Source organism: Castor canadensis, chromosome 14 (genome assembly GCF_047511655.1).
Source record: "Castor canadensis chromosome 14, mCasCan1.hap1v2, whole genome shotgun sequence".
Taxonomy (NCBI): domain Eukaryota; kingdom Metazoa; phylum Chordata; class Mammalia; order Rodentia; family Castoridae; genus Castor; species Castor canadensis.
Genome location: NC_133399.1, coordinates 16,188,742 through 16,260,496, shown reverse-complemented (window position 1 = coordinate 16,260,496; position 71,755 = coordinate 16,188,742). Strand labels below are relative to the sequence as shown.

General features: G+C 46.3%; 1 protein-coding gene and 1 pseudogene across 1 annotated transcript in view; both read left to right on the top strand.

Annotated features, from left to right (window-relative positions):
- LOC109687414 (leukotriene-B4 omega-hydroxylase 3-like) overlaps window positions 1-11,023 on the top strand; it is a 12,892-nt gene extending 1,869 nt beyond the window's left edge. Inside the window, exons 2-12 of the mRNA XM_074053851.1 lie at window positions 935-1,079; window positions 3,827-3,880; window positions 3,968-4,095; window positions 5,891-6,012; window positions 7,090-7,360; window positions 8,669-8,735; window positions 8,925-9,054; window positions 9,781-9,914; window positions 10,003-10,067; window positions 10,233-10,315; window positions 10,686-11,023. Of these exons, the coding sequence (XP_073909952.1) occupies window positions 935-1,079; window positions 3,827-3,880; window positions 3,968-4,095; window positions 5,891-6,012; window positions 7,090-7,360; window positions 8,669-8,735; window positions 8,925-9,054; window positions 9,781-9,914; window positions 10,003-10,067; window positions 10,233-10,315; window positions 10,686-10,878 (1,392 nt within the window). The 3' untranslated portion in view covers window positions 10,879-11,023. The remainder of the gene's footprint in view (window positions 1-934; window positions 1,080-3,826; window positions 3,881-3,967; window positions 4,096-5,890; window positions 6,013-7,089; window positions 7,361-8,668; window positions 8,736-8,924; window positions 9,055-9,780; window positions 9,915-10,002; window positions 10,068-10,232; window positions 10,316-10,685) is intronic.
- A 29,872-nt stretch (window positions 11,024-40,895) lies between these two features.
- Window positions 40,896-50,212, top strand: LOC109687412 (leukotriene-B4 omega-hydroxylase 3-like; annotated as a pseudogene).
- The last annotated feature ends 21,543 nt before the right edge of the window (window positions 50,213-71,755 follow it).

Below are 71,755 nucleotides of genomic sequence, written 5' to 3'. Positions count from 1 at the left end.
TAACCAGAGAAAAAGTATAGAAAAAATTCTAGGTCCCAGGAATTTTTCACTTTATATTCTCTTTCTTTCTCTCTCTTTTTATTTTTCTTTCCTCCCTCCCTCTTTCCTTGCCTCCTTCCCTCTCTTTCTTCCTTCCCTTTTTTCTTTCTTTCTTCCCTGCCTTCCTTCCTTTGTTTCTTTCTTTGGCAGGATCTCATTTTGTAGTTTAGTATTACTTCAAACTCACAATTCCTTCTGCTTCCATATTCTAACCACTAGGGTTACAGTTGGGTGCCACCATGCCCACCTTAATTAACTGTGTTGTGTTCTTAGGGGTCTAAGGTTATATTGTGTATTGTGTCCTTGACAGAAATTTCATTAAGTAGCACATGCCCATATATGTAGTTATGCATTTGCATATGTGTGCATATATGCATGTGTACATACATATGTCTACACAAGACACATAAATATGGAGAGAGGGGAGGATATTCTTGTATGGGCATTGGCTTTTGTAATTATGGAGACAAAGAAGTCCCACAGGATGCCATCTGGAAGCTGGAGGACTAAGGAAGCTGGCGATGCAATGAATTCAGTGTGAGACCAAAGGTCTGAGATCTGGGGGAAGGGAGGGGCTGCTGGTGTAAGTGCTGGAGTCCAAAGGCTCAAAGACCGGGGTTCTGATGTGTGGGGGAAGGAGAAGATGGAGGTCCCAGCTCCAGAAGTGAGAGCCAGTTTTCCCCTCCTCTGCCTTTTTGTTTTTTTCTGCATCATCAATGGACTGGATGATGCCAGCCACCTGTGGAGGATGGGAGGATGGGTCTAGGTGTTTTGTTTGGAAACACAATCACAGACACAGCCATTCTGTTTCATCGGCCAAGAGGTGTCCCTTTGCCCAGACAGATTGACTCCTGAAACAATCCATCAGAGATGACCACTCTTGTTCTGCTTGCAGGCCCCTCCCACGGAAGAGGGGATGAAGAAAATGACTCAGCTGGTTAATACCTATCCCCAGTGCTTTATGATATGGATGGGTCCCATTATCCCTATCATCACCTTGTGCCACCCGGACACCATCCGACCTGTTCTCAGTGCTTCAGGTACCCATGGGGAGCTGGCAGTGGACGCCATGGTACATCAGAGGATTTGCAGTCCCTACCCCACCTTCTGTGTGGTCCTGCAGTAGCCCAACCACTCCTTCTCTCCTCTTCTCTCTTAGCCTTCTCCGTCTTTCACAGCTCCCTTTCCACTGTTCCCCTACATAGCTGTCACTCAGATCCACCTGCTCTTCTGAGCATCTTGGGGTCTGCCACGATTACATAAGCCATGCTCATCCCAGGCCCAGACCAATGAGCATGCTTATGACTCCTGTGGGCAGCTATTTATTTGTTATTTTTGGGGGTAGCGCTAGGGTTTTGACATTAGAGCTTGCTAGGCAGGTGCTCTACCATTTGAGTCACTCTACCATCCTTGTTTTGAGTTGAGTATTTTCTATACAGGGTCTCATGAACTGTTCACCCAGGCTGGTTTTGAACTGTGATCCTCCTGATCTATTCTCCCAAGTAGCTAGGATTTCAGGCATAGACCACCAGTGCCCAGAAGCTATTCCCATGCTATCCAAACATGCCAGGCTGGGTTCCTATGTTTCCCTTATTCTAAGCCTCTCTAGGACACCTCACCCTAGCCTGGCTCTCTTCCCCTGCCCTGTGACATTCCCATCCTTGAACAGGCCTGGCTGAGCTTGGGAGAAAAGTGGTGCCCACAGACACTGTGTCCCACAGAAACCATGGTTCTGACACCAAAATACTAGGTAACTGGGGGAAGGTCCCTGGCTCTCTCTGGCTGGCAAGGTTTCTTTCAGATGTGAGTGGTGGAATTCAACCTTGTGTGGTGTAAACAAAGAAAGTGAATCTGTTCACTGGCTTGTCCAGATAGGTGGTATTCAGGCAAAGCATGACCTAGAGCTCAAACAGTGTCATTAGGGATCTGTCTCCTGTCATCGGTACCTCCCTCAGCATCACTTTTCCTTGCAGAGCAGCACTTCCTTCATGGAGTCACAGAAGTTCAGTTCCACGGGAGAGCTCGCCTTTCCCCCAGAGTTCCTATAAATAGCCTGTTCTCTTTAATTGTCCTGGCATGAATCACAGGCCAAAGTCCTCACACACTCTGGTTGCTAAGAGTTAGTAGGCGTGATGCTTCCAGTGCCATTATTTTGGGGGACACAAACAGCGGAATGGTAAAGACTCAGGCTGTAGACTCGGAAGGATCCAGGTTCAGGCCTCAGGCAGGCCACTTACTATTTAGGAGAGTATGGGCAAATACATAACCCTTCAGAGCCTCATTCTTTTAATCTGGAAATGGGAAGGAGAGGCCTGTGGGAATGTGGTATTTGGGAAGGAATTCTTGTGACTGAGTGACCTGGATGGTTGTGTTCTGAAGGTGTTGGGAGGGAGCCCAGGCATAATTTAGACGACCATCTAGACAAAATTTCCAGGCACTGGATGGCTCCCTGAACTGCAGTCCTTCTCTCTGGCAACCTAGAGGAGCAGGCACCAGTTCTAACTTGCAAGTCTAGAGCTTGCAAGCAGTTGTCTAGTACGCCTAGGGTCTGGAGAGTACCTTTGGGGAGATGTGCTACTGGTGGGAGGTACCCTGGCATGTGTTCATCCACATCTTTTACCTCACCTCCATCATGCCTGGGTTCTTCACTCAACGTGGACACTGCATTGTCCCAGCTGTCTGCTGCTGAGGTCTCTAAGCTGCCTCCAGCTGGTTGGGTGACCCAAGTGCAGGCCGGAAGGGTTGTGGCAGTGATACCCCTGCCTCTTTCTCACCTGTGGTCATGTCATCTTGAGTCTCAAACATTCGGCATGATGTCTTCTGTAGGGCCACACTTGCAGCAAGGCCATATCTTGTCATATTTACAGTTTCATCCTGGTTGCACATGGTATATTTTGTACCTGGTTATACAAGATTAACACCTGAGATCATATGAAGAAGGTCATGCCTGCAGCTAAACTGCCAGCTTAGACTTTTGGGTCATGTCCAGTTTTGTCTCGTTCTTGTTTCATGTGCAGTTTGAGACTGTTTTCTTTCCAGTGGTCATATCTGAGTCCTACTTGGAGGTGCCTAAGATTTGTAATTCAGAGATCCTCTGAATGTGACTGAGACTTTGGGTCTTGCTTAAGGCTGGAATTAAGTACATATAAATGACATCAGTGGCCACATTGCATCATATGTGGGCCAAATCTGGAAAATGATTGGAACATTTATTTTTGAGGCAGGGTCCAAGTTGAGCCCAAGTTGGCCTCAAACTGGAGATCCTCCTGCCTCAGCTTTCTGAGCGCTAGACTTACAGTCATATAGTGCCACACCTAGATAATAAGACCATTTTTACATCCTATCTGGTTCCTGTGTGTATTGCATGCTGAGATCTGTCAGCCTACCTCTGTACTGTTTCATAGTACATGGTGGCTTGTCAGGGAAGGTCATGTTTGCTGAGGCCACCTTATGACATGTAAACTCATAGATGTCCATGTCACATGTCCCAGGTGTATTTCAGGAGATGTCAGAGAGATGCTGGGACTAACAAGGTCCTAGGCCTTTGTAGTGGTCCTGGTGCTGTGCTTGGTGGAGTAGACCATGTAAGAGACATGTCAAGGCATGCTGAGCCTTGACTCTACTTGCTGCTACAGATTGGCCTTCTTTCTCCTGGACTCACTCTTCTTCCCTATGTCCTTGTTCCCCTTCCTCCTGTGCTGGGTTTGGAGGGAGAAGTGCAGATCCCTGGTGCACAGCCACTATCCCTATCCCTTTCATGGCCCCTGATGACTTTCCTTCATGACAGCTGCTGTGGCACCCAAGGACACGGTAATCAGAAACATCTTGAATCCCTGGCTGGGTGAGTAATGCAGGTGAAAGGGGTGGGGACAGCCTTGAGGTCAGGGAAAGGTGTGGCCTTGCTCAGTGCCCATGGCTGCCCAACCAGGAGATGGGCTCTTGCTGAGTTCCGGTGACAAGTGGAGCCGTCATCGTCGTGTGCTGACTCCAGCCTTCCACTTCAACATCTTGAAGCCCTATGTGAAGATTTTCAATGACAGCACCAATGTCATGCATGTGAGTCCCTTGAATTCCGGGCCCAGCTGAAGCTTGGTGGACAAAGGGACCACAGACAGATCTCATCTACAGTTCTGGCTCAGATGGGTTACTTTGAGGCCATGCTGTTTCTCTATGAGCCCCAGTTTTCTCATTTTAAAAAATAAGGATAAAAATGTCTACCTCAAGTGTGGTACACATATAATAATGCAATCACACACCTGGCATCTGGTAGATGCTCAGAAGGGGTTAGTATCTACATTTCTCTCACAGAGGCCCTGTAAACTGAACTCAGTGGTGATGCAGATTGCACAGAAACTATCTTTGAGTAACAAGATAATCCCAAACTCATTGGATTGAAGGTTTAAGGGCTGACAATTGCTGACAAGATTGTAGGTCCATTGACTGGTTCTTCTGGACTAGTGGAGTGGGCTCACTCATGGGATATGAGGAGTTGTGGGTCAGGTGGGCAGCTTGGCTGATCCTGGCTCACTTTTGGGGCTTGGTCAAATTCAGGCTGATTTAAGTTGACCTCAGATGGAACAAATGTATTAATATCCCTATAATTCTCCCTTCAGAAGGCATCCTCTAGTCATTCACATGGCAGAAAGAGTGTCCTGTGAGAGGGAGAGGAGACTGAAATCCTCTTAAGCATTAGGTTTAATTGTTACCGCCTCATCAGTTTCCTCACATTGTGTTGGCCAAAGCCAGAAGTTCAGCACAGAATCAGAGGGGGGAGGACACTAAAATGGGCTCAAACTTTTAATGGGAGGTGTTGAAAATCACTTTGCAGAAGGTGTGAGTATAGGAAAAAGAGTTGAGGATGAAGATTTTTTTCCTAATGCAAGTTGATTAAATAAGTGCTTTCTATCTCATGGATTCTGCCAGAGAATGGGTCAGAGACAAGGGGCAGTCAAATCCTCATGGCATAGAAAGCAACATGTAAATATTGCTGGTTTTGATCCTTTCTTTAAGTCACCCAAATGCAATGGGAATGACATGATGGGATTCAGTTCAGTCCTGTGCATGTCTTACATTGCATTTCAAGGAGTAACTTTAGGCTTCGGGAATTTGCTTTTACACCAAGCAGAAGTAAGTATGATGTTTGTCAGGACTAAACATTCCCTGCTCTTTCACCCTTGTTCCCTGAAAACACAACTCTGAGTAATGTCCCAGGTTAAGGTCATCAGGGTCATGAATTTTTGGTATCCTCAGGGGATGTATGGGATATTTAGAAATCAATTTATTACAATGACGATAACGACAGCTAACATTGATCAAACAGTCAAGACATACCAGAAAAGATTCCATGTGCCAATTCCACCATCTATGCTGTCCAGTTTATTTTCACAATCCTTCAGGTAGAGATTATTTTTTTACCCCATTATGGATGGTGAACCTGAGGATCAAAAATCTTTAGGAAACCTGCCTGTATTTTTCTATCTAGTAAATAAGCTAGGAATGGTGAAGCAAGGGTTCCATTCTGGTTTATCTAACACTAAAGGAGATCAACTTGCTTGTTGGTGAAATCTTAACACATGGGACATGGGGGAGGGCAAATAGCTGACAGAGTGCCTGGCATGGAAGACAGAGCTGGGGCTCTAACACAGGACTCATGACTCCCAGCCTATGGGTTTTCATATGCTATATTAACAGCTTCCACTCTCACCCAATCCTGGTTATGCTTGGGTTCAGTACTTGGGGCAGAGGACAAAGAGGTACCAGGAGACTGGTTCTAGGCAGTACATCCTGGTGGCTGGGGTTGGAGAGAGGCTCAAGGAGCCAAGACCTACACCTATGTCCCTTCTCTGGCCAGGCCAAGTGGCAGCATCTGATCTCTGAGGGCAAGAACCGTCTGGACATGTTTGAGCATGTCAGCCTCATGACCTTGGACAGTCTCCAGAAATGCATCTTCGGCTTCAAGAGCAACTGTCAGGAGTGAGTTCTTACCCTCAAATTGGGAACCTGGGCCATGGACCCAAAGGAAAAGAGGTCTTGTCCAAGGAACTGAACGATTTCCTGGAGGAGGTGGGTCCGAACTTGCCTCGAAAGACTTGGAAGGGGAGAGTGTCAATGTTCCTTCAGGACAGGTGGCATTGTTTTAGAAAAGACATGGAGGCACAATGAGCTAAAGGTGTGAGAGGCAGTGATGAGGTACTTTGGAAATAAGCTTGGCTGCATAGGCAGTCACTGTTTTCAGGACATTGAAAAGCCAGGCAAAGGGGTAAACTTCACATTGAGTTTTTACGGAACTCCTAAAGTGTTTGAGCTTTTGTTAGTTGGATTTCTCTTACTGTGATTAAAAACTACCCAAAATAATCAACTTAAAAAGAGGAAAGCTTTCTTTTAGCTCATAATTTTAGAGGCTTCAGTCCATGGTCTGTTAGAGTTCTTGCCTTTGGAACAGTGGCAAGTAAGTATATTATGGTGAGCAGTGCCTATGTTCAACTCATGGCAGCAGGAACACACACACACACACACACACACACACACACAGAGAGAGAGAGAGAGAGAGAGAGAGAGAGAGTCCCCTTCAAGACCACGTCACTCAATCACCTAACTTCCTCCCACTACACCACCCTTCCTGAAGTTCTACCACCGCAAACAGCCACACAGGGTGCCAACCATGCCCTTCACCCATGGTCTTTTGGGAGATTCTCGCAAACTATAGCAGAGCTGAAGGTGGGCATGATCAGAGTAGAGCTCTGTGGACCACTGACCATCACGTGGACACGAGATGGAGTTAAGAGTGGATGCGAAAACAGGGTGGAACCTGGCCAGGGACCACTTGGAGAAAAATAAGGTCTGGGCAGGGTAGACAGTTTCAGGAAGGAGGTGGGGCAGAGCTGGATGCTGGGTAGGAGAGGAATGTAATGTCCACTCTGTGCCCTGGGTGGGGCCATCTGTTTCTAGGCTCTCATCCTGATGGGTGGTGCCTCCCACCTGCTGCTGTGAAGTACTCGTTGGGCTTCAGAAATGTTAAGTGGTTGCTCCCTTTATGCTCTCATCCTACAGGAAACCCAGTGAATACATTGCCGCCATCTTGAATCTCAGTGCCTTAGTGATAAAAAGGGCCCGGAACCCACTTCTGCGCATGGACTTCCTGTACCAGCTCACCCCCGATGGATGGTGCTTCCGTAAAGCCTGCCGCCTGGTGCATAAATTCACAGATGCTGTCATCCAGGAACGACACCATACCCTCCCTGATCAGGGTCTTGATGACTTCCTCCTGGCCAAGGCCAAGTCCAAGACATTGGACTTCATTGATGTGCTGCTGCTGACCAAGGTGGGCTTCTCCAGAGGTAGAATGGATTTTGAGGTCAAATGTCAGGTCACATCACTTGGGTTTGATGCAGAGGGTTCTGTGGCAACATCGAAGGTGCCTAAAGAAGGTGGGACATTCCAGTGACAGATTTTAGTGATGACTCTGGAATCCAGACCCAGGGACTTGCTAAGTCTGATACTACAAAGAACCTGAGGTGTCACTTATTTATAAGTTATAAGTTAGTGTATGGAAGTACTATATGGATCCATGATCCTAGCAGCCTCCTGGTTACTCACAGCAGTAACAGTAGCCAGGGTGGGATTGTAGCAATGGTTTCCCATTCCCAACTCTCCCTGTTGGGGCCAGCTTGGCTATTTTCCTGGGATTTACTTGTGTTTGGTAGTCACCTTGGTTTCCCCACTCTGAGTCTACAAGCAGTTTTCTCCTAGCTCTGCAAAGTTGCAAGCCTCCAGCTAGCTCTGCAGTGTTTCCTGTAACTGTGACCACATTCTGTAGGGGGTTGGGGGACAAACTCTGTAAGTATTTAACCCAGCTCCTGACACAGATTGGGGCTCAGGGTTATGAGAAATTATCTCCCTGAGTCTGCTAGTGTAGTAAACTCCCTGCTTCCTGTGAAAATGGCATCAGTGATGACTGTTTCCCTCGCCGTTTCCCACAACACCTCTACAACAGGGAATGCCATATTTTTTTTCTGTATGTGCAGCAGGGTTTACTCTACAAGTAACACCTGCACATTGTAAGTCCTGGAGCTTCTATAGAAAAGCTGGCATGTAAGTGTCTTCTTCCCTCCAAGGAGAGAAATAGAGGGAGAGATGGGGGCAAAATGGAGAGGGAGAGAATAAGGAGACAGATTTTGTTCTGGAATATAAACAAGTTCACTGGAGCAAAGGTAAAGTCTATTTGCAAAGCAAATGCAATGCCTTCAGAGGAGATAAGAAAGAGTCTCTGTACTGAGCACCTGATAAGGGGCCAAATTTCTTGAAGTAATGATTAATCTTAACTTCCAAGAGAAATTGCCATTCAGTCATCCTGTAAACCCAGTTACCAGTAACTTCCTTCTCAGGAATCCCTCACCATGTAGAAACACGATAATTTTCAAGGGTGATTGATTTCTATAAGCAGGGACCAAACAGGAGGCAAGGCTGCCAGGGGACAATGACTGTGGGGTGGAGACTCTGGTGATGGCAACTAAAAGAGGTGGACAGATAAGGAAGATTATGTTTCTGCTTGGAAGATGGATCTACAGAGATTGTCTCAGTTTAATCAGGAGCCCTGGGTTCGGTATGGAGAGGCCTGCCTTCTTTCCAGGATGAAGATGGGAAGATGCTGTCAGATGAGGACATAAGAGCAGAAGCTGACACTTTCATGTTTGAGGGTGAGGGTCCTAGTGTGGGACAACCAAGGTGTCAGGGTCTCTCTATCCCAGGGATGTGGTGGGTTAGATCCTGGATCACTCCATTCTGTTCATGCTTCACTCTGCCTGGTGGCTTTAATCCCTGGAATCTGTTCATCCTCTCTGTTACTGAACAGCCCAGACACCCTTGTCTCCATGGCTGCCCCTCAGGTCATGACACCACAGCCAGTGGTGTCTCCTGGGTCCTCTACAACCTGGCGAGGCACCCAGAATACCAGGAGCGCTGCCGACAGGAGGTGAGGGAGCTCCTGAGGGACCGAGACCCTAAGGAGATCGAATGGTGAGTGCAGGTCCTGGTGGCCTGTTCTCCAGCCCCTCTCATTGACTTGGCTCTCAGGTGGGGAAAGGAAGCGGTTTTGTGAATTTTTCCTTTATTGTTTGGTGGCAATAGGAATGGAGTTCAGAGGCAGGCCCCGGTTACCAGGCTGACCAGCAAGGGAAGTGTTGTAGACTTTGGGGCAAAAAGAGAATTAGTGACAAGATGACAATATGAGGGCAGATAATGCCACTTTGCATGTGCTCAGTATACAAACTTCCCTTCTTCTCCAATCCTCTTCTCTCAAAGAGCATTTTTTCAAACACCTTTTCCTGGGACTGTTTTATTTTCCTTCTGTTACTGAGTTCCTACCCTAGTGTCCTGGCCATGGATTCACAGGGGACACCAGGGAGTAAAAGTCTTGTTTCTGTGGTCCTGATTCTGCATCATCCAGTCACCCAGTCTCATCCAGCAAATTCTTCCACAGTGCCCTCTGATCCCCAATTCTGTGCCCAACCCCATTCTGTGCGCTAGACACCTGGGAAGGACCCAGCCCAGGGACCTGCCTTCTAGGAACTCCCTATTAAGTGGAAGAATAGTCTCAAGTTGGGACACTTTCTAATTGGCACATATTTTATCCATCTGTGGCTTATTTTAGTAGCCGGAGAAAAGATTTTGCTAGGCAACACAGGTGTGGGTGGCCTTTGTTTTGCTTCCTGGACACTTGTTAAGAGGAGGGGGTTTTCACAGGGACGACCTGGCCCAGTTGCCCTTCCTGACCATGTGCATCAAGGAGAGTATGCGGCTGCATCCGCCGGTCACCCACATCTCTCGCAGCTGTACCCAGGACGTTGTTCTTCCTGATGACAGGGTCATCCCCAAAGGTGCCTGTGTCGGGGAAGGAGCCTCCTGGACAACACGTGAGTTTCAGGCAGCCAGGCCTTGTTCTGACAGCACCCTTCTCTCCCACAGGTGTTATCTGCATCATCAGTATTTTCGGGACCCATCACAACCCAACAGTGTGGCCGGACCCGGAGGTGTTGCTTCTGTCCCTACTAGAAATTGTGGTGCAGACCCTGAATTCTAAGAAATAGGGCAGATTTTGAAAATCAGACCTCTTCTTCCCCAGCAGAGGCACACATGTCTGTCCATGACTGTGCTGGAGACCCCACCCTGCAGCCTTGTCCCTTTTTCTCCTGCAGGTCTATGACCCCTTCCGCTTCGACCCAGAAAACATCAAGGACAGGTCACCTCTGGCTTTTATTCCCTTCTCTGCGGGGCCCAGGTGAGACCAGCGGGGGTGAGGTGGGGTTGTGGTGATGGGGCGGGGGTCTAGGCTGACAGTGGACAAGGGAGATTGGGATGGGATGGTCAGTGTCCTAGGTGTTCTTCCCTCCTCACCTAAGCAGATCCCGCGACAAGATTTGGAGGATGAGGCTGGCTAGATCAGCCGGGCACTCAGAGCCCCTCTCCACCTGCTGCTCTGAGGTTGGAGTCTGGGGTGGGCCAGTCTGGGGATATGGGCGCCCACATGTGGTCCCAAGGCATGTTAGGGTTTCGCTGCTCCTGGGTCTGGCCAAGTGGTGTGGAGAACCTGGCCTGGGCCTTGGGGCTCGTGTGGGGTCCCGAGCAATCATCCCCTCACCTGCCCTTAGGAACTGCATCGGACAGACGTTTGCCCTGAATGAGATGAAGGTGGCGCTGGCGCTGACGCTGCTGCGCTTCCGCGTGCTGCCCGACCACGCGGAGCCGCGCAGGAAGCCTGAGCTGATCCTGCGCGCAGAGGGCGGGCTGTGGCTGCGGGTGGAGCCGCTGCGCGCGGAGCCGCTGCGCGCGGGCGCGCAGTGACCGAAACCTGTGGGATCCCGACCGTGGGCCACCTCCCACCATGCAGATTCCCTGGGCTAAGACCACGCTGCCTCTATGTCTATCCTGGGACCCCTGACCCTACCCACCAATCATGCAGAATCCTTGTAATAAAAGTATGCTGTCACCTGTGTCTGCCCTGGGTTCCCTGACCACCCCCCCCCACCACCATGCAGATTTCCAGGGACTGTGTTGTCATCAGGTCTGAGCCTGACTGAGGGCCAAAAGCTGGGCACTGGGGTACTACCAGGATCCTAGATTTGGTGGAGATGATGGGAGCCAGGACTGGTGTCTCTGACCACAAGAGCCTGACTGCCTCTACCTGACCACAAGTCTCCCATCCTGTTTGTGCATGCCCACAAAACATGGTGTTAATCTCTTAGCAACAGGGAACCTTGGGAAATGGTGGTACGCGAGAGAGTCAGGATTAGGAGCAGGGCTGAGGTTCTGTGTAATGGAGGCACACCCCGAGATGAACTGCCTTTCCTCCTACCCTGACCTCCAATCAGATCTCCTAATATACCCCGTCTTTTCTCACTTCACGTTTCTGTTCTCTTTTTTGTCACCAAATTGGTATGCTTGTGAGACATAACAAGCCCGGTTGTTTTTGTTTTTACTTTTGAGTTGGATCAGAATCCCCAGCTTCAGTCTTTTGGTTTGCTGAGACCACACATTGTATAACATTTCTGGGGGAGGGGGGAGCCCTGGATGTTTAATATTGTGTCTGATCTTTCCAGTACTTCCTTCCTTCTTTCCTTCCTTCCTTCCTTCTTATTTTTGTAGTACTGGGGCTTGAACTCAGGGCTTACACATTGAGCCACTCCATCGGTCCTTTTTTTGTTGGGTTTTTCGAGTTAGGGTCTCCCAAACTATTTGCCTGGGGTGACTTCAAACCATGACCCTCCTGATCTCTGACTCCCTAGTAGCTAGGATTATAGGTGTGAGTCACTGGCACCTGGCTGTGTTTCTCATATTTCCTGCAATGCTTGCATATTATTCATTCATAGGTTCACTCTGTTTGTGTCACTGTGGTCTTTACCTGGATATCACCTGTCCTTTTTGAAAGAATATTGCTAGAATGTAAAGAAGACATTTTCTCTAGAGAGGAGTCCTTGGGACCTACTGATGGATGGATATGCTAAATGTGTTTTCCAAGTGTTGGGTCTGGAGACCTAAGGCAGATGAGTGAGTATTTCATCCCCCATGGAGGACAATATCATTCCTGCATCCTGAGGAGTTAGAAGCCTGCATTCCTGCATCCCAAAAGAGAGATACAGAGTGTGACAGATCTGCCACAGGGCTGATGAGCAAAATGCTCTCAAGATTGTTCCCTTCCCCCAATAAAGGTGCAAACCAAACCAGTTCCCTGAGAAAGCCTGTGAATCCATGGCCAAGGAGAAAAACCCACCTAACCCAGAGTTGAAATGCCCATAAACACCCCAACCTTCACCTGTGCAGCGAGTTACCGGCTTCTGGGCTCTGCTGCAGTTCTCTAGCTGTAGCCTTTCCTTTCTCTCTAATAAATCCTACTTTATATACCGGCTTTGCTCATCATTCAGCTGCTTCACGAGCCAGTTCTCTGGCCTGGGAAAGCAAGCACCCTCGACACTGCCATGTAACATTCTGGCAACCACGTAGGGACCCAATCGCTTCTGAACCAAGGTTGGTATAGGTTGTGGCAAACTGGGAAAGGCTGCCTAAGAATGTGACTGTGAGCGTCTGGCACTCTAATGGAGTCTGTTTTCCAGGACAGACACCCCACCACGGCCTAGCTACAGTGGAACTCTCAGTCCAACCCCCTTTCTCTCTCTCTCTCTTTCTCTGGTTAAGGAGGGTTTCTCCCGTGGGAAACTGAAGAAAAGCTCCAAGCCCATTACAGCTGTAAGGCAGGCAATCTGAGGGAACTCAGATGCCAGGTAGGGATTTATACTGCACTGCCAATGCTATGTGGGCGGAACCCTACTTCAGCGCACCGAGGCCTTTTCTTTTTTCCTCTCTTTAAACTCTAACTCTATCTCATTCAAGATCTGACCTGCTTAAGAGGAGGTCTGAAAACAGCTGGTGGGAAAGAAAGTTTGTCTTCAAGCCATAAAAGGTGTTCTGGCTGGGGCACTCCCCGGTGTCATGCAAAGGCTGGAGACGCAACTTCCTCACACACGCTGAGGCTCCAAAGGCAGCTAAATCTCAGACCTCTCCAGCCATGTCCACGGCAAACAGACAATCAGATCTCTCATGCTTCCTTCATGGTTACCATGCCTGAGAGTGGAGGTCACCTCTTGCTTCCAGTGCTCCAGTACTGCCCTTGGGCAGGATCAACCTGGACAGCAGGGATGACCAATAATCCCTCATGGGTTGAGCCTGGAAACTCTCTTTTCCCCCAATCCTCAGCCTCTCCTTCCTCTTTCCCAGGCAGTTCTAAATAGCTGTGGGCTTCCTTCAGTGAGTTTGGAAAATACACCCGTTCTGCCCCCCACCCCATCCCGCCTTGTCCTTTATCTCTATCTTCCCCTCCCTGGGCTTACTGGGACCCTGCCTCCCAGGAAAAACTTGTAGCATGGTACCTTATGAGTTAAGTTATTCCAACTGGTTTGCCAGGCCTCTCAACTTTAAATCAGCTGCTAGGCACCAGTGAGCAAATGCGCTTACAAAAAAAACTGGGCTGCCACACTCACTCCCTAACTCCGCCCCCACAAGGGGAGGAGGGAAAGCAAACAGGCGCACTTGCGCACAGGGATGCTGGCCTGTGGGCACAGTGGAAATGCCTGCTATATCTAAGAGAATCCATAGAGAGGACCCAGCACATCCAAAACTGCCAGCCACACATGGCAGAGGCTGTGGCCTGCCGCCACTTCCCCAAAATGGATGAGAGGAAAAATAAATGCGTACAGGGGAAGTGGGGAAGGAGGAGGGGGGAAAGGCGGCAGGATGGGATCGCTCATCCTGGGCGTGGGAGGGGGGCGACCGCGTTTTGCTGAAGCCCGGTTCCCAGCCCCACCTTATGCCTTGGGCCTGACCAACCCAGTCCTCCTAAGTTAATTGTTATCTCAAGGTTACAATCCCAGAGATAGCAAAATGGACGTTAACTGTGGTCTCTAAACTTCTCATTTAAGATTTCCTATACTTTTGGCCTCAGAATAAATTTTCCCTCCAGATATTAGAACTAGTCGTCCCTTATGGTACTGTTATTGCCCCAGGATGCCCTCTGAATGTCCCTCTCTAACTTTATAGACAATGTACTCCTTTTTAAAAAGGTAGCCTTTATTAAAGAGGCTGCCTGCTGTTAGATAAAAGGCAGGATCCCAGCGTTTTTTGTTTTTTTTTTCCTCTTCTCACTGCATTGGTCAGGTGGTCTAACCCAACCAGTTCACTTTCCCTGGTCCTGACCAGGGATGGGGGGGAAGTCATGAGACAGGGATGCCTGGACTCGTTGGTAAGGTCATTCCCAGTCAGAACACTGACCAGAAGGGAACTGACCCAGTTTGTTGTTGTTGTCTTTCTAAATGGACCTGTCCCCTTCCAGGCTTCTGGCTTGTCTATTAAAACATTAAAAGGAAATGTTAGAAGCTTTGTACTGAGGCCTGGCCTCAGTATACCTTGGGTAACCAAGAGAAGTGGCCTTCATAGGGTTCCTTAAATTGCAATACCATACTCCAATGAGACCTTTTCTGTAAAAGGAAGGAAAAAGTAAACTGAGGTCCCTTATAAAAATTTTCTTTCATCTCTGAGACTATCCAGATTGGCTCCATAATTACGATCTAGGTACTCAAACACTGGCCACTCTTTGTAAGCCACAGGATAAACATGGAAAGGAGGACCAGAAAAGTGACTTATCGATGACAAGGCCCATGTCCCTACTGTTCCAACCTCTGCCCTACCTTCTAAGCCACCCCAATATTCAGAACCTCCTAATGGGTGCTTCCCCCTTCAACAGGTAATTGTAGGAAGAGGGAGACTCTATGTCCCCTTTCAGTTATCATATCTAAGGGAAATTAAAAAAGATGTGGGTAGCTATACTGATGCACCAGATCAATACATTCAAGCCTTTATCTCTGTGATCCAAACCTTTAAATTGACATGAAAGGATATTTTGCATCTATTAGACCTGACTCTTTCCTCATTAGGAAAGCAATGGGTTCTGTCCCAGGCCACTCAGGTTGGAAATGATTACCATTTACAATGAGCCCCAATACTAGTGGCACCTAAAAATGAGGGAATAAATATGCCTATACCTACAGGGGTACAGGCAGTCTCCTTGACAGATCCACACTGAAAATCAGAATGGTGAGGGGGCTGATGGTGTGATTCAAGCAGTAGAGTGCCGCTTTACAGGCATAAAGCCCCGAGTTCAAATCTCAGTACACCCAAAGACAAAAAAGATATTTGGGGCTGAGGAAATAGCTCATTGGGAGAGTATCTGCTCAGCATGTGCAAGGTCCTGGGTTCAATTCCCCAGCATTGCTAAAAAAAAAAAAAAAAAAAGGTGAGGAGGATAAATGGCATCAATGCCACTTAATCCATCTCATAGTGGAAGGGCTAAAAAGGGCCAAAGTCGAACCTCTAAACTATTCCCAGGTGACTGTAGTACAGCAAGGCCCTGAAGAAAACCCCCTTACCTTTCTTCAGCATCTTAAGGATGCTATCAGAAAGCATACCACAGTGGACCCAGAATCACAGGTTCTCCTCAAAGATAAATTTCTAATGGTCAGCCCCAGATATTCATAGAAAATTCAAAATCTGTGGCTGAAGGGGAAAGTCATTGGATTAACTAATACAACCGGCCATGTCTGTATACTATAACTGGGACATTATTAACAGGAGAGAGAAAGATAAGAGACATCATGACCTCATTGCTGCTCTCAGAGAGGGCCCTAACTGACTGAGGCCTGCATCCCGAGCTTGCTACCATGGTGGACAGGAGGGGCACTTCTGCAGAAGATGCTCAAAGCGGGGACAGCCCAGGAGATAGCCCCACCCCCAACCAGGACCCTGCCCTGTCTGCAAGGGTAACTACTGGAGGTCAAAGTGCCCCCCACCCCCATCTCCACATGGAAGGTGAGGTGCCACCCCCCATGGGTTGATGGGTCCTGGCCTCCTGTCCATGTGCCACTTCTTGGCATCCATGTTGAGGAGCCTTGGGGTAGCCATAATGGCAGAAAAACAAAAGATCATTTTCCTGCTAGACAGTGGAACCTGTTTCTCTGTTTTACCTTTCTCTCCTTGTCCCTGGTCCAATGACAAAAGTTATTGTTCAGGGCTAATCTGGCCAGCCCCTAGAGTGCTATTTTACCTGGCCTCTGGCCTACTCTTGGGGAGACCTCCTCTTCTGTCACTCTTTCCTCATAGTTCCTAAAACTCCAGTGCCCCTGCTGGGACAGGATTTACTATCTCAATTAAAATTAACTCAGAGAAACTAAAGCAGATACCTTAAAGCAACTGAGGCCAATAGGAGAAGGGGACCAGGAACTAGAGAAAAGGTTAGATCAAAAAGAATTAACCTAGAAGGTAACACCCACGCACAGGAAATCAATGTGAGTCAATGCCCTGTATAGCTCTCCTTATCTCAACCAGCAAAAACCCTTGTTCCTTCCTATTATTGCTTATACTCTCTCTTCAACAAAATTAGAAATAAGGGCAAAATAGTTTCTGCTGGGTATTGGGGGGGGAGAGGGAGGGGGCGGAGTGGGTGGTAAGGGAGGGGGTGGGGGCAGGGGGGTGAAATGACCTAAGCCTTGTATGCACATATGAATAATGAAAGAAAAAAAAATCTCAAATTCTCCTCCCCCCAGGCAGCTATCTCTGCTGCCCCCTCCTTCAGGAACAAAGAAGATTCCACAGTGTGGACTGATGAGATGAGCATAGGGTGAGCCAGGACAGCCCTCCCTATTCAAATAAAACTCACAAATCCCTCACAGTTTACACATCCAAAACAATATCCCCTCAAGCCTGAGGGATGATGAGGCCTATGCCTATCATAAATTCCTTAAAACAACAACAGCTACTAATTAGTTGCTCCAGCTCCTATAATAAATTAAAAATTCTTATAAAAGTTAATTTTAAAATACAAGTTACAAAGTAAACAAATGGAAAGGATATAGATAGGTATTGAGTGTATTTTTTGAGAAGTTAAAGGAAAAAAAGGAATTTTTTGATGAGAAAGGATTTTATAAAGAAGGGTTCAAAACCTTATATGAAGGTCTGAATAAATCTTAAAAGTGTATAATAAAAGCTGCAGTGTGTGCTAAAGTTAAAGTTGAGTATAATCTAAGAGTTGCCTAAAAGATTTTTAGGGTCATGTCAAATTAAAATCAAATTCTCTATGTCTATAAAATAACAAGGTTATCTTAATATTATTCTGCTCTAAGTAACATCTACAAAAAACTGTTATAGGAAAAGATTTTATCAAAGAAATTACTCGTGTTTTCTGTTGATCTTGCCAAGCTTTAAGTACTAAATCAGAGTTCATTTACATATTTGCTCATGTGTCTTAAATGACCACCTTGTAAGAGTGTTATGTTATACTTTATCTAAATATGGTACAAGCATTTACAAAGTTAAAAATATCAATTTATATAAAATAATGAGCTAAAGCTCTCTTTTATCCAAAAGTGTTACATTTAACCTAAATCCTGACAGCCCCTGCCTCCCACAGGTCACCTACCTAGATGTGGTCTTAAAGGGACAGACTCACTCCCTGAGTCATGAGGGAATCGACCCAATCCTCCGTTTCCCAACCCCCATACCATAAAGCAGCTTAGAGTTTTCTTGGGAGTTATAGGATTTTGTAAAATCAAGATCCCTAGATATACAGCCCTTACCAGCCCCCTTTTTATGCTCCTACTAATATTCCTATTTGGGTGTTGTACAATAAATGCTCTCTCCAGTTTATATCTCAACAGGCCCAACGGATCAAACTCCAGCTTTTAGTCAAGGAATACTCACCTCTGCCTATGCATGAGCCCTCCATCCCGTTCTATTGGGGCCCCTGGAGACTACACGGGTCAACCCCTGAGACAAGTCCCATCTCCCTTATCTCCCATGTCAGCATGAAGCAGCTAGATGAGTCATCATTGCCCCTCTCCCCAACAGAGTTGGGTGCTTGTCTCAGAGGGGGGATTTGTTGGGTCTGGAGACTTAAGACAGATGGGTGAGTATCCCAGCCCCCATGGAGAGCAATATCATTCCTGCATCCTGAGGAGTTAGAAGCCTGCATTCCTGCATCCTAAAGGAGAGATACAGAGTCTGATAGATCTGCCACAGGGCTGATGAGCAAAATGCTCTCAAGATTGTTTCCCTTCCCCCAATAAAGGTGCTAACCAAACCAGTTCCCTGAGAAAGCCTGTGAATCCATGGCCAACGAGAAAAACCCACCTAACTCAGAGTTATAATGTCCATAAAACAGCCTTCACCTGTGCAGCGAGCTACCGGCTTCCGGGCTCTGCTGCAGTTCCCTAGCTGTAGCCTTTCCTTTCTCTCTAATAAATTCTACTTTATATACCAGCTTTGGCTCATCCAGCTGCCTCACGAGTCAGTTCTCTGGCCTGTGAAGGCAAGGACCCTCGACACCGGCACGTAACACAAGCTTGTGGTGTTTTCTCAAACTAGATTGGTTAAGTGCACTTGTCCCATGTGCAGAAAAGAAACATTATATCATGATTTTGTAAATGTTCCTTAAGCATAAATTGGGTACACTTCTGCCCAGCCTTTCCCATTCTTCCTTTCTGGGGCTTGCCATATGGATGATGTTGCTAGAACTTCATCTTGAACCTTGAGGACAAGAATTGCTGTTTATGGGTGATAGAATAGATAGCCAAAAGCTGTGGAGTCAGAGTGTTTGTAGCCATGCCATGTTCTTGATGTTGTCTCCCAACACCAGTTCTCACACTGAAATGTCCTGAGTGTGGAGGCACTAAGAGGTGGACTTTGGGGAGTTGATTTGGTCATTATCTATCGGGAATGCCCTTTTATGAAAGAGGTTTCCCTTCCCCTTCTGCCATGTGAGGACATCAGGGGGCACCATCTCTGAGGAAAAGACCCTCACCAGACACCAAATCTGTTGGTACATTGGCCTTTCCAGCCTGCAGAAATGAGAGCACTATCTGTTCTTTCTAAATGATCTAATCTGAGGAATTGGTTATATCAGCCTGAATGGACTAAGACAACGCACACCAGTTTGGAGTTGTCCTGTCCAGGTCAGAATCCCAGTCAGCTATTTTCTAGCTATTTGTCTAGGGGGACTCTTTTTATTTCACTCAACCTCAATTCCATACTGTCTAATCCTACCCTCCTCATCAGGATGTTTTGAATATTGAGCAGCCCCCAAAGTACAACATAAGTGAGCCAATTTCCATTACTTATTCATGGTCCATAAAGATTCATTTCCTCCCTTTTCCCTTCCATTTGCATCACATTTTACATTTTAGAGTATTTTAAAATCACACAAGACAAATTTAAGTTTTGGAGAACTTTGCAACCTACTGTTGAGGAGAATTCTTTAGTATATTCAGTAAATTTAAAACATGCACAGTTACACCCGAAAAATTATAAGTTTGTTTGAAACCAGCCTGACTTTAGAATTGAAGGAAAAAAAAATTGAAGATGAACAACCAGAACTTCATTCTCATCTAAATGTTCCAGGGAGTGGAACTAGCTCAGGTTTTCATTTGTGACAGGTGGATGATGGAGTGAACATTGTGGTTTGGGTACCAAGGATTTGGTGACCTCTTCAGTAACAAGGACAGAAGCCACCCTGGCCTCTCCTCTCTATAGCAATAGGGGTCTCTAGCAGGGCACAAACCAAGACCAGAGCATCTTTCAAAAGTCTCCAGACTGGGGATCTGGGATGATTACCAGCTGTAAAATTGGAAAGGAACATGCAGGACTTGGGATGTAGGATGGTGATAGGCCTTTGCCTAGCAGGCTTAAGGCCCTGGTTTTCATCCTTAGCAGTACAACTAAACAAACAAAATACTTGTAAAAGTAGTTGAATAAACATTTAGTAATGTCTAAACTGAAAATCACGTTTGTTTTTCTCTGCAACTAGTTTTTTCAAATGCCTTTCTTATTTCAAGACACATTCATAGAAGACAATACAATTAAGCAAATGGGGAAAAAAAATCATCTGTAGTCCCAACACGTTAAGTAATCACTGTTAATGTTTTCTCAAACATGTTTACATGTCATTCTTTTACACGTAGATTTTTATTTACAGATAATGTATTACTTTTGCATTCAAGTTTTTGTTTAAAGATGCTATTTATTGGCTCTAAGCTCGTGAAAAAGGTGCTCGAAATCATTCATTATTTGGGAGCTGTAAATCAAAACAGTGATCCAATGCCACTTCACCCTACTAGAGATGTTAGAATTGTAATTCCAATTGTAAACCTGCAACCCCAGCCAGGTGATGCAGATGCATTGGCAGCATTCAAGGCCCTCTGCTACCATGCCATCCAGAGTCACTAGAGGGCTTGTGGCTGGTGGGGGGCTCATCTGCTGTTTCCATGCCATTCCACCCCAGTGGCATGTGTCTTCCTGCTCCAGGCCTCAGGAAATTCCCCTAGGACACCTCGTATCAGCCTGGCTTCCTTCCCTGCCCTCTGCCTTTCCTAGCCTTGGAAAGACGAGGTTGAATAGCAATTGGTAAATGTTCCATAGAGATCATGTCTGACACCTGTCAGGGTAGTTTCTGGCTCTCTAAAGATGCCAGTTCTCTTCCAGGTGTGAGTGGCAGAAAGTCACCCTGGTGTTAAACAGGAAAATTGCCTGAAAGCAGGTTATGGGACACGAGAAATTGCTAGTTAAGCCATAAAATGAGTCCAGGGCCAAGATAAAAGGCCCCATACAGAGAAAACTGCTCATTCCCTCATTTCTTTGTCTCCTTCTCTAAGCAGATTTTCTGAAACAGGCTCCCCTGCTGCTCCTACCTAAACAACCCCTGGTCCCAGTGTGAGCCCACTTATTAGCAACCAGCATCTTCCCTGTAATCTGATCCCCTGCACTGCCTTTAAGAATCCTGTGATTTCACTTCTGGAGGCCCAGAATTTTGAGTATGAGCTCATTTGGGACTCCCGGTGTAAAATAAAATACAAAGCCAAGTTCTCCTACTTCTCTGAGTGTCACTTGGTTTCTCATCTGACAATATCTCCACAATAGTGTGGTTTGTGCAATGAAATGGAATCTACCGACTGTAGACCAGGGTATGTAGTCTTCAGGCACAGCTGTATCCAGATATCAAAGAATTCCATCACAGTCTGTCATCAGTCAGTTTTATATTCCTGTTTGTCAGTGCCTTTGAAGGCAGTCACTTCCTCAAGGTCTAAATAATAAGACCCAGAAATTCAGTTCCGTGGGAGAATTCACCTTTCCCCCAGAGTTTCCATAAATGGCCTGTGAGTTACGTTAATTGACCCGCCATGGAACACAGGTCAAAGTTCTCATTCAGTCCCTGAAACTCTGATTGCAAGTGTTGGCATTTTCAGTGCCATTGTTTTGGGGAACGCAAAGCAGTGCAATGATTAAGAACTCTGACGGTGGACTCAGAAGAACCCAGACTGAGGCCTCAGGCAGGCTGTGGGAGTGGACCTCTGTCTTACCACTGTGTTACCTGGGCCCCACCAGTCTTCCCTCTGATTATATCTGCTTGTGTCTCTGACATTCTGTGTGATGTCTTCTGTTTGGTCACACCTGTAGCAAGGGCATATCTTTTTACATTTATATTTATACCTTTGACATGGTTACACTTGGTATGTGTTACACTTGGTTGACACTTGGGATCCTATAAAGATGGTCATGCCTGAGCTCATCTGCAGTCATGCAATTTTGGGACATGTCAGGACCTGTCTGGTGTTGTCTGAGCTGCTGTTTGAAATTGTCTTTATCTTCTGATAATCATGTGTAGACCATTCGTGTGTTTATTTGAGCTCTGAGACTCACAGTTACTCTGTGAAATACTGGCCTTCTGTAAGACTTACCTAAGGCAGGTCCTATTGTCCATCCAGCCATATCAGAGGCCTAGCTGGACCACTTCTGGGCCACGGTTACAATGTTAATGGGAATATATTTAAATCCTACCTGTGCATCTCTTTTGAGACACACTGGGGTTATGTCAAATCACGTCTGGTCGATGTCACTGCATGTGAGGTCTTGTCAGGGAAGGTTTATGCATGTTGAGACCATGTCATGACATGTTAACTAAAATGTACCCATATCACATGACACAGGTGTATTTCAGGAGAAGACAGAAAGTCTGGGCTGGACAGGATGTCTTAGGTCTCTGTAAATGTCTGTAGAATATTGTGCTGTGCTAGGGTCAGGCAGACTATGTGGACCATGTAGGAGCCATGTGAGATCATGTTGATGTGTGTAGTGCTATGTCAGGCTGTGCATTGGCTCTACTTGCTGCTACAGCCTATTTGATCCACACTGGCCTCCTTGCTCCTTCCTCTGCCTTCTACTTTCTCCTGCTATGTTGGACTCAGAAAGGGAAGTGCAGACTCCTGATGCACAGTCCCTACACTCTACCTTTCCCCATGGCCCCCAACGTCAGCTGCTATGGCTTTCGAGTACATGGTCTTCTACAGCTTCCTGAAACCCTGGCTGGGTGACTAACTGCAAGTGAAAGGATCTGGGGACAGCCTTGGGAGTCAGGAGAGGGTGTTGTCACAGCCCACTAATCATGGCTGCCCTCCCAGGGGATGGCCTCTGCTGAGTGCCATTGACAAGTGTAGCTGCCTTCCATTTCAACATCCTGAAGCCCTGTGTGAAGATTTCAGTGACAGCACTGATATCATGCATGAGGATCTTTTGAACCCAGGGTCCCAGATGAAGTTGAGGGGCAAGGGGCCACAGCTAGATCTGGTCTATCTTTCTATTTCCAGTGGGTTACTTCTAGACCATCGCTATTTATCTCTGATCATCAGTTTTCTCATCTGTTATGGGAATAAATTTGTATTTCAAGGGTGGTCGAGATGAGGAAACAGAATCACATCCCTGGCTTGTGGTAGGTGTTCAGAAGGAGTTAGTTTCTGTGTTTTTCTGAAAGAAGTCTTAAAAACTGAATACAGTAATGCTGAAGATTGCATAGAAACTATCAATCAACAATAAGACACTTCCCAACTGACTGGATTCAAGTTTTAGGGCCTCATGATTGCTGACAAAGGTGTAGGTCTCTATGCTGGTTGTTCTGGACCTCTGGGATGGGCTCACTCATGGGATATGAGGATCTGGGTTATGTGGGCAGCTTGGCTGACCCTGGCTCAGTTCTCTCACATGGCTGGGGCTTGGACAACTTCAGGCTAATTTCAAATGTCATCAGTTGATACAACTAGACTGTCCTCCACATGATTCCTCCCCTTCAGAAGGCATCCTGGGGCTGTTCACATGGAATCCATAGGAGTAAATGGGGGTTGAAATAGTCATTTGGAGATTAGGTTTGATTGTAGTTACAGTATCATCAATTTCCCCATATTGTGTTAGCTAAAGTCAAAAGTCCATCACAGAATCAAAGACCGGGGGCAGTTAAAATGGGCTCAACCTCTTAAGGGAAGTTGCTGAAAATTGCCTTGAATATGGTATGGGTACAGAAAAAAAGTAAGAATTAGGGATAAAGATATTGTGAAGGACATCGGAGTTTTCTTTTTACTCTTTCCAAGCTCATAAATTAGCTTCTTTCTATATGATGGATTCTTCCAGAATCCATGACATGTCCAGGTCAAGGACAAATGGCAGGAAATAACCCTTCACACAGAAAGCAGCATGTTCATGTTGTTTGTTTTCATCTTTCTCCAAGTCACCCAAATCCCATGGAGTTGACATAGGTGGACTGCATTAGTTGCCTGCTCACTTAGGAAATTGTATTACAGGGGAGGAGACTTGACATTAAAAAGTTCTTCTATACCAAGCAGAAGCAAACATGCTATTTGTCTAGGGGTAGCAGTCTCTCTTCCCTCGTGTTTTCAGACACAACTCTAGGTTAAAGAACATCAGAGTAGTACATTACTGGCAAATCCAGCAAGAATTCACAGAGAACAATGGAGGACTACCTCTCCCAAGACAGTGATTTTTTTAGTGCTAGGGATTGAACATAGGACCTTGTGCATGCTAGGCAATTGATACATATATATCCCTCAGGTATACTTATATATTTATAAAATCAATTCATGTCAACAAAGTTGAGGAAAGCTAAACTTACTTATTTGAGTACTCAGCATGAGCCAGAATTGATGCCATGTGTGATATTCCCATAATCTAATTTAATTTCATCACACTGTGAGGTAGAGGTTATTTTTGTCCCATTATTGATGATGAATCTGAGATACAGTAGGGAGCTTTCCCATGTCTGTCCAGCTAGAAGTGAGCTAGGAATGGTGAAGCAGGGGTTCCATCCTGGTTTATCTGACACTAAAGATCAACCTAATAGTTGATCAAGAGTTGACAGATGGGACCTGAAGGAGGGCAAAGAGCTGACCAAGGGCACACTGGGCATGGGAGGCAGAGCTGGGACTTGAACTCAGGGCTCCTGATTCCTGGTCTTGAGGCTTCATCTGCTATAATCATAGCTTCCACTCCCACCCAAGCCTTGTTATCCCTAGGGTTGGGTACCTGGGTCAGAGGACAGGCAGGCTGGTTCTGGGGAGTCCATTCTCATGGTTGGTGTTGGGGAAGGGTCCAGGGAAGTAAGACCCAGCCTATCCCTTCTCTGGTCAGGAACACATGGCCCTAACTCTATCCCCTTCTCTGGTCAGGCCAAGTAGCAGCATCTTGTGGGGAGCAGATTATAAGAAGCCTATGAGAACTGAAGAGACAAGAGGTGAGATTCAGCACAGCTGTTTTTCTTAAGTTGTTCACATTCAGAGAAGGAAGAATGCAGGTTTCTCTTGTTACAACCTCACGCCCCTCCCTGAGAACTGTTGCTCCACCTCCTTGTTTACCACTAGATATAAAGGACTCACTGAAGGAGGATTCGAGGTGTTTTTGGATGGGGTTTTTTGATTGTGGACTGCTTGTGAAGTTGCTGCGAGAATAATGCCACTGTTGCTGTGGCTGAGTATGCTAGAGATCAAAGGGAACATGGGACAATGCAAGTTTGAGGACCAAGACTTTAAGAAAGCTAAAGAGAGAACATGGAACAGTGGAACTCTAAGGACCCAGACTTTAAGAGTTATGCTAATGCAGTTTTTAGATACGGCTGCTGTTGTTTGTCTGCAAGTCTGGGGGCAAAGACTTTAAGAGAGATTATGCTAAAGAAAAGCTAAGAGAAAACATGGGATAGAGCAAGTCTAAGGAAAGAGACTTTAAAGAATAGGAAAGAAGACTTTAGAAGTAAGTTTTAAAGAATTATAAAGGAGTAAGGTCTTAAAGAAGAGAGAAGAGAATATTAGAGAAAAGAAGTGAAGTAAAAGAATGAATAGAGAAAAGAAGCAACGAGGCTGTTGTGCGTCTCCATCCGAGTGCCCAATACCCCTGACCCCCAACTTTATGTATGTTCGTCTATCATTTGTCCTTTCTGCATCTCCAGTTGCCCCTAGTTAGGTTCAGTAGTAACAGGAGCAGGAGAAAGCTCACTCCAGCGTCTGATCTCAGAGGGCAACACCTGTGTGAACATGTTTGAGCATGTTTTCATGACCTTGGACACTCTGCAGAAATGCATCTTTACAGGACTGTGAAATAGGTACAGTGTGTATGTGTGGTGGTGGTGCAGGTGAACTAAGGAGATTAAGATGATGGAATATGGTAGATGGACTTCATATACCTATATGAAACAGAAGTAAGAAATCTCTTGCAATTGCTTTAAGTGGGGTGGAGAGGGAGAGAGACAATGGGGCAAATGTAACTAATGTACAATATAAATCTCATTGGAATTGTCAGTATGAATCCTCTCCTGTGATGAATATATCCTAATAAAAATTTTGAAAAGAATGAATATATTCTATAAATAACTTATGCATGATGCTACTAGATTCTACCCTAGCTCCCCTAGCACATTGTTTATTACAACCTCTGTTGACATATCAAACACTTGCAAAAGACTTAAACAGTAAAATCTTGGCAAAACCCAGGAAAACTACAAGTTTTCCTTGTTAACGGTGTGTGGGTCTCTGTCTTCTCCTGCTCGTTCACACTCATCTTCATTTTACAATTGCTGTTTTCATGAGGTCACACATTTCCCCTGAATTAGTGCTGACCTACGGATTACTTCTTGAACTCAGTGGTAGAATTGGAGAGGGGAATCAAAAGTACATATTGAAAAGGAAGAAAGCTTGGCTTTACACATCAGTTCGGTGTTGAGGCCAGGAACTCTCTTCCCCTGAAGTGACAACTCAGCAAGTTTGGAAAGCAGGGTAGGGTAGGGAGTCCAATATCAGGCTTTTCTTACTGGGAAGTCCGAAGAGAACTCAGGCAGCTGCCCACATTTTTTGCTATATACCTTGAGCTTCTTCTCTAATTGTGGATGATCTGCTGCCAGAATCGCTTCCATATCATCATTTTGACTTCCACAGCTCCCCCCATAGACAACCCCAGTCTGCTCTTCGTGTCCCTTGCAGGTTAAGTTGAAACCCAGCAGGATGCGTGGTAAATTCCCCTTACACTTTGTCCTGAGAACATGAGATGTGCTTTTACTTGATTCTTTGTTTTGGAAATTAATTGCCTGCAGTTTTCAGCACAGTGTGGAAGTTTTAGCTGTTTTCTTTGGCAATAAAGTGGTACTGCAAAATTCTTAAAAAAAGAAAAGAAATGCATCTTCAGCTTCAGCTGGAGTGAATCCTCTCAAGAGGGTGAGAACCTGGGCCATTGACTGAGGGAGGAGAAGTAGAAGGAGGTATATCAAGAGGGACCAGAGGGACGTCCTGGAGAAGTAGGTCAGAAGGGCATTGAGTGTCAGGGAAGAGGAGAGTGTGAGTGGTCTTTCCAGGTAGATGGAATTGTTTGAGTAAAGGTAAGGGAGTGTGGATGAACAGAGCATGTGTGACAGGCAGTGAGAAGGTACCTTGGAAATGGAGAGGAGGGATAGGCAGTAGCCAGGTCTTCAGGATGTTGAAAAGCCTGGCAAAGGGTATGACTATCTTGAGATTGCCAGGGAACCATTGAAGGTTTCCAGATTGTGTCTTAGCTTTCCATTACAGTGTCAAAGTGCATGAGTTAAGTAATATAAAAGAGAAAAATGTTTATTTAGGGTTTTAGTAGTCAATTATTGGCTGGTACATGGGTTTGGGGCCTTTGGCAAGGCAGGGGTCATGGCAAGACTGTGTAGTGGAGAAGATTGTTTACCTTATGGCTGCTGAGAATAAAAAGAAAGTCAGGAAGGGGCTGGGTCCCCAAATTCGCCTGCAAGAACTTGTCCTAATGACCTAACTTCCTCCTGTGAGGGCCAATACCATACAGGTTCCATTACCTCCCAGTAGCACCTTCAGCTGAGTATCAAGCCTTTAACACATGGGCCTTTGGGGGAAAATTCCAAACTATAACATGGGAGTGTTGCCTTGATGGGTATAACCACACTGAGCTTTGTGGAACAGTGAATATTATGTAAAGACTACATGAAGTTCACACAGAATGCTGGGTAACTAGGGAAGAGGATGATCAAGAGCCTGTTGGAAAAGAATGAGGTCTATGCTAGGTGAATCATTTCCAGAAGGAAGTGAGGCAGAATGGATCCTGAGTAGGAAAAGAAGGAAAGGAGCCTTGGAGCATAGAGGCAGTGTACATAGATGTAACACAGGGAGAGAAGAGATGGTTGAAAGTTAAGTCTCATAGCTTAAGCCACCTTTTATCTGAGTAATCATCTATCTCTAGATACTCAGTATCCCAATGGAAGGTCCCTCCGAGCTGTTGTGAGGTGCTCCTTATGATACAGGTATGATAAGTAGTTGACGTCTTTTATACCTCTTCCTGTAGCCCAGTGGCATGCACTTCCAAAAGGCCTGCTGCCTAGTGCACGACTACACAGATGCGTTCCTCCTGAGAGACACTGCACCCTCTCTGATCAGGATATTGGTGACTTCCTCAAGTCCAAGGCCAAGTCAAAAACATTGAACTGCATTGATGTGCTGCTGCTGACCAAGGTGGGCTTCTCCAGAGATGGAATGAACCTTTTAAAAGTAATTATTTAAGCAATTTTTAAAGATGGATGGCACTATATTTTCCTCTGGTTTTGAGTGCCGGGGCTGAAAGGATCCTCCTGTCTCAACTTTCCAAGGGCTGGGGCTATAGACATGTGCCTCCAAGACTGGCTTTAAGAAGGAGACTGGATGATTTTGTTTTTTTGGAAGGACTGGGGTTGAATTCAGGGCTTCACTTTGCAAAGAGGGTGCCCTACCAAATAGCCACAGCTCCAGTGCATTTTGCACTGGTTATTTTGGAGATGGGGTATCTTGTACTATTTGCCTGGGCTTGCCTCCCAAGTAGATAGGCTTACAGGCATGAGCCACCATCGCCCAACAAGTAGATTAGATCTTGATTCAAATGTCAGAAAAATGGAGGGCAGCTGATGCAATTTTGCAAATGTTCAAAAGTAAATAGAGGACTCTCAGAAGCCAAAAAGGTATCTGAAGTGGTGAGTGATAAGCCAGACTTAGGCACATTTTAGAGCTTTCTCTAGATTGCACTTATCAGGGACCTGCTGAATCTAAAATCAGGAAAGATCTAAGATTTTAGTTTATTAAAAAAAAGTCCTAATGGCTGGGTGCCAGTGGCTCATGCCTGTAATCCTAGCTACTCAGGAAGCAGACATCAACAGTATTCTGGTTCAAAGCTATCCTGGACAAATATGTCAAGAGACCCTATCTCGAAAAACCCTATAACAACAAAGGGCTATAACAGCAGAGTGGCCAGGTGTAGGCACTGAGTTCAAACTCCAGTACCACAGGAAAAAGGAAACTAATGTTAGTGTGTCACAGTGTCTAATCTATGTTGACATTTGCACAGAACTCTGTGATCAGAGCAGTGTATATATCACTCATGGCAACAGCAGCAACCAAATAGGATTGTAGCAATGGCTCCCAGCAGCTCCTCCCTGGATGATGCAATGCTTTTTCCTGCAGGTGCAGCAGGCTTCTCCCCAGGTGAAAGGCATGCACCTTGTGAGCCTAGGAGCTAATGTAAGATTGGTACAGATCTGCCTAACTTCTCTCCTGAAAGAGAGAACTTTATTCTGGGGGTATAAACAACTTCTACCCAGTGCAAAGCTAACATCTGTGTGCCTGCCAAACACATGTCTCTGGATGAGACAAGATTCTCTGGTGTATCACCAATAAGGGGAGCAAATGTCCTTGCTTAACTATTAATCTCTAATTACCATGGTAAATAGCTATTCAATCATCCTAGAACTCTGGATGCCAGTACTTCTTGGGAACCCCTCATCTTACACCGGTAGGAAAATATTGATGAGTCAATGATTACTATAACCAGGGACACAATAGGTGACTAGGGACCCAGGACAAGAATTTGTGGGGTGGGGATCCTGGTGATGGTGACCAAGTGAAGTCCACTGCTGCAATTGGGCTTGGATTTCTGGATGAAAGATGGACCTTCAGGGATTGCCTCAGGTTAAATCAGGAGCCTTGTGTCCTAGTTGATTTGGGGAGTCTTGCCTTCTCTCCAGGATTAAGATGGAAGGACACTGTCAGTTGAGGACATATGAGTGGAGGCTGACAGCTTCATGTTTGAGGTGAGGATCTCACTGTGGGACTACCGAGGGGTCAGGGGTCAGGGGTCAGGGATCATTCCCATTCTGTTTGGGGGACTCAATGTCTGGGAGATATCCACCATCTTTGGTCCTGAAGCAGCCCAAGGACCTATGTCTACCTGGCTGTCAGTCAGGCCATGACACCACAGCCATGGTCTCTCCTGGATCCTGTGCAATCTGGTGAAGCACCCAGAATATCAACAGGGCTGTCAGTAGAAGGTCCAGGAATTCCTGATGGATCACTACCCTAAAGAGATTGAAGGGTGAGTGCAGGTCCTCGTGGCCTGTTCCCTTGCCTCTCTCATTAGCTCTGCTCCCACGTGGAGCAGTGAAATTTTCTTCATGTGTGGATCTTCCATTATAGTTTGGTGGGAACAGAAGCTGAACTCGGAGGCATGCCAGGTACCCAGCCTGAGTAGCAAAAGAAATAATTAGTGACAAGATGACAATGTATGAGGGCAGATGGTGCCCCTTTGTATAGGTTCTGTAAATGACATTTAACTCCTCTCCATTTCTTCTCTCTTTCTCTTTTAGCATTAAAAAAAATCTCTTCACTCCTTGAGCTGGCAGAGGAGCTCAAGTGACAGAGCCACTACCTAGCAAGCATGAGGCCCTGGGTTCAAACCCCAGTACCACCAAATCTTCACTCATTGAATATTTGGACACCTACTTCACTCAGTTTCCTATGATATCCTACAGACTAGGAATTCACTGGGGACACCTGGGTGTCCTGACACCTGTGATCAAGAACATCTGTGTCATCCATCCTCATTCTGCAAACATCCCCACAATACCTTCCTGTCCTCCATTCTGTGCCCAGTCCCATTCTGTGCTCTAGAGACCTGAGAAGTTTTCAGTCCAAGACTTGCCTTCCAGGTGCTCCTAGGTTGGTGTAAGGACAGCCCAGGCCCTGGTCAGGACACTCCCAGGACATGGAGGGGGTTGGAATTAAGAGTAAGATAAGCAAAGCTAGAGAAAAAGTGTTTCGGTTGTGGCCTTGAATGATGGTCAGTACATATTTATTTACAGTTATGAAACACTGCTGTAGGTCAACAAAATAGGCCTGTGTCCAAGGAGGGGGGATGAATTAGAAGGAAGAGGTCAGGAAGGACAGGAGGGAGAATGCAACAGAGGGACAAAGGGAGATAGAGATAGAGTGATAAAGAAAAACAAGTATCACATCTAATTAACAAATTAGAAATAAGGGCAAAATAGTTTCTGCTGGGTATTGAGGGGGTGGGGGGAGAGGGAGGGGGCGGAGTGGGTGGTAAGGGAGGGGGTGGGGGCAGGGGGGAGAAATGACCCAAGCCTTGTATGCACATATGAATAATAAAACAATAAAAAAAAAGTTAAAATTAAAATTAAAAAAAATAAAGTATCTGCTTTAGTTTCTCTGCGTTGAGGGCAACAAATGCTGTCTAGTTTTTTAGGTGTCTTACCTATCCTCACCCCTCCCTTGTGTGCTCTCGCTTTTATCATGTGCTCATAGTCCAATCCCCTTGTTGGGTTTGCCCTTGATCTAATGTCCACATATGAGGGAGAACATACAATTTTTGGTCTTTTGGGCCAGGCTAACCTCACTCAGAATGATGTTCTTCAATTCCATCCATTTACCTGCGAATGATAACATTTCGTTCTTCTTCATGGCTGCATAAAATTCCATTGTGTATAAATACCACATTTTCTTAATCCATTCGTCACAGCCAGATGTATTTAGAAGTTCAATCTGAGATAAACACATCCAAATGCCCTCCATTTAAAAGTTTAAAAAATTGCATAAAATAAATATTCCTTATGGTAAGAAAGCAAAATTCAAATGCAATGGCAAAAGAAACTTTAAGGTATCTGCTTTAGTTTCTCTGCGTTAAGGGCAACAAATGTAAAGCAACTGAGGCCAATAGGAGAAGGGGACCAGGAACTCGAGAAAAGTTTAGATCAAAAAGAATTAACCTAGAAGGTAACACCCACACACAGGAAATCAATGTGAGTCAACTCCCTGTATAGCTATCCTTCTCTCAACCAGCAAAAACCCTAGTTCCTTCCTATTATTGCTTATACTGTCTCTTCAACAAAATTAGAGGTAAGGGCAAAAGAGTTTCTGCCAGGTAGCGAGGGGTAAGGGGGGGTAAGGGAGGGAATGCGGCGGAGGGGAGGTAAGGGGGGAGAAATGACCCAAACATTGTAAGCACATATGAATAAGATAAAAATTTAAAAAAATACATCCGGCTAAATTTTCTCCAGTACTTTCCTAATTCTCACATATTTGATTCATCTGGGCCTTATATTAACATAGGGAGAAATGTGTTCACTGGGCAACACAGAGTCTGGTGGCCTCTATTTTGCTCCCTGGATGCTTGTTAAGGAGTGGTGGTTTTCTAAGGGACAACCTGGCCCAGTTGTCTTTCTGACATGTGCTTCAAGGAGGGTCTGAGTCAGCTATTACTGTCATATTCATTGCCCCTGCTGCACACAGCCTGTTGGCTGGGTCATTCTCAAAGGTGCCTTAGGGGAGGGACTTCCTGGGCATGTAGCAGAGTCCATCAAGCAGCAGGAGCTTCTCCAAACCCCTCTCTCCTCTCTCACAGGTGTTATCCATCTCATCAATATTTTTGGGAACCATCACAACCCAGCAGTGTGGCAGGACCTTGAGGTACTGCCTCTCCTTCCCCCTAGTCCTAGAGGAGGTGGTGGGGTTTTGACCCGAGAATCAGCCCTTCCCTTCCTCCAGCACAGGCACACCTGTCTCTCCCTGGCTGTGCAGGAGACCCCACCCAGCAGCCTTGTCTCCTTCTGTCCTGCAGATTTCTGGTTCCACCCAGAAAACATCAAGGAGAGATTCCCTCTGAATTTCATGCCCTTCCTGGTGGGGTCAAGGTGAGACCAGTGGGTGTGAGGAGGGAGTCAGTTGATAGGACGGGGGTCTGGGCTGACAATAGACAAGGGGATTGGGGGTTATGATGGTCAGTGTCCCAGATGTCCTTCCCTCTGCAAGTGAGCAGTCCTTCCCCGCCTGCTGCTCTGAGTTGGGTTCTGAGGTCTGGGCCAGGCTGGGGACCTAGGCGCTCACACGGGGTGCCAGCACGTCATGCCCTTGCAGCGCCTTGGGCTGGCCAGGTGTGTGTGTGGGTCCCCGGCAAGGGTCGGTCCCTTGGGGTCCGAGTGGGGTCCTGTCCAGTCAGACCCCCCCCCACCAGCCCGCAGGCACTGTATGGGACAGATGTTCACCATGAACTCGATGAATGTGGTGCTGGCGCTGACGCTTCTGCATTTCTGTGTACTGCCCGACCACGCAGAGTCTTGCAGGAAGCCTGAACTAATCCTGCCCACAGAGGGCAAGCTGTGACTGCAGGTGGAGCTGCTGTGGGACCCCGACCGTAGGTACTACCATTCTGTTCCCCGGGGATAAGACTGCGCTATCACCTGTGTCTGCCCCAGGACGTCTGACTTTACCCACCCACCATGTAGACTCCCAGGGATAAGACTAGGGTGTCACTTATGTCTGCCCTGAGACCACTGACCCCTCCTACCTACCATAAAGGTTCCCAGGATAAGACTGGGCAGTCAGTTGTGTCTGCCCTGGGTCCCTTGATCCCACCCACTGAGCAGATTCTCAGAAATAAAACTGTGTGGTCACCTGTGACTCAACCTCCCTAAGCTCCAGCAGGGGGCACTGGGGGAACTGCTGGGATGCTAGGGTGGGCTTGGGTGGGGTAAAGTGGTGTCTCTGAACCCAAAGCCTGACTGCCTGTTGGTGACCACATGTCCCGCACTGCTCAGGAATTCCCACTGCCACTCCCTCCCCTCCCCTCAGTCACAAGCATGAGCTTATCCTGTGGGTGACAGGCAGCATGGGAGGCATCTGTGCACAGAGGGACCAGGATTAGGAGCAGGGTTGAGAGTCTGTCATGGGAAAAACTCTGCCTTGCACTAGAACTTCCACCACCTTCATTTCCAAACTGATCTAATGTACCTCTTTTTTCATCTCACATTTCTTTACTCTTTTTGTTGTTACTAAGTTACTATATTTATTAAACAACAAAGGTGGCTTTTTCAGTTGGGCTGGTTTTGAGTTGGGTTCTTGCTATGTAGCCCGGAGCTGTCTCAAATACCTGGTCTAAGGGACCCTCCTGCTTCATTCTTGTGGTTTGCTGAGACCATGCAGTGTGTGACACTTTTTGTGGCAGTTCTAATGGTTTCATAGTGTGTCGTGAGTTTTCTCGAGCTCTTGTTCCTCCTGACCTAACTGGGGGCGACTGGAGATGCAGAAAGGACAAACCATAGAAGACAGACATGCAGAAAGTTGGGGCCAGGTGTGTCAGGTGCTGGGATGGAGACGCACAACAGCCTCATTACTTCTTTTCTCTATTATTCTCTTCTTTTCTCTATTCTTTAAAACCTTACTTCTGAAGTCTTTCTTCTTTTCTATTCTTTAAAGTCTCTTTCATTAGACTCACACTGTCCCATGTTTTCTTTAATCTCTCTTAAAGTCTTGGCCCTCAGACTTGCATTGTCCTATGTTTCCTCTAATCTCTAGCATAACTCAGCAGCAGCCAACCAATCAATCCATCCCCCATCAAAAAACCTCCTAAATTTGGTTTGATTTTTGCACTGTCCCATTGGAGTACCAATAATGGTATTTCCTTAATTACAACAATCCATTTCTTGGTGTCAGTTTCTCACCAGCTCACACTCCATTCTTTGCTTCAGGATGGAACAAACCGCCCCATAGTTACCTCTTTTGGGGGTGTTAAATGTCACCCCTACTCCAAACAGGCTTTCAGATTCTGCCAAGGGTCACAAATGGTGAATGAATGGAGAGGGAGGGTGTGGGAATGTGGGTCTGTGAGTCCTGGGAGTCTCTGTCACACCTGCCTGCCTAATTCTCAAAACTAGCAGATCTAGTGCTGTCATTGGGTAGAGTGGAGCCCCTTCCTCTTATGCGGCTGGAGGATGCTCCCGACGCTGGACAATGTGGGGACAGCAGGCTCCAAAGAGTCTGGTCTTTCAAGCCTGTGTCTGTGAGGGACTGTACTGAGGATTACATGGCTATATGACCAGCCACCTGATGACCTGTCCAGCTGGGCTGAAGGGGGTAGTGAGAGTAGAGGGAAGTTTGAGCTGTCCTAACATCCTACCAAGTGTCAGGAGTGCTGGCTCCTCCTTGGCTCCCTTCTAAGCAACTCTGCCAGGAGTCTGATCCTTTAAGCCTCCTCACCCTAGACCAGCCCACAGAGCAATTCTGAACATGATCCAGGAGGTCAATATGGACCATGAGATTTGTTGCATGGCACATCTTGGGTTTTTAGGAGGAGTCAGGTGATGATCTAATGGCCTCAAAATGTTTCCTCTCTGGGGACATCACAGCTCCCAAGACCCCGCCTGTATAGATGTCCCTGTATTTATAAGGCATTGTCCCCACCAAATAGGGTAGGAGAAGCACCATGGTAGGAGGGAAGTGTTTCTGCTCAGGATCTGACAGACCTGAGTTACTTTGAACTCTGCAGTTTAGGCAAGAGCCTTACCCTCTCTGCTTTTCTGTTAAATGGGCACCTTTCATCCTCAGGATGCCCTTACTGGGGATCTCTCCACCCAATCCCCAGGGCTCTAGTCCAGAGAGCTGAGGAGAGGGTGGTAGGAAACCGTGGACCTTGTGATGGGGGTCAGCATCTGGTAAAAAACAGCACATAGTAGGAATGCTTTATGTAGAGCAGGCAGCATGCAGTAGGTACACTTTATGTAGAGGAGGCAGTGCACAGTGGGCACACTTTATGTACAACAGGCAGCATCGAGCAAATGCACTTATTTAGAGTAGGTGGTATTCAGTAGGAACACTATGTAGAGCAGGTGGCACGTAGCAAAACAGTCTATGTAGAGTAGTTGACATTCAGTATATAAGTTCTATGTTAGAGCAGGTGGCACACAGTAGGTGCACTTTATGGATAGCAAGTGGCATTCATCAGATGCACCTATTTAGAGCAGGTGGCATTCAGTAGGCACACTTTACGTAGAGCAGGTGACACTCAGCAAGCACATAATGCTCAAGCAGGTGGCACACAGTAGGTACATTTTATGTAGATCAGCCGACTCTTAGAAAAACAATTTAGTTCAAGCAGGCACACAGTAGGTAAGCTTTATGTAGAGCACACAGTAGGCATGTTTTATGGAGAGGACCCAGCACACAGTAGAAGAACTTTCCTTACCATCTTTTTCACAGAGCAGAGGTGTAGATCAGAGTAGCTCCAGTAGTATTTGCTGAGCCTTCCCTCATTTCCTCTTTTTGGGGCTCTCTTCCCCTTTTTTTTACTGAGTATTTATAGACTTCTTTTTTTCTTTTCTTTTCTTTTTATTGTTTTATTATTCATATGTGCATACAAGTCTTGGGTCATTTCTCCCCCCTGCCCCTACCCCCTCCCTTACCACCCACTTCACCTCCTCCCTCTCCCCCCCCCACCTCCTGGAGCCCTCTTTTGTCTTCCTCTAAGGCCCTCATCAGATATCCCATTTCCTACAAGGGAAGACTGAGCCCAGCAGGTCCTGCTTTGCCCAGTCAGAGAAAGATGGGGCCAAATGAGATTCTACTTAGGGTCACCTGGCTCTGCCATCCGCTGTTGCCCTCAGGCACTCATCTTCTGCTCAGACCCCTCCTCCTACCACCTCTCATCTCTCCTAGAGCCCCGACTCCAGATGTGCTGCTCCAGCTGGGCTCTTTATCTGTGGAATTTGACCTGGGAACCTCTGGGAGCACTAATTCTCTTCCTGCAATTCATTTATCAACCTGGGCCCTGGGCTGTTCAGAGGCAGAACTTGAACCCTTGCTAGGCTGAGCAGCTGGTGGACAGAGGCTAGAATCTCAGAGCCTCCTTCTTCTGGAGAATTGGTGCACTAGGTACTTCCAGCACAACTTGGAGAGGATCTCAGGAGATGTTCTGGTACAAGGCTTGGTCCGGCTCTGGTCTCCTGTCCCTAGAACTACCATTTCATGCTTTTACCTGCTATTCCTTGGCCTTGGACAGGCAGGGGTGGCTGTAAATTTGGGGGACCAGAGTTACTTTTGCCCATGACACAAACAGAAGGTGCAGAATTCTGAGGTGCTTCCTGCCTGTGCTTGAGGCCCTAAGTTGGTTCTCCTCTGCAAGGGTTGGTCCCACCCCCATGTCCTGGCTGCCTGCCAGGGGGTGATACAGGGTCCACCTTATACCCATCCCCCACAGCCTCCTCCAGGTCTGGGGATAGGTACAAGGAAGTCCCAAAGGAGGGGTGAGGAAGTTGTGGAGAACAAGCTGATTCCGAGAAAAGGTACCAGGCTGGGGAAGGTGGGGCTGGAGCATTCCACCTGGAAAGGGAGGGCACTTCTCAAAGCTGGAGCCACTCCAGGGAGCGAGCTCGCCGAGAACAGTGGTGGCTTTGGGAAAATAGCCACTGGCAACTTCTCTATGGTTCAGGAAGGTCTGGACTTCAATTGATCTCTCTCTTGTTTGTCCTCCTCCTCCTTCTCTTCCTCTTCCTATTCTACCTCTTCTACCTCCTCTTCTTGCTCCTCTTTCCTCTTTTCCTCTCCCCTCCACTGCCTCTTCCTGTGATTGCTCTGGATCTCCCTCCCACTCCCTGCCGTCCCTCCCCTAGAACTAACTCACAGTCTCCGCCCAATCCTGTGTCCCTGGAATTCCCTGTCCCTGCCTTGGGCCCCAGTTGCTCACTCTGTCCATCTGCCCTTCAGGATTCCACAGTCGAGCCCATCCTGGCTGGAAATGGTGCTGGAAGCAGCCTCCCCTTGGCTGCTCCTGCTGCTGGCGGGGGCCTCCTGGATCCTGGTTCGTGTCCTGACCCAGATCTACGCCTTCTATGAAAACTTTCATCGTTTCCATCGTTTCCCTCAGCCTCCCAAACGGAACTGGTTCATGGGTCACCTGGGCATGGTGAGTGACAGCAGGGTGGTTCCAGGGTGTCAGGGCACATGGACTTCCCAGGGATCAAGGAGTTGGGGGTATGGTGTGGGCTGGCTGGGGTCCTTGTCATGTCCTCCTAAGCTTTTTTCCCATCCCTGTCCTCCCACCCCTAGATTATTTTGGGTTCATTTCCTTCCTATGTTCCCCCATTTGGTACACCCATGAGGGGAGCCCAGGGCAGGCTACTCAGAGTGAGGACTCTTGGTGTCCCATGTTCTCCAGTACTGGGCTTCAGGCCTTTTGAGGAGCGCTGTCAAAGTTCTGCTCTCTGCCTGGACCATGTCTTGTTATCCACCCATGTCTGGGCTTCTGGTTTTCCATCAGAATTATCTTTGATCTTCCTCCACCACCATATGCACACAGGGCACAGCTGGGCCAGAAGAGAGGCATGCCTGTTTCCCTCCTCCCTTTTGGGGCCACCATCTTCTTATCTTGCTCTTCTCCCCTAAGATATGCCATGGAAGCCTGTTGCTGAATCTGGATAAAAGCTGGCCCCTCATACCGTCTCAACAACTGTCCTTTCCCTCCAACTTTTTATTAATTAATTAATTAATTTTCCACTTTTATTAGCACATATTCATTGTATGGGGGATTGTTGTAACAATTCTGAATAGGCTTACATCGTGCCTTGGTTAGATGACTCCCTCCGTCTCCTTTCTTCCACCCCTTTCCTGTCACACTCAAAGCAATTACAAGAGTTTTCATGGTTCTATTTCCTTTATGTATATGAAGCCCATTGGCCCTATTCCTTCATTTTCATCTCCAATCACCCCCTTCCCATGCCCCCCTCCACTGTTCCTATTTTACAGTCCTGTCTTTCATTAGTAATTCCAATGCCAATGTTCAAAGGGGTTTTTCAGTGTATCCCAGCTGTGAACATGCTTTACTTTGGTCAGTTCAACCCCCTCTGCTCCTCAACCTTACCCCTCCCTCACACCTCCATTTTCCACAGCTTTCAGTACCTGTTAGTATGTCCTTTGCCTGCACAGATGTGAGGTATTTCAATATTGTTGACTATTGTTCTCTCTTCCTTTCCTTCCTCCCTGAGTTCCATAGTGAGGTTCCACTATTGCCAACATATTCTACCTGTAGATGTGTGTATGATCATGTTTGCTTTTGTGTATACTGTAGGGGCTGTGTCACCTCAAGACATTGAATGAGGGACCTGCTGAAGTTACCACAGAGAAACAGAACCAATAACACACATGCAGGCACTGTTATGTATTGCTTTGTATGATGAGAAATTCTGAGAAATTCTTTGGTGGTGATTTTCTTGTGCTAACATCAAAGACTATACTCATACCAATTTAGCTGCTGTAGTCTGTTACACACCCAGGCTAAGTGGTATCACCTAAAGTTCCTTGTATGCAAACCTGTACACTTTATTACTGTTGTGAATCTTAGAGGCAATTGTAACGCTATGGTGTTTGTGTCTATAACCAGAGAAAAAATACTAAGTCATAGGAAATTTTCATCTTTCATTCTTTCTCTTCATTCCTCCCTCCCTTCCTCCCTCCCTCCCTCTCCTTCTTCTTCTTCTTCTTCTTCTTCTTCTTCTTCTTCTTCTTCTTCTTCTTCTTCTTCTTCTTCTTCTTCTTCTTCTTCTTCTTCCTCCTCCTCCTCCTCCTCCTCCTCCTCCTCCTTCTTCTTCTTCTTCTTCTTCTTCTTCCTTCTTCTTCTTCTTCTTCTTCTTCTTCTTCTTCTTCTTCTTCTTCTTCTTCTTCCTTCTTCTTCTTCTTCTTCTTCTTCTTCTTCTTCTTCTTCTTCTTCTTCTTCTTCTTCTTCTTCTTCTTCTTCTTCTTCTTCTTCTTCTTCTTCTTCTTCTTCTTCTTCTTCTTCTTCTTCTTCTTCTTCTTCTTCTTCTTCTTCTTCTTCCTCCTCCTCCTCCTCCTCCTCCTCCTCCTCCTCCTCCTCCTTCTTCCTCCTCCTCCTCCTCCTCCTCCTCCTCCTCCTCCTTCTTCTTCTTCTTCTTCTTCTTCTTCTTCTTCTTCTTCCTCCTCCTCCTCCTCCTCCTTCTCCTTCTTCTTCTTCTTCTTCTTCTTCTTCTTCTTCTTCTTCTTCTTCTTCTTCTTCTTCTTCTTCTTCTTCTCCTCCTCCTCCTTCTTCTTCTTCTTTCTTCTTTCTTCTTCTTCTTCTTCTTGCTCCTCCTCCTCCTCCTTCTCCTCCTCTTCTTCTTTTCTGTCTGTCTCTCTCTTTCTTTTTGTTGTTCCTTGCTTCAAATTCACAATCCTTTTGCTTTTGTATCCCAAGTGCCAGCCGGGATTACAGTTGGGTGCCACTATGTCCAGCTTCACTGTGTTTTGTTCTTAGGAGTCTAAGGCTATCTTTTGTGGTGTTCCTTGACAGAAGTTTCATTAAGCAGCACATGACCATATATATCGTTATGTTCATATGTATATGTACATGTATATGCATATGTACGTACATAAATATGGAGAGAGGGGAGGATATATTTATTATGGACACTGGCTTTTGTAATTATGGAGACAAAGAAGTCCCACAGGATGCCATCTGGAAGCTGGAGGACCAGGAAATGGCGATGCAATGAATTCAGTGTGAGACTAAAGGTCTGACATCTGGGGGAATGGAGGGGCTGCTGGTGTAAGTGCTGGAGTACAAAGTCTCAACAACCAGAATTCTGATGTGTGAGGGAAGGAGAAGATGGATGTCTCAACTTGAGAAATGAGAGCCAATTTGTCCCTCCTCTGCCTTTTTGCTTTTTCTGAGTCATCAATGGTCTGGATGATGCCACCTGTGGAGGATGGGTCTTCCTACTCACTCTACTGATGCAAATGCCCATCTCTTTTGGAAACACAGTCACAGACACCCAGACACCCTGTTTCACCAGCCAAGGTATATATCTTGGTCCAGGCAGGTTGACACCTGAAATAAGCCATCAGAGCAAGTGACCACTCTTGTTTTGCTTGCAGGTTCCTCCTACGGAGCAAGGCATGAAGGAAGTGACTGAGCTGGTGGGCAACTATCCTCAGTGTTTTATAACATGGTTGGGACCCATTGTCCCTGTCATCACCTTGTGCCACCCTGACACCATCCGACCTGTTCTCAGTGCTTCAGGTACCCATAGGGAGCGGGCAGTGGACGCCATGGTACATCAGAGGATTTGCAGTCCCCACCCCACCTTCTGTGTGGCCCCTGCAGTAGCCCGACCACTCCTTCTCTCCTCTTCTCTCTCTGCGCTCTCCATCTTTCACCAGCTCCCTTTCCACTGTCTCCCTCTACAGCAGTCACCCCACACCCACCTGCCATTCTGAGCACCTTGGGGTCCTAGGAAACATCAGTCCAAGGTCCTGTCCTGGAGGAACCCCCAATATTGAGGAGGATAAGGACAGAGATACCTCCAACCTTGTGTAGTGATGAATGGGCTGAAGGACAAGGTCAGTGTTAGCTCAGTGGAGAAGTAAGGTCTCTGCTAGATCAGACATGAGCAGAAGTCAAAGGATGGAGGACCAGGGGAAACAGAGTCAGGGGCATCTGGAAAGATGAATGAGACTGTTTAAAGCAGAGGCAGGTGGGCAGGGAGCATCTGCAGCATCTGAGGCTCTGGCATGCTTGTATCAGCTGTGCTCATTCCAGACCCAGAGCAATGAGAGGACTTGCGCCTCAAAGGGGATCTGGGCAGCTGTTTTGTTGTTGTTGTTTTGCGGCACTAGGGTTTTTTTTTCTTTTATTATTCATATGTGCATACAGGGCTTGGGTCATTTCTCCCCCCTGCCCCACCCCCTCCCTTACCACCCACTCCGCCCCCTCCCTCTCCCCCCCACCCCCTCAATACCCAGCAGAAACTGTTTTGCCCTTATTTCTAATTTTGTTGTAGAGAGAGTATAAGCAATAATAGGAGGGAACAACATTTTTGCTGGTTGAGATAAGGATAGCTATACAGGGAGTTGACTCACATTGATTTCCTGTGCGTGGGTGTTACCTTCTAGGTTAATTCTTTTTGATCTAACCTTTTCTCTAGTTCCTGGTCCCCTTTTCCTATTGGCCTCAGTTGCTTTAAGGTATCTGCTTTAGTTTCTCTGCGTTGAGGGCAACAAATGCTAGCTAGTTTTTTAGGTGTCTTACCTATCCTCACCCCTCCCTTGTGTGCTCTCGCTTTTATCATGTGCTCAAAGTCCAATCCCCTTGTTGTGTTTGCCCTTGATCTAATGTCCACATATGAGGGAGAACATACGATTTTTGGTCTTTTGGGCCAGGCTAACCTCACTCAGAATGATGTTCTCCAATACCATCCATTTACCAGCAAATGATAACATTTCGTTCTTCTTCATGGCTGCATAGAATTCCGTTGTGTATAGGTACCACATTTTCTTAATCCATTCGTCAGTGGTGGGGCATCTTGGCTGTTTCCATAACTTGGCTATTGTGAATAGTGCCGCAATAAACATGGGTGTGCAGGTGCCTCTGGAGTAACCTGTGTCGCAGTCTTTTGGGTATATCCCCAAAAGTGGTATTGCTGGATCAAGTGGTAGATCAATGTCTAGCTTTTTAAGTAGCCTCTAAATTTTTTTCCAGAGTGGTTGTACTAGTTTACATTCCCACCAACAGTGTATGAGGGTTCCTTTTTCCCTGCATCCTTGACAACACCTGTTGTTGGTGGTGTTGCTAATGATGGCTATTCTAACAGGGGTGAGGTGGAATCTTAGTGTGGTTTTAATTTGCATTTCCTTCATTGCTAGAGATGGTGAGCATTTTTTCATGTGTTTTTTGGCCATTTGAATTTCTTCTTTTGAGAAAGTTCTGTTTAGTTCACTTGCCCATTTCTTTATTGGTTCATTAGTTTTGGGAGAATTTTAGGCACTAGGGTTTTTAACCCAGGGCCTCAAGCTTGCTAGGCAGGCACTCTACCACTTGAGTCACTCCACCAGTCCTGTTTTGTGTTGAGTATTTTCTAGATATAGTCTAGTGAACTATTCACCCCGGCTGGCTTTGAACCACAATCCTCTTGATCTCTGCCCCCATAGTAGGTAGGATTACAGGCATGGACCACAGGCGCCCAGCAACTATTTCCATGCTATCCAAATCTGCTGGGTTGGGTTCCTTATACCCTATCCTGTGTCCCCCTAGTCCAAGCTCCTCTAGGACACCTTATCCTAGCCTGACTCTCTTCCCCTGTCCTGTGACCATTCCATCCTTGGACAGGCCAGACTGAGCTGGGGGAAAAAGCAGTGTTTCACAGACACTGTGTTCCACAGAAACCATGGTCTGACACCAAAATAATGGGTGACTGGGGGCAGGTCACTGTTGCTCTCTGACTGGCAAGGTTTCTTTCAGATGTGAGTGGTGAAATTCAATCCTGTATGGTGTAAGCAAAGAAAGTGGATCTGTTCACTGGAATGTCCAGACTGGTGGTACTCAGGCACATCCTGATCTTGGGCTCAAACAATGTCATCAGGAATCTGTCTCCTTCTGTCATATGTACCTTCCTTGGCATCATTTTTCCATGCAGAGCAGCGCTTTCTTCATGGAGTCCCAGGAGTTCAGTTCACCTTTCTCCCAGATTTCCTATGAATAACCTGTGATTCTCTTTAATTGTCTTGGCTTGAATCACAAGTCGAAGTCCTCACCCACACTCACATACCTGGTTGCCAAGTGTTGGCAGGCATCATGCTTCCAGTGCCATTATTTTTAGGCACACAAACAGTGGAATGATAAGACCTCAGGCTGTAGACTCAGAAGGATCCAGGCTCAGACCTGGATCCATTTGGGAGATGGTGGGCAAGTGACTTCATCCTTCAGAGCCTCAGTCTCCTTATCTGGAAAATGGGAAGGAGGAGGTCCATGGGAATGTGGTGTTTGGGAATGAATTCTTGTAACTGAAGGACCTGGATGGTTGTGTTCTGAGGCTGTTGGAATGGAGTCCAGGTGCAGTTAAGCTCAGAGGGAGATGAGTGTTTGGATAGAATTCCCAGGGCTCCACCTGGCTCCCTGCACTACAATCCTTCTCCCTGGCAGCCTAGATGAGCAGGCATTGGGTTCTTCTACAGATCCAGAGCTTATAGGCACATGTTTTGTACACCCAGAGTCTGGAGAGCACCTTACATCTGGGGAGATGTAATACCGGTTGGAGGGACCTGGCTTGCCTAAGATCTGGAACCCAGAGTTCCTCTGAATATGTCTGAGACTTAATTTGAGTCTTGTTTGAGGCTGGAATTAAATACACATAGGTGACATCAGCGGTCACACCTGGGCCACATCTGGCAGATGAGTGGGAACATTTATTTTTGAGACAGGGTCTTACAATGTATCACAGGCTGGCCTCAAACTGGAGATCCTCCTGCCTCAACCTCCTGAGTAATGTAGCCATATTGCCATATAGCATCACACCTAGCAAATAAGACTGGTTTTGCAACCCATCTGGGCCTTGTATATAGGGCATGCTGAGATCTGTCAGCCTACCACAGTACTGATTCACAGTACATAGTGGCTTGTCAGGGTAGGTCATGTTTGTTGAGGTCACCTCGTGACATGGCAACTCATAGGTGTCCATGTCACATGTCCCAGGTCTATTTCAGTAGATGTCAGAGAATGCTGGGATAGACAGGGTGTCCTAGGTCTCTGTAAAGGTCTGTGAGTGTGGTGCTGTGTTCGGTGGAGCAGACCATGTAAGAGCCATGTCAAGGCCACCTTTAGGCTGATTTAGACTGATCTCAGATAAGACAAATGTACTCGTATCCCTACAGTTCTCCCTTCAGAAGGCATCCTCTTGTCATTTACATGGCAGAGAGAGGGTCCTATAGAAGGGAGAGAAGGCTGAAATGCCTCTTGAGCATTAGGTTTAATTGTGACCTCATCAATTTCCCCACATTGTGCTGGACAAAGTGAGAACTTCAGCCCAGAATCAAAGGGGGGAGGTGCTAACATGGGCTTCAACGCTTAATGGTAGGTACTGAAAAATCACCTTGCACAGGGCGTGGGTATAGGAAAAAGGTAAGAATTGAGGATGAAGATTTTGTGAAGGTGTAGGATTTTTTGCTAATGCCAGGTGATTAAATGAGCTCTTTCCATCTCATGGAATCTGCCAGAGAAAGGGTCAGAAAGAAAGGGCAGTCAATTCCTCATGGCACAAAAAGCAACATGCAAACATTGTTGGTTTTCATCCTTTCTTTAAGTCACAAAATGCAATGGGAGTGACGTGATGGGATTCAGTTGGTGCTCATGCCTTCTACTGCATTTCAAGGAGTAGCTTTAGGCTTAGGGAATTTGCTTTTACACCAAACAGAAGTAAGACTGATATTTGTCAAGGGCGACCATCCCTCCTCCCTCACTATTATTCTCTAAAAACAAAGCTCTGAGTAATGTCCCAGGTTAAGGAGAGCAGGGTTGTGAATTTTTGGCATGCTCAGGGCATGCATAGGATATTTTGAAATCAATTTGTTACAATGAAGATGATGACAGCTAACACTGATCAAGCAGTCAGCACTTGCCAGAAAAGATGCCATGTTCCAATTCCATCATCTATGCTGTTCAATATAATTTGCACAATCTGTCAGGTGGGGGTTATTTTTTACCCTATTATGGGTGGTGAACCTGAAGCTCAGATGCTTGAGGGAGCTTTCCCGTGTTTTTCTATCTAGTAAGCAATCTAGGAATGATGGAGCAGGGGTTCCAACCTGGTTTACCTGACACTAAAGAAGATCACTTTACTTGTTAATGAAAATGTGGAAAGTGGGACATGGGGGAGGTCAAAGAGTTGACATAGGACCAAAAAGGCATGGGAGATGGAGTTGGGACTCTAACATAGGACTCGTGTCTCCCAGCCTTGGGTTTTCATTTGCTATAGTAACAGCTTCCACTCTCACCTATGCTGGTTATGCTTGGGTTCAGGTACCTTGGGTAAAGGACAAGGAGGTACCAGGAGGGTGGTTGGGGTTGGAGAGAGGATCAAGGAGATAAGATCCACACCCAGTCCTTCCCTGTCCAGGCCAAGTGGCAGCGTCTGATCTCAGAGGGCAAAAATCGTCTGGATATGTTTGCACATGTCAGCCTCATGACCTTAGACAGTCTCCAGAAATGCATCTTCAGCTTCGAGAGCAACTGTCAGGAGTGAGTTGTTGCCCTCAAATTGGGAAGTTGGACCATAGACCAAAAGGAGGAGGTGAGGAAAAGAGTTCTGGCCCAAGGGACCTGAGCAATTTACTGGAGGAGTTGGGCCAGAACTTGCCTTGAAAGACAGGGTACAAGAGAGTGCAAGTGGTCCTTCAAGATAGGTGGAATTGTTTGAGTAAATGCATGGGGACACAAATGAGCCAAGGATGTGTGAGAGGCGGTGATGAGGCACCTTGGAAATGAGCTTGGGAGGGAAGACAATCACTGTTTTTGGGACATTGAAAAACCAGACAAAGGGATAAACTTCACATTGAGGTTTTTAGGGAACTCCTGAAGTGTTTGAACTTTTGTTAATCAGATTTCTCTTACCATGACACAAAAATGCATGAAATGATCAGCTTAAGAAGAGGAAAGGTTTCTTTTAGCTCATAGTTTTGGAAGCTTTGACCCATTGTCCACTAGTTGCTTTTGGAACTGTAGCAAACCTGTATATTATGGTGAGCAGTGCTTGTGTTCACCTTATGGCAGCAGGAAAGAAGAGAAAGAGAGATAGAGAGAGAGAGAGAGAGAGAGAGAGAGAGAGAGAGAGAGAGAGAGAGAGAGAGAAGGTCTAGGGTCCCAGTATCCCTTTAAAGACAATATTACTCAATCACCTAACTTCCTCCCACTACACCACCCTTCCTGAAGTTCTACCACCTCCAACAGCCACACAGGCTGCCAATGCCAACCATGCCTTTTATCCATGGTTGTTTGGGAAATTCTCACAAACTATAGCAGAGCTTAAGGTGGATATGATCAGAGTGGAGCTCTATGGAACACTGACAATCACGTGGATATGGGATGGAGTTAAGAGTGGATGTAAGAGCAGTGTGGAGCCTAGCCATGGACCACTTGGAGAAGAATGAGGTCTGGGCAGGGTGGAAAATTTCAGGAAGGAGGTGGGGCAGAGCTGGATGCTGGGTAGGAGAGGAAGGAGAGGAGTCTGATGTGCACACTGTGTGCTGGGTGGGGCCATCTATTTCTAGATGCTCCTTATTCTGATGGGAGGTTGTACCCATCTGCTGCTGTGAGATCTCCTTGGGTTTCAGAAATGGTAAGTGGGTGCTCCCTTTATGCTCTCATCCTGCAGGAAGCCCAGTGAATACATTGCTGCCATCTTGGATCTCAGTGCCCTAGTGATAAGAAGGGCTGAGAACCCACTTCTGCACATGGACTTCCTGTACCAGCTCACCCCCAATGGACAGCGCTTCCGTAAGGCCTGCCACCTGGTGCACGACTTCACAGATGCTGTCATCCAGGAATGACACCGTACCCTCCCTGATCAAGGTCTTGATGACTTCCTCCAGGCCAAGACCAAGAGCAAGACATTGGACTTCATTGATGTGCTGCTACTGACCAAGGTGGGCTTCTCCAGAGACAGAATGGATTTTGAGGTCAAATGTCAGGTCACATCACTTGGACTTGATGCAGAGGGCACTGTAGCAACATGGAAGGTGCCTAAAGAAGGATGGGACATTCCAGTGATAGATTTTAGTGATGGACTCTGGAATCCAGACCCCAGGTACTGCTAAGTCTGAAACCCAAAAAGTCTGAGATGTTACTGTGTTTACAAGTTATAAGTTAATGCATGGTGGTTCTATATGGATCAGTATGTATGTTGACAGCTGACCAACTCCATGATCCTAGAAACCTCTGATAACCCACAGCAATAACAGCAGCCAGGGTAGGATTGTAGCAATGGCTTCCCATTCCCAACCCCCTCTCCTCTAGGAAATGCCATGATTCTTTCCTGTGTATGAAGCAGGGTTTACTCTACAGAAGTAACATCTGCACATTCTGAGCCTTGAAGGTTACATAGAAAAGCTGGCACATTTGTACCTTCTTCCCTCAAGGAGAAAGAGAGAAGGGAATGGACAGCAAGAGAGGAGGGAGACAGGATTTTGTTCTGGAGTGTAAAAGAGTTCACTGGAGCAAAAGTAAAGTCTTTTTGCAAAGCAAATGCCTTTCAGAGATAAGAAAAATTCTCTGTATGGAGCACCTGAGATGGGTACAAATATCCTGGTGTAATGATTAATCTTAACTTCCAAGAGAAATTGCCATTCAACCATCCCCTAAACCTGGTTGCCAGTAACTTCCTTCTCAGGAATCCCTCACCATGTAGAAACATGATAATTTTCAAGGGTGATTAATTTCTACAAGCAGGGACCAAACAGGAGGCAAGGCAGCCAGGGGACAATGACTATGGGGTGGGACTCTGGTGATAGCAACAAGAGGGTTGGAGAAATAAGGAAGAGTTGTCTTTCTGGTTGGAAGATGGGTCATCAGAGATTGTCTCAGGTTAGATCAGGAGCCCTGGGTTTGGTATGGAGAGTCTTGCCTTCTTTGCAGGATGAAGAAGGGAAGATGCTGTCAGATGAGGACATAAGAGCAGAAGCTAACACCTTCATGCTTGAGGGTGAGAGTCCCACTGTGGGACAACTAAGGTGTCAGGGTCTCTCTATCCCAGGGATGTCGTGGGTTAGATACTGGATCATTCCATTCTCTGCATGCTTCCTTTTTTGCCATCCTGCCTGGTGACTTTAATCACTGGAGGTTGTCCACCCTCTCTGGTGTTGAAGCAACCCAGACACCCTTCTCTCCATGGCTGCCCCTCAGGTCATGACACCACAGCCAGTGGTGTCTCCTGGGTCCTCTACAACCTGGCGAGGCACCCAGAATACCAGGAGCACTGCCGACAGGAGGTGAGGGAGCTCCTGAGGGACCGAGACCCTAAGGAGATCGAATGGTGAGTGCAGGTCCTGGTGGCCTGTTCTCCAGCCCCTCTCATTGACTTGGCTCTCAGGTGGGGAAAGGAAGCGGTTTTGTGAATTTTTCCTTTATTGTTTGGTGGCAATAGGAATGAAGTTCAGAGGCAGGCCCCGGTTACCAGGCTGACCAGCAAGGGAAGTGTTGTAGACTTTGGGGCAAAAAGAGAATTAGTGACAAGATGACAATATGAGGGCAGATAATGCCACTTTGCATGTGCTCAATATATGAACTCCCCTTCTTCTCCAATCCTCTTCTCTCAAAGAGCATTTTTCAAGCACCTTTTCCTGGGAAAAGTTCCTACCCTAGTGTCCTGGCCATGGATTCACAGGGGACACCAGGGAGTAAAAGTCTTGATTCTGCATCATCCAGCCACCCAGTCTCATCCAGCAAATTCTTCCACAGTGCCCTCTGATCCCCAATTCTGTGCCCAACCCCATTCTGTGCACTAGACACCTGGGAAGGACCCAGCCCAGGGACCTGCCTTCTAGGAACTCCTAATTAAGTGGTAGAACAATCTCAGTTCAGGACCCTAAAAGGACACTTTCTAATTGGCACATATTTTATCCATCTGTGGCTTATTTTAATAGAGGGAGAAAAGGTTTTGCTGGGCTACACAGGTGTGGGTGGCCTTTGGTTTGCTCCCTGGACACTTGTTAAGAGGAGGGGGTTTTCACAGGGACGACCTGGCCCAGTTGCCCTTCCTGACCATGTGCATCAAGGAGAGTCTGCGGCTGCATCCACCAGTTATTGTCATCGCCCGCTGCTGCACCCAGGACGTTGTTCTTCCTGATGACAGGGTCATCCCCAAAGGTGCTGAGTGTCAGGGAAGGAGCCTCCTGGGCAACAAGGAAGTTTAATCAGGCAGCCAGGCCTTGTCTTGACAGCATCCATCTCTCCCACAGGTGTTACATGCGCCATCAATATTTTTGGGACCCATCACAATCCAGCAGTATGGCCGGACCCTGAGGTACTGCCTCTTCCCCCATCAGAAACTGTGGTCTAGCTGTTGAGTTCTAAGAAAGAGGGCAGATTTGGAAAAATCAGACCTCATTTTTCCCAGCACAGACACACCTGTGCTGGAGACCCCACCCTGCAGCCTTGTCCCTTTTTCTCCTGCAGGTCTATGACCCCTTCCGCTTCGACCCAGAAAACATCAAGGACAGGTCACCTCTGGCTTTTATTCCCTTCTCTGCGGGGCCCAGGTGAGACCAGCGGGGGTGAGGTGGGGTTGTGGTGATGGGGCGGGGGGCTAGGCTGACACTGGACAAGGGAGATTGGGATGGGATGGGATGGTCAGTGTCCTAGGTGTTCTTCCCTCCTCACCTAAGCAGATCCCGCGACAAGATTTGGAGGATGAGGCTGGCTAGATCAGCCGGGCACTCAGAGCCCCTCTCCACCTGCTGCTCTGAGGTTGGAGTCTGGGGTGGGCCAGTCTGGGGATATGGGCGCCCACATGTGGTCCCAAGGCATGTTAGGGTTTCGCTGCTCCTGGGTCTGGCCAAGTGGTGTGGAGAACCTGGCCTGGGCCTTGGGGCTCGTGTGGGGTCCCGAGCAATCATCCCCTCACCCGCCCTTAGGAACTGCATCGGACAGACGTTCGCCATGAGCGAGATGAAGGTGGCGCTGGCGCTGACGCTGCTGCGCTTCCGCGTGCTGCCCGACCACGCGGAGCCGCGCAGGAAGCCTGAGCTGATCCTGCGCGCAGAGGGCGGGCTGTGGCTGCGGGTGGAGCCGCTGCGCGCGGGCGCTCGGTGACCACAGCCTGCGGGACCCGACCGTGGGCACCCACCACCATGCAGCTTCCCAGGGATAAGACCACGCTGTCCCCTGTGTCTGCCCTGGAACCCCTGACCCCACCCACCCACCATGCAGATTCCCAGGGATAAGACCACGCTGTCACCTGTGTGTGCCCTGGGACACCCCTGACTGTACCTGCACACCAACCATGCAGAATCCTTATAATACAACTGTGCCTTCACCGTTGTCTGACTTGGGACCCCTGACCCCACCAATCCACTATGCTGATTACCAGGGATAAGATTTTGCCTTTACCTGTGTTTGCCTGGAACCCCTGACTGTACTCACTCACCAGCCATGCACGGTCCTTGTAATAAATCTGTGCTGTTACCCATGTCTGCCTTCGGATATCTGACCCCCACCCCCCACCATGCCGATTCCCAGGGATAAGACTGTGCTGTAACCCATGTCTGAGCCTGACTGAGGGTCAAGAGCTGGGCATTGGAGCTCAGCTGGGATCCTAGATTTGGGGGAGATGAGGGGAGCCAGGACTGGTGTCTCCAAGCCCAAGAGCCTGCCTAGCTGTCCACAAGGTTCCCATGCTCTTTGTGCCTTTCCTCCACACCCCCTTCAAAGCATGGTATTAATCTTTTAGCAATAGGGAACCATGGGACATGTTGGTGCTGGAAAGGGGCCAGGATTAGAGGCAGGGCTGAGGCTCTGTGTCACAGAGGGAAACCCTGAGTTGCACTACATTTCCCTGACCTCCAATCAGATCTCCTAATATACTGGTCTTTTCTCACCTCACGTTTCTTCACTCTGTTTGTAGTTACCAAATTAGTATGTTTGTTCAACAAAGCAAGCCTGGTTGTTTTTGTTGTTGTTTTGAGTTGGAGTCTTGCTATATATGACAAAGCGGTCTCAGAATCCCAGGCTTCAGTCTTTTGGGTTGCTGAGATCACACATTGTATAACATCTTTTTGGACAGACCTGGGTGTTTAACAGTGTTTCTGGTCTTTGCAGTATCTGTATATGTCATTTGCCTGCAATGTCTGCTGATTTTCACCCATAGGTTCACTCTCTTTGTCACACTGGTGTCTATGCCTGAATATCACCTGTCCTTTTTGAAAGAATATTTGTAGAATTGTGAAAAAGACCATTCTCTCTAGAGAGAAGTCTTTGGAACCCTGCTGATGGAAGGTTAGGTTAAATATATTTTTCCAGCTGGTAGTGTTTTTCTGGAAGCTAGATGAGTTAAGTGACTGGGTCTTGTCCCATGTGCAGAAAAGAAACATCACATGGTGATTTTGTTAGCCTTCCTGAATCAGAGATTGGGGTAATCTTTCTGTTCAGCCTTTCCCATTCTTCCTCTCTGGGGCTTGCAATATTGATGATTTTGCTGGAACTTCATCTTGGACCTTGAGGACAAGAAATGCTCTTTATGGGTGATAGGGAAGTAGCTAGAAACAGTGGGGTCACAGTGCAGTGGAGCCATGCCATGGTCTAAAAGTTGTTCCCCAAACCCTTTTCACACACTGAGACATGATCCCCAGTATAGTGTCAGAAGAGGTGGGTTTTGGAAGTTGGTTTGATCATCATCCCTTGGGAATGGGGTTGGTGCCCTTTTATGAAGGAAGACAGTGGCTGTTTCCCTTCCCCTTCTGCTATGCGAGGACATCTAGGGGCTCCATCTCTGAGAAACATATCATCACCAGACACCAAATCAGCCAGTACTTTGGACTTTCCAGCCTGCAGAACTATGAGCACTATCTATTCTTTTTAAATGGCCCAGTCTGAGATATTTGTTACACCAGGTAAATGGACTAAGACAATGCACACCAGTTTGGAGCTGCCCTGTCCAGGTCACAATCCCAGTCAGCTACTACTAGCTATTTGTCTAGGGAGACTCCTTATCTCACTTAACCTCGGTTCTGTACTGTCTAATCCCACCCTCCTCTTTAGGATGTTTTGAATATTGAGCAAGCTCTTAAGTACGACATAGGTGAGCAAATATCCATTAACTATTCATGGTCCATAAAAATCAACTTCCTCCCTTTCCCCTTCCATTTGCATCACATTTAAAATTTTTACAATATTTTAAAATCACACAAGACAAATTTAAGTTTGGAAGAACTTGGCAACCTACGGTTGAAGAGAAAATTTTAAACTGTTCAGTGAATTTAAAATATGCACAGTTGCACCTTAGAAATTAGAAGCTTCTCTAAAGAAGCTTGATATTAGAACTGCAAAAAAAATTGAAGAAGTACAACTAGGACCTCATTCTCACCTAAATTTTCGGGGAGTGGAACTAGTACGGGTTTTCATTAGTGAGAGGAGAGCAATGGAGTGAACACTGTGGTTTGGGTACCAGTATTTCAGTGACCTCTGCAGTACCATGGACAGAAGCTGCCCTGGACACTTCCTCTTGGTTAGGACACAGAATACAAAACCTGAAATCTTTCAGGAGGCTCCAGATTGGGGACCTGAGATGATTACCAGCTGTAGAATAAGAAAGGAACACTGCAGGCCTTGGGATGTAGTCCAGTGATAGACCTTTGCTTAGCATGCTCAAGGCCATGGTTTCATCTTCAGAAGTACAGTTAAACAAAGAAAATACTTGCAAAAGTAGATGAATAAACATTTAGTGATGTCTAAGCTGAATGTCACATTTGGTTTTCTCTGCCTGTAATTTTCTTACTTCAAATGATTTTCTTATTCCAAGACACAGTCATAGAAGAAACTACAAGTAAGCAAAAGGGGAAAAATCATCTGCAGTCCCAATATATTAAATAATCCCTGTTAATGTTCTCTCACACATATTTCCAGTTTGTGTTTATATGTCATGGTTTTACATGTAGATTTTTATTTATAGCTAAATGTATTATTTTTACATTCAAGTTTCTGTTCAAAAATCCTGTTTTATTGGCTATAAGCTCATGAAGATGTATTCGACATCATTCATAATTAGCAAGATGTAAATCAACAGTGATCTGATGCCACTGTACCCCACCCAAAGTCCAGAATCACTGTGGCTGGTGGGATCTGGTCTGCTGTTTCCATGTTATCCCACCCTGCTGGGGTTGTTCTTTTACCCTACCATGTGTCTTCCGGCTCCAGGCCCCAGGAAATTCCCCTAGGACACCTTACACCAGCCTAGCTTCCTTCCCTGCCCTCTGCCTTTCCTAGTCTTGGGAGGATGAAGCTGAACAGCAGTGGGTAAACATCCCACAGAGACCATGTCTGACACCTTCCAGGGCAGATCCCTGACTCTCTCAGGATGCCAGTTTTCTTCCAGTTGTGAGTGGTGGAAAGTCACCCTGGTGTGGTCTAAGCAATGAAAAGGAATCTACTGACTGTAGACCAGGGTATGTAGTCTTCAGGCACAGCTGTATCAGGTGTCAAAGAATGACATTACAGTCCATCTTCTGTCGGTTTTATCTTCCTGTGTGTCAGTGCCTTCTAAGGCAGTCTCTTCTTCCAGGTCTAAATAGTGAGACCCAGAAATTCAGTTCCATGGGAGAGTTCACCTTTCCTCCAGTTTCCATAAATGGCCTGTGGTTCACTTTAATTCACCTAACCTGAGTCACAGGCCAAAGTTCTCATTCAGTCCCTAATACACTGATTGTCAAGTGTTGGCAGGCATGGCACTTTCAGTGCCATTGTTTGGGGGAACCCAAAGAGTGGAATGATTAAGAAATCAGACTGTGGACTCAGAAGGACCCAGGATGAGATTTCAGGCAGGCGAATTACTATTTAGGAAATGGTGGGTAAGTGACTTCGTCCTTCAGAGCCGTGGTCTCCTTATCTGGGAAATGGGATGGAAGAGGCCCATGGGACTGTAGTGTTTGGGATGCAAATGGGGAAGAAATCCTTGTGTCTGTAACTGAGGGACATGGATGTTTATGTCCTAAGAGGAAGCCCAGGAAGAGTTCAGCCCAGAGGAGGATGAGTGGCTAGAGAAAATTCCCAGGGTTTCAGCTGGCTCCCTTCTCTTTGGCAGCTTAGCAGAGCAGGCACTGGGTCCATCTTGTTTTTTAATAGATGCATAGCCTGAAGACAGGTATTCTGTACAAACAGAGCCTGGAAATCACCTCTGGTGACATATGATGCTGGTGGGTGGGACCCTGGCACAAGGTCATCCTCCCCACTTTCATCACTGCTATGATCTTTGTTCAAGATGGACAGAGGTCTCCAAGCCTGCCACTGAGGTCTCTGAATTGCCCCCAGCTGGTCAGGTGACCCAAGTGCAGGCAGGAGGGGCTGTGGCATTGGACCTCTGTCTTACCACTGTGTTATCTGGACCCCACCTGTCTCACCTCTGATCATGCCTGCTTGTGTCTTGGACATTCTGTGTGATGTCTTCTGTATGGTCACACTCGTAGCAAGGCAACATCTTTTCTTTTTTTTTTTATTCATTTATTTACATGTGCATACATTGTTTGGGCCATTTCTCCCCCTACTCCCCCATCCCCCTCCTACTCTCCTCACTTCCTGTTCTGCCCTTATCTCTAATTTTGTTGAAGAGAAAACATAAGCAATAATAAGAAAGACAAAGCATTTTTGCTAGTTGAGCTAAGGATAGCTATACAGAGAGATTCCTAGCATTGCTTCCATGTACAAATGTGTTACAACCCAATTGATTCATCTCTAACTGACCTTTTCACTAGTTTCTGATCCCCTTCTCATATCGACCTCTGTCCCTTTAAGGTTTCTGTATTAGTTCCTCTGGAGTGGGGACATCAAACACTTTCATGTTTTGGGTTTCCTACCTATCCCCATACCTCTCATGTGTGCTCTTCTCTTACCATGTGACCCAAGTGCAACTACATTGTTGCATTTGCCTTAAGTCTAAAGTCCACATATGAGGGAGAACATACGATTTTGGTCTTCTGAGCCTGGCTAACCTTTCTCAGAGTGATGTTCTCCAGTTCCATCCATTTACTTGCAAATGATAAGATTTCATTCTTCTTCACGGCTGAGTAAAATTCCATTGTGTATAGATACCACATTTTCTTAATCCATTCATCAGTAGTGGGGCTTCTTGGCTGTTTCCATAACTTGGCTATTGTGAATAGTGCTGCAATAAACATGGGTGTGCAGGTGCCTCTGGAGTAACCTGTGTCACAGTCTTTTGGGTATATCCCCAAGAGTGGTATTGCTGGATCAAATGGTAGATCAATGTTTAGCTTTTTAAGAAGCCTCCAAAATTTTTTCCAGAGTGGTTTCATTAGCTTGCATTTCTACCAGCAGTGTATGAGGGTTCCTTTTCCCCCACATCCTCGCCAACACCTGTTGGTGGTGGTATTTTTGATACATCTTTTCATATTTACATTTTTACCTACGACCTTGTTATACCTGGTATGTGTTGTACCTGTCACACTTGGTTGACCCTTGGGGTCAGATGAAGATGATCATTTCTGGTCCATTCACAGCATGTGATCTCTGGTCAGGGAAGGTTTATGTATGTTGAGGCCTTGTCATGACATGTTAACTAATATGTAATCATGTCACATGTCCCAGGTGTATTTCAGGAGATGTCAGAGAGTGCTGGGGTGGACAGGGTGTCCCAGGTCTCTGCAAATGTCTTTAGAATATTGTGCTGTGCTCATGTGAGGTAGACCATGTGGGAGTCATGTCAACAGAGGCATGCCTACTCATGTTGTGCTATGTCAGGCTGTGCTTTGGGTCTCACCACTGCTGCAGCCTGGTTTGCTCCCTTCTTGTCTCCTCCCTCCTCCTTCTGTCCTTGGTCCCTTTCCTGCTATACTGGGTTGGAAAGGGAAGTGTGGCCCACTGGCATACAGCTCCTACACTCTACCTCTCTCCATGGCCCCTGATTATTCTACTTCACGTCAGCTGCTGTGGTGGTCAAAGACGTGGTCTTCTACAGCTTCTGAAATGCTAATGGGTGAGAAACTGCAAGTGAAGGAACCTATGGAGAGCCTTTGGGGCCAAGAGAATGTGTCATCCTAGTCCACTAATCATGGCTGCCCTACCATGAGATGGGCTCTTGCTGAGTGCTGGTGACAAGTGGATCTGCCATCATCACATGCTGACACCAGCCTTCCATTTCAACATCGTGAAGCCCTGTGTAACACCAATGTACTGCATGTGAGTCCCTTGAAACTAAAGTCCCAGATGAAGTTTGAGGGTCAAAGGAGCCACAGATAGATCTGGTCTACATTCATATCTCTAATGGGTTACTTTGAGACCATTGCTACTTCTCTCTGATCCTCAGTTTTCCCATCTGTGAATGGAGATAAACATAAATTTCAAGGGTGTCCAGATTAGGAAATAGAATCATATTCCTGGCACATGGTAGATGCTCAAAAGGAGTTAGCATCTGCGTTTTTTCTCAAAGAAGTTTTGTAAGCCAAATAGAAAATTCAATGAACAACAAGACACTTTCAAACTCATTGAATTGAAGCAATCAGGAGTTGTGTGTTTGTCTGTGTGTATGTGTATGTGTGTGTGTGTCAGCTAAAATGGGTTGAAACTTTTAATGGAAGATGTTGAAAATTTCTTTGCATAGGGTCTGGGTACAGGAAGAAGGTAAGAATTGGAGATGAAGATTTTGTGATGAGTATAGGATTTTTTTTTCTACTTCCAAACTGATGAATTAGCTTTTTATCATCCTGTGGATTCTTCCAGAATCCATTAGATTCCCAGGTCAGAGACATATGGCAGTTGATACCTGTATACAAAGAGAGCAGCATATTCATATTGTTTGTTTTCATCCTTTCTTCAAGTCTCCAAAATACCATGGGATTGGCACAGGTGAACTACACTAGTTGCCTGCAAGCTTAAGGTATTATATTACAGGGGAAGAGACTTGGCATAATATTCTTTACTATAGCAAGCAGAAGCAAATATGGTATTTGTCTAAGGGTAGTCAGTCTGTCTTCCCTTGAGGTGTTCTCTTCAAACACAGCTCTGAGAAATGGTCTAGGTTACGATCATCAGAAATGGTCTAGGAAATCCAGCAAGGATTCACAGAGGACCTTGGAGGACTACCTCTCCCAATGGAGGAATATTTTGTAGTGATGGAGATTGAACACAGAACCTTGTAAATTCTAGGCAATCAATCTACCACTTGAACTACACCTAGAGACTGAGGGATATTTTGTTTTTGAAATCAATTCATGACAACAAAGTTGAGGAAAGCTAACCTTGAGCACTCACCATGTACCAGAAATGATGCCATGTGCCAGTTGTAAAATGTAATTTAATTTTCACCACACTGTGAAGTACAGGTTTTTTTGTCCCTTTATGGATAATGAATCTGAGATACATTGGGAGCTTGCCTATGTCTGTCCAGCTAGAAGTGAGCTAGGAATAGTGGAACAGGGTTTCCATCCTGGTTTATCTAAAGATCAACCTAATCATTGCTTGAGAGTTGAAAGGTGGGACCTGAGGGAGGAAAAAGGGCAAACAAAGGGCACACTGAGCATGGGAGGCAGATCTGGGACATGAACTCAGGGCTTCTGACTCCTGGTCTTGCTTCTTTATCTGCTGTAGTTATAGCTTCCACTCATCCCCCCAAGCCTGGATATCCCTGGAGTGGGCACTTGGGGCAGAGGGCCAGGAGGCTGTTTCTGCAGAGTCCATGCTAGTGGTTGTGGTTGGGGAAAGGCCCAGGGAACCAAGACCCATCCTGAGCCACTCTCTAGCCAGGAATACATTGCCCCACTTGAGCTATACCTAGAGCCCGAGGGATTTTAAAAAATGAATTCATGACAACAAAGTAGAGGAAAGCTAGCCTTGAGCACTCACCACGTACCAGAAACGATGCCATGTGCCAATCTCATAATCTATGCTATCCAATTTAATTTTCACCACACTGTGAAGACAAGTTACTTTTTGTCATATTACGGATAGTGAATCTGAGAATCATTGGGGAGCTTGCCCATGTCTGTCCAGCGAGTAGGTGAGCTAGGAATGGTTAAGCAGGGTTTCCATCCTGGTTTATCTAAAGATCAACCTAATCATTGTTCAAGAGTTAACAGATGGGACCTGAAGGAGGGCAAAGGGCTGAATAAGGACACATGAGCACAGGAGGCAGAATGGGGACTTGAACTCAGGGCTCCTGACTACCGATCTGGGGTCTTCATCTGCTATAGTAAAAGTTTCCATTCCCAGCCAAGCCTGGTTATCCCTGGGATTGGGTACCTGAGGCAGAGGACTAGGAGGCTGGTTCTGGGGAGTCCATTCTGGTGGTTGGGTTGAGAAAAGGCCCAGGGAACAAAGACCCAGCCACAGCACTTCTCTAGCAAGGAACATGTGGCCCCAACCCTTTTCCCTTCTCTGGCCAGGCCAAGAGGCAGCGTCTGATCTCTGAAGGCAACAATCCACTGGACATGCTTGAGCATGTCAGCCTCATGACCTTGGATATTCTGCAGAAATGCATCTTCAGTTTTGACAGCAACTATCAGGAGTGAGTCCCTTTCAAGAGCCTAAGAAACTGGTCCATGGACTGAGGGATGAGGGGAGGAGGAATGAATGTCTAGAGGAAACAGAGGGACTCCCTGAGGACGTAGGTCAGAAGTGGCATTGAAGGACAGGGAAGAGGAGAGCATAACCTACCTTCCAGGTAGGTAGAATTGTTTGAGTAAAGGCAAGGGACCGTGGGTGAGCGGAGCATGTATGCCAGGCAGTGAGGGGGCAGTGGAGAGGAGGGATTGGCAGTGGCTGCATCTCCAGGATATTCAAAAAGCCTGGCAAAGGGAGTGTACTTTATCCTGAGGATGCCAGGGAACCACTGGTCTCCAGACTGCATTCGTTTTTTTCCATTACAGTGTCAAAGTGCCTGAGTTAACTAATATAAAGGAGAAAAGGTTTATTTCAGGTCATAGTCATCAATTCTTGGTTGGACACATTGGTTTTGGGCCTGTGGTAAGGCAGTAGGTCATGGCAGGATTGTGTGGTGGAGGAGATTGTTCACTTTATGACTGCTGAGAATTTAAAAAAAGGCAGGAAAGGGCTGGGTCCCCATTTTCCCCTTCAAGAACTTGTCCCAATGACCTAACTTCCTCCAACAAAGGCCCACATCATTCAGGTTCCACTACCTTCCAATATCACCAAGCCTCTAACACATGGGCCTTTGGGGGAAAATTCTAAACTATAACAAGGAATTGCCTTGACGGGCAAGACCACACTGAGCTCTGTGGACACTGAAGACTATGTGGAGACAACATGGAGTTCCCACAGAAGGCTGGGTAAATAGGGAAGAGGATGATCATGAACCATTTGGGTGAACAATTTCCAGAAGGAAGTAGAGCAGAATGACCCTGGGTTGGAAAGGATCCTGATGTCCACACTGTGCTCCAAGTCCCTAAGGTAGGACTGTGGTTGAACTCAGGGCTTTGTGTTTGCAAAGCAGGCTTTCTACTCCTTGAAGCACACCTCCAGTCCATTTTGCTCTGGTTATTTTGGAGATGGGGGTCTCTTGAACTATTTCCCTGGGCTGCCTGTGTCTGCGGCCTTCTGATCCCAACCTCCCAAGTATCTAGGATTACAGGTATGAGCCACTGTCACCTTGCTACTAGAGTGGATCTTGATTCAAATGTCATAAGAAATGGCAGGACAAATGATGCAACTTTGCAAATGTTCAGAAGTAACTAGAAGACACTCAGAAGCTAAGAAAGTTATTTGAAGGGATAAAGATAGTGTTTTAGAGGTTTCTCTGGATTGCATTTAGCAGGGACCTACTAAATATAAAATCATGAAGGGTCTCAGATTTCAGTCTACTAAAAAAAAAAAGCCCAAACTAATGGCTGGGTGCTGGTGACTGACACCTGTAATCCAACTAATCAGGAGGCAGAGATCAGTAGGTTTGAGGTTCAGAGCTAGCCCAGACAAATAGTTAGGGGGACCATTTCTCGAAATATCACATCACCAAAAAGGGCTGGCAGGTGGCTTAAGGTGTAGGCCCTGAGTTCAAAACCCAGTATCACAAAAAAAGAACTAATGTTAGTGCATCACAGTATTTGTATCATACATATATTGACATTTGCACAGGATTTTGTGATCAGAGCAGTTCATTTATCACTCATGGCAACAGCAGTAGACAGATAGGATTGTAGCACTGGTTCCTCATTCCCAGCAGCCCCTCTCTGGGTGATGCAATGCTTTTTCCTTCATGTGCAGCAGGCTTTTCTCCCCGGGTGAAAGGCATGTACCTGACAAGTCTAAGAGCTTATGTAAAATAGATACAGATCTGCCTCTTCTGCCCTCCTGAATGAAGGAGAAGAAGAGGAGGAGAGAACTTTGTTCTGGGGCATAAACAACTTCTAATCAGTGCAAAGGCAATGTCTGTGTGCCTGCCAAACACATGTCTCCAGAAGAGATAAGATTCTCTGGATTTACTACCTGATAATGGGAGAAAATGTATTTGCTTAATTATTAATCACTGATTACCATGATAAATCGCCATTGAATCATCCTCTAACCCTGGGTGCCAGTAATTTTCCTAAGGAACCCTCATCATATACAAACAGGAAAATATCGATAGGTCAATGATTGCTCTAATCAGGGACAAAGTGTGTGACTAGGAACCCAGGTGAGGAACTCATGGGGTGGGGATCCTGGTGATGGTGACCAAGTGAAGTCCACTGTTGCTAGTGAGTTTGGGGTCTGGAAAGCAACTTTAGGGATGTGTGATGCTGGTAGAAGGAACCCTGGCACTGGGTCATTCAACCTACCTTCATCACTCCATGCTCTTTGCTCAAGATGGACACTGCAGTGGCCCTTGATGCCTGTTGCCAAAGTCTCTGAGCTGCCCCCAGCTGGTCAGGTTACCTGAGTGCAGCAGAAGGGTCTGTGAGAGTGGCCTTTTGTCTTACACTATGTTACCTGGACCCCACCTGTCTCACCTCTGATCATGTCTGCTCGTGTCTTTAACATTCTGTGTGATGATTTCTGCATCACCACACCTGTAGCAAAGTCACATCCTGTCACATTTACATTTCTACCTGTGGCCTGGTTACACTTGGTATATGTTTTACCTTGACACTTGGGATCATGTGAAGATGGTCATGCCTGAGCTCATCTTGGGTCATGCAATTTGGGACATGTAAGGCTCTGTCTGGTGTTGTTTGAGCAGCTGTTTGAAACTGTCTTTATCTTCTGTTAGTCCGACCTATGCCATGTTTGTGTTTGTCTGAGGACCGTGACTATGAGTCTCGGTCCTCAGACAAACAAAAACAAGGTCATACTGACCTTATTTGAGAGTTTTCTAAGGCAAGTCTTGTAACCATCCAGGTTATGTCAGAGGCTAAGTAGGACAACATTTGGGCTAAACCTGCAATGGTAGTGGGAGTATAGTTAAATTCTACCTGTTCTTAGCCTGGCCCAAAAGACCAAAAATCGTATGTTCTCCCTCATATGTGGACATTAGATCAAGGGCAAACACAACAAGGGGATTGGACTATGAGCACATGATAAAAGAGAGAGCACACAAGGAAGGGGTGAGGATAGGTAAGACACCTAAAAAACTAGCTAGCATTTGTTGCCCTCAACGCAGAGAAACTAAAGCAGATACCTTAAAGCAACTGAGGCCAATAGGAAAAGGGAAACAGGTACTAGAGAAAAGGTTAGATCAAAAAGAATTAACCTAGAAGGTAACACCCATGCACAGGAAATCAATGTGAGTCAATGCCCTGTATAGCTCTCCTTATCTCAACCAGCAAAAACCCTTGTTCCCTCCTATTATTGCTTATACTCTCTCTACAACAAAATTAGAAATAAGGGCAAAATAGTTTCTGCTGGGTATTGAGGGGGGGAGAGGAAGGGGGTGGAGTGGTTGGTAAGGGAGGGGATGGGGGCAGGGGGGAGAAATGAACCAAGCCTTGTATGCACATATGAATAATAAAAGAAAAATGAAAAAAAAATTCTACCTGTTCATCTCTTTTGAGGCACACTGAGGTCATGTCAGATCATTTCTGGTCCATGTCACAGCAGGTGATGTCTTGTCAGGGAAGGTTTATGCATGTTGAGCTACGTCATGACATGTTAACTAGTGTTAACATGTTAACATGTCACAGGCCTCAGGCGTATTTCAGGAGATGTCAGAGAGTGCTGGGGTGGACAAGGTGTTCTAGATCCCTGTAAATGTCTGTACAGTATTGTGCCGTGCTCATGTGTGGCAGACCATGTGGGAGTCATGTCAATAGAGGCATGCCGACTCATGTTGTGCTATGTCAGGTTGTGCCTTGGCTCTCACCACTGCTGCAATCTGGTCTGCTCCTTCATTGTCTCTTCTCTCCTCCTTCTATCCTTGGAAACTTTCCTGCTCTGCTGGGCTTGGAAAAGGAAATGGATACTCGTAGAGCACAGCCCCTACGTTCTACCTCTCTTCATGGCCCCTGAGGGTTCACCTTCATGTCGGCTGCTGTGGTACTCAAGGATGTGGTCTTCTGTAACTGAAACCCTGGCTGGGTGAAACTACATGTGAAGGGACATGGGGACAGCTTTGGGGGTCAGACTAATCATGGCTGCCCTACCAGGGGACAGGCTCTTGTTGCATGCTGATGACAAGTGGAGCTGCCAACACTGCATGGTGACACCAGCCTTCTATTTCAACCTCCTGAAGCCCTATGTGAAGATTTTCAATGACAGCACCAAGGTCATGCATGTGAGTTCTTGAAACCAGGGTCCCAGCTGAAGCTTGAGTGGAAAAGGAGCCACAGACAGAACTGGTCTACAATCCTATCTCTAATGGGTTACTTTGGGATTACTACTATTTCTCTCTTATCCTAATTTCCTTATCTATGAAATGGGGATGAATATGTATTTCAAGGGTAATACATATGAGGTAATAGAATCACATACCTGGCACATGATAGGTGCTCAGAAGGAGTTAGTTCCTGTGTTTTTCACAAAGAAGTCTTGTAAACCAAACACAGTAATGATGAAGATTGCATAGAAACTATGAATGAGCAGCAAGCCACTTCCAAACGGATTGGATTGAAGCAAATAAGGGGTGGTGCCTACTGACAAGGGTGCAGGTCCATGGGCTCGTTCTTCTGGACCCTTGGGATGGTCTTACTCATGGGATATGAGGAGCTGTCGATCATGTGGGCAGCTTGGCTGATCCTGGCTCAGTCTCTCACATGGTTGATGCTTGACCAACTTCAGGCTGATTTCAAATGTCCTTAGTCGGAACAACTGTACTCAGCTACATGTGATTCTGTCTCTTTAGAAGGCACCCTGGGACTGTTCACATGGAGATACAGGGATCCATGAGAGCGAGAGGGAGTTGGTATATCTCTTGAAGATTAGTTTTGGTTGTAGTTAGCATTTCATCATTTTCCCCACATGTGTTGGCCAAAGCCAGAAGTCCATTACAGAATCAAAGGTTGGGGGCAACTAAAATGGGCTCTACCTCTTAATGGAAGGTGCTGAATATTGCCTTGCATAGGGTCTGGGTACAGGAAGATGTTAAGAAATGGAGATGAAGATTTTGTGAAGAGCATAGGATTTTTTCCTAATTCCAAGCTGATAAGTTAGCTTCTTACTATTTTATGGATTCTTACAGAATCCATGAGATTCCCAGGTCACAGACAAATGGCAGTTGATTACTCCTCACATGAAAGCAGCATGCTCACGTCTGTTTTCATCCTTTGTCCAAATCACCCAAATTCCATGGGATGGACACAGGTGGACTGAATTAGCTGCCTGGTCACTTTGGGTATTATATTATAGGGGAAGAGTCATGGCATAAGACTCTTCTACAGCAAGTAGAAGCAAATGTAGTATTTATCTAGGGGTTGTCAGTCTCTCCTCCCTTGAGGCGTTCTTTTCAAACACAACTCTGAAAAAAGGCCTAGATTAAGAACAGAGGAGTAATACTTGGTGGAGAGTGGAGAATGAGAATTTGACATAAGCACAGCTGTGTCAAATAATCTGCAGGCTGCATTGGCATGGCCCTAGCTGCAGAAGAGGGTGAGGGCAAAGTGCAGTACAGCTGTTTTTCTGAAGATTTACAATTCAGAGGGTAGTGATGGCAAGTTCCTTCTGTTCCCAAGAACTACAATGTCACGCCACCCCCATGCCCAGAACTGTTGCTCCACCTCATTTGCAGCTGTATATAATAAACTCACTGGAGGAGGACAAGGCTGCTGTGTGTCTCCACCTGAGTGCCCAACTCAAGCTGAGTGGCCCCAGCTTTTTGCATGTTTGTTTTCTGTCTTTTGTCCTTTTTTAGTCTCCCAGTTGCTCCCAGTTAAGTTTCTAGGATGAGCTCACGCAGATTGTGAGAGGCGGTACCTGAACAGGGACCTAACTACAGAGGAACTTGAAGCCTGAGATGAGGAGACACTCTCCAAGAAGTGCACATATAATAAGAAACAAGTAAGATGTAATAGAAAAGAAGCAAAATGAGGGGGAGAATGAATTGAATACAGTCAGGTGTAAAAACATGGGACAGTGTGAGTATAAGGACTGGGAGCTCTCTATACAGGCTTTAAAAGCTATGCTAAAGATTAGAGGAAGAAGAGTCAGGTTGCTTCAGCTTACGCAGTCTTTAGATTTTGTACAGGGTACTTGCCCGTGGTTCCCTGAGGAGGGCACTGTAAATTTAGAAACATGGAACAAGGTAGGAGACAGGCTGAGGATGCAATATACTGCTGAGGGGCCAGAATGCATGTCCATTTTTACTTTCAGTTTGTTGTCTATGATTAGAGATTGTTTGGAGCCTACTCCCTCACATAAAGAAAGATTTTCCTCTTTGGTAGTCGAGCTGGGATATGGGACTCACCCCTTACAACCAGTCATCCAGAAGTGTAAGAGGCAGGATCCCTTGCAGGAACAAAATGCTGTAGGTGGTGGAGCCACTGAACCATCAGCTCCACCTTATGAGGGTAAATTTTCACAGAAAATTAAAATTCAGTCCAAAGATGATTCTGATTCTGATTCAGTGTCAGATGAGGAGGGTCAGGGGGACACTCCAGCCCATCGAGTTCTGGGAACCATGCATTTGGGGTTACCTCCACAGGCCAAGAGACTTCCTACTCTTGCTAAGAGTTCCCTGCAGGCTGCCTTGCAGGCAGCTTGTAGTTAAGGAGAAGATACAGCTGGTTTTAGGTTTAACCCTGTGTTTAAGAGACTGGACCCTAACAAGGCTGGCATGCAACAGAGGTTTCATGAAAAGATTCCATTTGGAACTTTAAAGGAGGTAAAACAAGCCTGTACAATGGATGGCCTACAGTGCTATTTATTCCTGGGCTATTACGAAGTGTGGTAAGAGATACTGCTATGCCTCCAGACAACTGGACAGGGCTGGCTAAAGCATGCCTCTCTCCAGGTGATTACTTGCTGTTGAAAACAGGGTTTACAGAGTTATGTCAGGAGCAGGCAAACCGTGATTTGTCCTATGGAGTACATATCACTGCAGATATGCTCATGGGAAGAGGACCTTTTGAAGGCATAGAAAATCAATTACAATTTCCCCCTCAAGCTTATCAGCAGATTGCCATCACATCTGGCTGAGTCACATCCAGGGTATAGCTTTAGCGTCTGCCTTAATTGAAGTGTTCTGCCCTGGGGGAAGAAAAAAAAGGAGCATGTTTTTCCTGTGGAAAAGAGGCACATTTTGCTAGGGAGTGTCAGAATAAGCCCTGACTACAGCTAAGTGTCTTAGGACCTGTCACCGGGCCACTGACTTGTGCCAATGGGCCCAGGGCTCGACCCCCCAGGATATACCCTTGGTGTTGGAGGGGAAAACATTAGGCAAATGAATGTCACTCCAAAACAGATATAGATGGGCCTCTTATAGGACAAGGAAACTTCCAACAGGGCCAACTGTTCCAACTGTTTGGCCCCATCAAACAGTGGGGGGAATTACTTTGCAGGCTCCTCCCCAATACCCACCATTGAAAACCTCTTTCGTGCCACCCCAGGAAGCGCAGGATTGGACTTCAGTCCAACCTCCCAATACGTGTTATGTTAACGCCTGATTTAGGAGCGCAAGTTATCCCTATCGGGGTCTATGGCCCTCTGACCCAGGGCACAGTGGGTTTAATATTAGAGAAAAGTAGTGCAACCATAAGGGGATTACAGGTTTATCCAGGTGTGATTGACGAAGACTATACCGGGGAAATTAAGATAGTGGCCCAGGCACCAGGTGCCTTTGTAGCAGTATCCCCAGAGGAAAAGCTAGCTCAACTGGTTATTCTCCCAAATGTGTAGAAAGGCAAGGTGTTAACTCACACCCCGTGGAGAGATGGAGGATTCAGTTCCTCTGATCATGCCTACTGGGTACAAGAAGTAACAAAAGCAGGCTGGAAATGAAAAACAATTTTGGGGACTTTTGGATACTGGTGCTGGTGTGTCTGTAATTACTGCTAGACATTGGCCAAAAAGTTGGCCTTGCCAAACTTCTGCTGCCGATCTGCAGGGGGTAGGGGCCACTCATGGCTCCCTCCAGAGTGCTCAGCAGATCCACTGGAGGGATGAAGGGGACAGTCAGAGCTTTTTACTCCTTATGTCTTAGACAATCTTCCAGTCAATCTGTGGGGAAGAGATGTATTAGAGGGTATGGGAGCTATACTCTGCAGTCCTAATAGTGTGTTCTCTCACCAAATGTTTCAACAAGGCTATAATCCCCTAGGGGATTGGGAAAATATCAAGAAGGTAAGTTATATCCTGTACAGACTTTAGGGAAACTAGGAGGAATAGGGCTAGGATATCGGGCTGCACAGCATTTTCAGTAGGGGCCCTGGTCCCACAACTTAAATACTCCCCTTTCAAACATGCAGCCCAGATCACTTGGCTCTCAACAGATCCAGTCTGGGTGGACCAGCGGCCCTTGACGGGAGAAATTGGCTGCAGCCACATCTCTTATGGAGGAACAATTAAAGGCAGGGCATATTTAGCCCGCCCATAGCCCTTGGACTTCTCCAGTTTTTGTGATTAGAAGAAAATTGGGAAGATGGACAGCTTTTAAGAGCTGTCAACAGAGTAATGCAGCCAATGGGAGCACTCCAACCTGGCCTCTCCTCACCCACAGCTATTCCATTGGACGATTGTCTCTGCATTCTTGATCTTAAAGATTTTTTTTTTTACAATTCCTCTCCATTCAAAAGACAGAAAAATTTGCTTTCACTTTATCATCACCAAATCATCAGGGCCCTGGGTGCTGATTTCATTGGGCAGTGCTGCCCCAAGGCATGGCTAACAGTCCCACTGTGTGTCAGGGATTTGTCACTGCAGCAATAGAATGTACATGCTGTAAGTATCTAGAAGCTTATGTCCTTCCTTACATGGACGATATTCTGGTAAGTCATCCCAGTGAGTCTACACTTCTACTTATTGTGGCAGATCTTACAAAGGACTTTGTGCATTGCCTTGGAAAAGCTACAAAAAATGCCTCCCTTTCAATATTTAGGGCAAGTTATCCATGGATGCTTGATCTGTTCTCAAAAGATAAAGATCAGGAAGGATAATTTTAAAACTGTAAACGATTTACGAAAACTGCTGGGAGATATCAATTAGCTCAGACTCTCTCTAAAACTTACCACTGACACCTTATCTCTTCTTTTTTGACTGCTCAAGGGATACCCTAATCCTTCCTTGCTTGGAGAACTTACAGAGGACACCCGACAGGCATTGGTTAAGGTAGAGACAGCAATTGCTACAGCTCAGCTTCAGTGCTGGGATCCGCAGCAGCCTGTTCGGTTACTGACTTTTCGCTCTCCATCAATGCCAACAGAGGCACTCTGGCAATTGCAGGGGGTGTTGGAATGGTTAGACTTGGTCACTCTTCTGCTAAGGTACTTACACCATATCATGAGCTGGTAGCTAGGCTGATTGCTAAGGGGCACACTCGTGAATTGCTGGGGCTTGAGCCCAGTAATATTTTTGTCCCATTTTCAAAAGATCAAATTTCCATAACGTTGGTTATGGAAAATTTCAGACTTGTGGCAGTCTGCACTGGTTAATTTTCCAGGACAGGTCGGGGAAACATCTCCCACATTCAAAACTTTTACAGTTTGCCTCCCTTCATGCATCTGTCTTTCCAAAAATTATTCTATCCTCCCCCTGTTAGAGGCTGTCACAATTTTCACTGATGCTTCTGGGCATGGTACTGCCACCTATTACACCAAAGATTGCCACAAGGTTGAACGTATTGTTTTTGCCTCCTCTCAAAGGGTGGAGCTTTATGCTGTTGTCATGGTCCTCAGGGACTTTCCACAACAACCTATCAATCTATACAGTGACAGCCACTATGTAGTGGGTGTTTTACGCTGCACTGAAGTATGCTTATATCGGTCATACTAGCAGTGAAGAGTTATTTAATCTTTTCTTTCAGTTATGTAGTCTGGTGCAAACTTGCCTCTATCCCTGTTTTGTGAGTCATTTATGCTCACATTCTAATCTCCCTGACCCACTCGCTGATGGTAAATGTCCGGGCAGATAACCTAGTCTCTGGGCTTGCCTTCGGCTTGCCCATGCAAACTGTCACACCTATTGAAGCTGCCCGACTAAGTCATGCTTTGTACCATCAAAATGCTTCAGCCTTGCCTAGGCAATTTCCCCTTACCAGGGAGCAGGCTCAACAAATCATTAAGTCATGTCAAGAGTGTGTCACATGTTTGCCACAAGCACCTGAGGTGGTTAACCACTGGGCCTTCCACCTGGAATCTTGTGGCAGATGGATGTCACTTGTGTTTCCTCCTTTGGCTGGCAGTGCTATGTTCACGCATCAGTGGACACCTATTCAGGTTATATCTATGCCTCTGCCCACACTGGTGAGGCCACTAAGCATGTCATCGCTCATTGTTTGGCTGCCTTTGCCGCCATGGGTAAACCCCAACAGCTCAAGACTGACAATGGCCCTGCATATACTTCAGCTGCTTTTCAGCGGTTCTGTGGGACCTCAGATATATCACACCACCAGCATTCCTTATAATCCTCAAGGACAGGCCATAGTGGAAGGTGTACATGCTATTCTCAAAATGCAATTAAAAATATTAAAAGGGGGAGATGAGGTACTCCCCCCAGCTAGCCAATGCATAAAGATTTATATACCCTTAATTTTTTGAACTGTCCAGAACAAGATTTAACACCCACTGAAAGGCATTGGCAACCACAGGAGCTGACTGTCAGGCCTCAGATTCTTTGGAAAAATGTGTTGACTGGCAAAAGGCATGGTCACAGTCCTGTCCTGATGTGGGGTCAAGAGCATGCTTGTGTTTTTCCTGAAGGTGCAGAAAACCCAGTGTGGGTACCATCACAGTTTGTCAAGCCTCATGGACCCCCCTGGTCCCAAAGATGAGGAGGCTGAGACTGGAAGACTCACCCCAGAACAGGGAACCACTGAGACTGACTCTTCCACTGACCAGAGGGTGACCAAGAAAATGGCTGCTAGTGAGATAGACACAGAATGGCAAGCCACCCACCTGGGGTCAAATGAAGAAACTAATGGACATGACAACAATGGTAACCAGTAACCTGGGAATGGCTGGGAATCCCAATCCCGCAGCCATGTTTCTGGCAGCATTGGTTATAATCACAATGCAGGTGGGTGTTGCCCAGAATGATACATACTGGACTTTTATGTCCAACCCACCAATGGTGCATTGAATCACTTGGTAGAGCCACCCTGTATCTATCTTTACTGATGATACAGTGCACATGGGAGGTCATTCCTCAGGACATTTGGTGCCTCAATATAGTGACTATAACTTTACAGGTAAAGTTCATCATATGGGTGCATGGGAATGAAGCAAACAATACTGTAGACTTATGGCAATTAAGGCAACAAATATTTGTAGCAGGTTTTTCTCACTCCTGGTTCTACCAACCTGACTGGGGATGACTGGAGATGCAGAAAGGACAAACCATAGACAAACATGCATAAAGCTGGGGCCAGGTGTGCTGGGCACTTGGATGGAGACACACAGAAGCCTCGTTGCTTTTTTCTCTAATAACTCTTATTTTACTAAGGACTTGCTTCTTTACTATTCTTTAAAACCTTGCTTCTTGTCTATTCTTTTTTTTTTCATTTTTCTTTTATTATTCATATGTGCATACAAGGATTGGTTCATTTCTCCCCACTGCCCCCACCCCTTCCCTTACCACCCACTCCACCCCCTCCCTCTCCCCCCCCAATACCCAGCAGAAACTATTTTGCCCTTATTTCTAATCTTGTTGTAGAGAGAGTATAAGCAATAATAGGAAGGAACAAGAGTTTTTGCTGGTTGAGATAAGGATAGCTATACAGGGCATTGACTCACATTGATTTCCTGTGCGTGGGTGTTACCTTCTAGGTTAATTCTTTTTGATCTAACCTTTTCTCTAGTTCCTGGTCCCCTTTTCCTATTGGCCTCAGTTGCTTTGAGGTATCTGCTTTAGTTTCTCTGCGTTAAGGGCAACAAATGCTAGCTAGTTTTTTAGGTGTCTTACCTATCCTCACCCCTCCCTTCTGTGCTCTCGCTTTTATCATGTGCTCATAGTCCAATCCCCTTGTTGTGTTTGCCCTTGATCTAATGTCCACATATGAGGGAGAACATACGATTTTTGGTCTTTTGGGCCAGGCTAACCTCACTCAGAATGATGTTCTCCAATTCCATCCATTTACCAGCGAATGATAACATTTCGTTCTTCTTCATGGTTGCATAAAATTCCATTGTGTATAGATACCACATTTTCTTAATCCATTCATCAGTAGTGGGGCATCTTGGCTGTTTCCATAACTTGGCTATTGTGAATAGTGCTGCAATAAACATGGATGTGCAGGTGCCTCTGGAGTAACAGTCTTTTGGGTATATCCCCAAGAGTGGTATTGCTGGATCAAATGGTAGATCGATGTCCAGCTTTTTAAGTAGCCTCCAGATTTTTTTCCAGAGTGGTTGTACTAGTCTACATTCCCACCAACAGTGTAAGAGGGTTCCTTTTTCCCTGCATCCTCGCCAACACCTGTTGTTGGTGGTGTTGCTGATGATGGCTATTCTAACAGGGGTGAGGTGGAATCTTAGCGTGGTTTTAATTTGCATTTCCTTTATTGCTAGAGATGGTGAGCATTTTTTCATGTGTTTTCTGGCCATTTGAATTTCTTCCTTTGAGAAAGTTCTGTTTAGTTCACATGCCCATTTCTTTATTGGTTCATTAGTTTTGGGAGAATTTAGTTTTTTAAGTTCCCTGTATATTCTGGTTATCAGTCCTTTGTCTGATGTATAGTTGGCAAATATTTTCTCCCACTCTGTGGGTGTTCTCTTTAGTTTAGAGACCATTTCTTTTGATGAACAGAAGCTTTTTAGTTTTATGAGGTCCCATTTACCTATGCTATCTCTTAGTTGCTGTGCTGCTGGGGTTTCATTGAGAAAGTTCTTACCTATACCTACTAACTCCAGAGTATTTCCTACTCTTTCTTGTATCAACTTAAGAGTTTGGGGTCTGATATTAAGAGCCTTGATCCATTTTGAGTTAATCTTGGTATAGGGTGATATACATGGATCTAGTTTCAGTTTTTTGCAGACTGCTAACCAGTTTTCCCAGCAGTTTTTGTTGAAGAGGCTGCTATTTCTCCATCGTATATTTTTAGCTCCTTTGTCAAAGATAAGTTGCTTATAGTTGTGTGGCTTCATATCTGGATCTTCTATTCTGTTCCACTGGTCTTCATGTC